This window comes from Rutidosis leptorrhynchoides, chromosome 1 (assembly GCF_046630445.1).
Source record: "Rutidosis leptorrhynchoides isolate AG116_Rl617_1_P2 chromosome 1, CSIRO_AGI_Rlap_v1, whole genome shotgun sequence".
Taxonomy (NCBI): Eukaryota; Viridiplantae; Streptophyta; class Magnoliopsida; order Asterales; family Asteraceae; genus Rutidosis; species Rutidosis leptorrhynchoides.
In genome coordinates, this window is record NC_092333.1 from 44,087,795 (window position 1) to 44,159,883 (window position 72,089).

Here is a 72,089-nt window from a genome sequence, read left to right on the forward strand (position 1 = left end):
CATCAACAGGATCATTACAAGGTTAAGTACTATATGCGTTTTCAAAACAGAGTTTGCATTCATTAATAAAAGTGACGTCAGAACATACGTCAATTGTTTTACAAATCAAAGTATGCCTCACTAAGTAGAAGCATTAAATAAGTGTACGTGACCATAATGGTCGTTACATAACATAAGTTCATAAGTAAAAAGTTTGAATGCAACATAAGTAGTCATGCGATAACAACTCTAGGCAGCGGGTTCTACAGCACGACTAGTAAGATAGCGGAAGCGACTTCAAGCACCTGAGAAAATACATGCTTAAAAAGGTCAACACAAAGGTTGGTGAGCTATAGTTTAAGTATAACAGTAATGTAAGTAGGCCACGAGATTTCAGTGCTACAACGAGCGTTTCAAAAGTATGTAAAAGTATATGCTTAACCGTGGGCACCCGGTAACTAACTTAACGTTTAATGTACCCCCTTAAAGTGCACTTGGCAAGTGCGTATAACCTCGAAGTATTAAACACTCGTTAAATGCTAGCGCTACTAGCCCGAGTGGGGATGTCAAACCCTATGGATCCATATCTAAGATTCGCGTTCACGGTTCAAAAACCAATGATTAAACGTTACCGAGCTAAAGGGAATGTTTCTGCCGTTATATAACCCACACATATATAAGTTTAAGTACTCGTGCCTAGTATGTAAAACATAAAATCCGCATGTAATCTCAGTTCCCAAAAAGTTAAAGTAAAAAGGGAATGCTATAACTCACAATGATTAGTAGTAATGGTAAGGTAGTAGTCGGAAAGTGGTGTGCAAGTAACGGTCCAAACGTCCTCAACCTAAGTCAAATAGCACTAAGTCAATAAGTCGTCTCAAAAGGTTTACAAGTACGTAATTAAGGTCATAAGGGTCATCATCAATCATCATTAAACAAAAGGTAACAAGTAAGACTCGTTTATGAAAGTCGTTTAAAACAAAGGCTGACTTTGGTCAGTCACCACGGCCTCTACCCTTACTGAATTAAGGTGAGACCAGTGGTCATGGCTCCGTCTATGAGTCCCTTAAGTGTGGTAAAATTTACAGAAGCAAACTCGTCTTGGTTTGACCGTGGCGACGGTCTAAGTGCGAGTAGGTCAGAAATTTCTGCACAACGTTAAAGGACATGGTAACGATCGGAGGGCCATAAATCCTAAACCGTAACTCGGATTAAGACGAGTCCTATATGAAAAGTTATCTACTCGAAAAGTTCTATCTAAAAATCAAGGTTAGAACAGCCCAGGTCTACTGTTCTGTTCCAGAAGCATCAGGTCAGTGGGTTTTGGACAGAACAGTGGGTTTTGGAGAGTTCCGGTTGTCTCGGTGCTTGATGTTCATCACGGTTCTCATTCTTGATGCGTATAGCTTCAAGTGTACAACTCGTTGATGTGTTAACATCATTTTGACCAACGTTTGTCCATCATAACTCAAGTGCAAGTGTTGTAAGTGTTTGATGAACCAAGGTTACATGTAAGTTTATGAACAAGTTCATGAACACTAAGAAAGATCACAACCAAGTGTTGGATCCATGATACTTGCACCAAAGTGTAAGCTCTTGTTGGTTTCATGTCCTTGTTCAAATGTGTAGTAAGCAACTAACAATAAGAAATAAAGAAAATGAAAGATAAGCCTAAACCAACCATGAAGGTGGTATTCTAGTAACATACAACAAACAAGAACACAAGTAACAATTATAAAGATTATAAACTTTAAATCTTTGAAACAAATAGAGTAGAAAGCTAACTAAACAAGAAGATGATTCATAGTTGCTCTTACTTTTAAAGATTCAACTCAAGTTGATCTTTAAGTGAAGTAACTTCAAAGTTACTTCAAGAACTACAAGTAATGAGTTTATACAACTATGAACTTTAATTCTTTGAAACAAAATATGTAGAACATAACTAGGGAGATTATGTTCTTGAATGTTCTTGTTATAACAAGATAAAGGTGAAGAAATCAAACTAGTAAGTTTGTTCTTGAAAGTTAGAAAGTAAGTAACATATAACTAGTAACTTCATGTATTCAAACATTAAGTAAGAACAAGTAAACAAACAACAATTGATGATGATGATTAATGTTTATGAAATCAGTTTTTACCAACAAAGAAAAGAAGAAAAGAAGTTGTTTCAAACACTTACAAGTATGAGAGAAAAAGAGAAGAAAGTTTGAGGGAATATGCAAGTAATGTGTGTGTGTTTTGAGAGAAGACTTCAAGTGAGTATGTAGTGTAAAAAGAAAATCAAATCACCACTATATGGTCTATATGGATTCGGCATTCAGCTGAAAGGGAGGGGGGGAAGGTTAAGTTTAATGGTTATTTGAATGAAAAGCTTGCAAAAGTTGGGTAAAAGGGTGGTGTACATGGGGATAACAAGTAATTTGATTCCAAATGCACAAACTAACTAGTTACTTATGAAAGTAATACTTACAAGTATGCAAGAGTGGGCTTAATGTCCATTAAAAGAAGTAGGGTGGGCTTGTGAGTCTTATTCAAGAGTCCATTACACTAATTAAAGCCCAAGTTGCAAATAATCCAAATAAGTCCAACTTAAGCCCAAGTAATTAACTAAAAGCCTTAGTTAATTAAAATGATTAATAAAATTAATCATGAATGTAAATAATATCTTAAAATATTATTCGTGCAAGTTCCGGGTGTCACAAAGACGTTTCGGGCATTTAAAGTTCAAGTACGGGCAATTAAAGCAACATGTAAATGTAATAACATACATTCGTTTAATCAAGCGTATTAATAATAATAATTATTAATAAATAACGTTGCAAATTCCAGGGTCGTTACACTACTAGCTAGAGTAGGGTGGGCTTAAGTCCAACAAGGTAGAAAGTCCAACAAGACTAACTAGTAAGCATAATTAAATTACTACGCATAATTAAGCATCCAAAAACCCAAGTAATTATTATTATAAAATAATAATTTATATTTCGTAGTCATAATATTCTGATTACGACAAAAGTTAAACGTGTGCGCAGTTCGCGGTTTATTCGAAACGTTAAGTGACACTAACGGTCATAAAGCATCCGGTGATCCAGTTAAGTATCCTACGTACTCTAAGGCACGTTTTAATATATAAATGAAAGTAAGCCATGTAATTAAAGATTCCAGAGTATAAAGTAGCACAGTACGCACAAATACGCTGTTTCGCTAAAACACAAGGCATAAAAGCAAGTCGAAAAAGTCGGGTCGTTACAGATTAACTTTGTTTGCGAACAAGTTTAGAATTAACTAAACTATGTTCTAGTGATTACAAGTTCAAATCTTCGAATAAGATAGTTATATATATGAATCGAATGATTTTATGAACATCATTACTACCTCAAATATAGTATTTAAACCTACAGGAAGTTTCAAGAAATGATCTAGCTTCAAAGGATTCTTGGATGGCTTGAAAGTTCTTGAAGTAGAATCATGACATGAAAACAAGTTCAAGTAAGATTATCACTCGAATTAAGATTGTTATAGTTATAGAAATTGAATCAAAGTTTGAATATGAGTATTACCTTGAATTAGAAAGATATCTTACTATAAATAAGAAAGATTTCTTGAGGTTGGATGATCACTTGAAATGGATTTGCAAGATTGGAAGTAATGTAGTAAGCTTGAAAGGATTTTCGAAGTGTTCTTGAAGTATTCTTCCTATGATGATTATAGCTTGATTCTTGAAGTAATTTTTGATGAAGATGATGATTAGATTACTGGAAAATTTGTTCTTAATGTGTGTGTGTGTGTGTGTGTGTTGAGAGAGAATTAGAAAGGAAAATGGAAATGAAATGAAGTGAGTGGTGAGTGGTGAGTTGGGTTAAAAGGATTTCTAGTTAGTTGACTAGTTCATGGAAGAAGTTAAACTTGATTAGTCATGCATGACATAATCAAGAGTGGAATCCCATGCTAGTTCCTATTGGTATATACTCGAAGTAAGTACGTCTAGAATCTGTGTAGAATACGGGTATGAATACGACTAAAATTCTTGATGAAAAAAAAGGGAATGTAACTGTAACCATTTTCGTTAATTATGAGTGTTTTGATATATGTCTTGAAGTCTTCCAAAAGTGTATTAATACATCTTAATACACTATATGTATATACATTTTAACTGAGTCGTTAAGTCATCGTTAGTCGTTACATGTAAGTGTTGTTTCGAAACCTATAAGTTAACGATCTTATTAAATGTAATTAATCCATTGTTATTATACTTAAATGAGATTTTAAATTGTTATATTAACATGATAACATTGTGTATGAATATATCTTAGTATCATATATATATGTTAAAATACAATTACAACGATAATCGTTACATATATATATATATTGTTTCGAAATTCTTAAGTTAGTAGTCTCATCCTTACTCGTGTAGTTCATTATTAATACACTTAATGATATAATTAATTATCATTTTATCATGTTAACATAGTGTTTTAATATCTTAATACAATACATATGTATTTATTTTAATTAAAATGTTGTTATAACGATAATCGTTATATATATCGTTTCGAGTTTTTTTAATTCAGTAGTTTCATTTTATGCATATAACTCTTTGTCAATATACTTTGTGAGATACTTACTTATCATAATATCATGTTAAATATATATATATATATATATATATATATATATATATATATATATATATATATATATATATATATATATATATATATATATATATATATATATATATATATATATATATATATATATATATCCATATATATATCATCATGTCATTTTTTTATAAGTTTTAACGTTCGTGAATCGCCGGTCAATTTGGGTGGTCAATTGTCTACATAAAACTCATTTCAATTAATCAAGTCTTAACAAGTTTGATTGCTTAACATGTTGGAAACATTTAATCATGCAAATATATTTTCATTTAATATATAATCATGGAAAAGTTCGGGTCACTACAATCTCCGGCTTTATACCAAGGTTTTTCGAACTCTTTTCACACAAATGCCCTCGTGAATTTTTAAATTTTTCTGATTTTAAGTAATGAGGGCCTTACTTAATCTTAAGTGTGGGGGGAAGGTAATTCTCTCGGGTATGCAACTTGGCTTAATTTCGCAATTTATTAAGAAATTTTAAATTTTTGAACTAAAAGTCTTAGCGAAAAAGGCAAGTGTGGGGGAATTTTACTAATTTTTTGAATTAATATCACAAATTTTTGCAAAGTACAAAGATTTAAGTACTTTTTAGCTTGAAAATAAAAGGAATAAAAGTCACTAAACGGAAAGGATGCATCTAGTCCATCTTTGAAGGAAGTAAAGTCTTCCGAATGTTGCCTTACTTGATATAGCATACTTCCTAAACTATGTCATTTTATACCAATATCATTTCACGATATAAAGGTAAAGTGGGAAGGGAAAGTCTTGAACTTTCAAACCCGAAAATAAACTTGGTAGGGTAAATCCAAGGAGCTGTCCAGTGTAAACCAATTACGGTATATAAGCTGTGACACCGCTAGTTTTTTTTTTTTTAAACGTGGCGGAAGCATTAATATTAATTAACCATTACAATAACATGAACATATTTAATTACATATCCAAATCATTTGACGGCTAACATTTAACAATAAATCTAGTGTCACGTGATATTACAACCAAAAACAGTTTTAAGGGAAAAGACACATCAGAGTTTCTTCATAGTCAAACATAACATCACCGTGCCCGTCTTCTCCCCAAAATGCATATTCTACAAAAGCTAACAACCTGCAGAGAGGAGATGGAGGGGAATTAGCACGAAGCTAAGTGAGTACGACTAACTACAGGCCATAGCATACATAAGTGTTATACTAATCATGTCACATAGTCTAACACACAAATATCACCCAAGTGTCGTCTACAGAGACTCTGGCGGCTAGGCAAAACCATTAACCACCAGCTGATCGGACTGGGCTTACCAGAAGTTCCTCCACCACCGTATGTATATACATAATCCACACGCGACGTACGCATCATTCACATATATATACACCACAGTTTTCTAGGCTACCACAGAGGAACCCAACCCGCAGGTTGATCTCTCCTACCGAGGCTACCACACAATAGGGACGCACTGGGCTCCAGCAGACAAGCATCAACTAACATGCAGTCATCACAAAGTACTAACTAACCACAACAATAAGTATATCTAACAAGCATGGCAATCATAATATAACATGCTTCTATATACTATATTCTCCAGTTAGTCCCACTCACCAATTACCAGCAACCAGCTCAGATAATCCACTACTGAGCGGCTTCCTTATCTTTTTCACCTGAATATAAGGCAAATCAAGTTAGTTACTGTCCATTAACACCAAATAACACAATATATATATATTTTTGTATCAAAAACTGTTCGCTAAAATTTTTTGCTTAACACTAATGCACTTTCAAAATTTACATCCTGAATATCAAAATTCAAACAGGCAGCATAACGGCTAAAAATCAACACTTGGTAAAATATTTCACTGCCAAAGACACTCGGTCGACTGTCAGAGACAGTCGGCCGACTGTCTCCACTCACTCGGCCGAGTGTCTAGTCACTCGGTCGATGGTCTCTCACAGACACACTCGGCCGTGGGTCTTACACACTCGGTCGATGGTCGAGTCGGTCAGTCGAGTGTCTCGAGACACTCGGCCGACTGTGTTTATCTGCAGAAGCTGAAGAACAAAGTGACGGGCTTCACCCAAAATCGACCAATTCTTGCTCTAGAGCTCGATTATGACCTCAAAACTGACGAAATCAAAGACACTAAACATGTAGAAACATAAACCCACAAGATTTAGACTCAAACAACATCAAATCTAACTATTTTGACTCAAATTACTCACTTTATAAAACTTTACACAAAAACTCAATTTTCTCAAAGATTAAAGCATGAAAACTTGTGATTCTTACCTTGATAGAATCAGTAAATCACAAGGAACACGAAAATGTAATTGATTTGAGCTCAAGAACAAGGATTAAAGATTAGGGTTTTGATGTAGGTGAGGATGAGAGTACGGAGTGTGTTTGGGAATTTTCTAGAAATGGTAAGAAGGACACAGCTCTAGCCAATTAATTGGGTTAAATTCCCACACTGTGCAACACATGGGTATTTATCAGTTATCTGATATCTTTCGTACATCATTTAGCGACCCAAACGAAGTCCAAATTAAATATACAAACCTGTTCTGTGACCCTTGTCACAAACTGGTCCTAACCACATCATTATTTAATAATAAATATTAAATAAAAATAAAAGCATATAATAACACAATACAAACTTAAGGGCAATCTAGTAATCTTACAGCTAGGCCCGGTTGAGGATGTTACATAAGCTAGAGCAGGATCTGTCCCACGCGATAGCTTAGTCTTCGCAGTTTTAACCCTTGATCTAATTTGTACAAATTATCATGCAAGACCGATATTTATATCGCGTCAGGGGGCGCCCGGTTAAGAGTTCCATGATTCTACAATCATGGGGGTGGATAGCTTGCTAATCGCCGACTGAGACTTCGGTTTTCAGTTACCCTCAACTGGAATTTGAGGTTAAAATCGGAAAACGTGTCTAGTTTAAAAACTAGCAATGACATTTTCAAAAATCTTAAAACGTTTTCTAAAAGATCCAATTTTCCCTAAGGATCCAAATTTTTAAAGAACTTTCACCGAAGTTCGTCTCTCCCAAAAAATCCAAATCTGTGCGTGTGTTCCATAAATTGTGTGTGTACCTCAATGAGTGTGTATTTCATTTATGTAATTTGTGTTTCATATAGCGTAAGTTGGTGTGTGTTTTGCGTGCTTCGTGTGATTCGTGTAATATGTACTTCAAATAATGCGTGTGATTCATTTATGTTTATATTTTGTGTGCGAATGATTAGAACAAGACTTGCTTGAGGACAAGCAAGAGTTAAGTATGAGGGATTTGATATTACTCCAATTAGTCATATCTTTAATCGTAATATCAAGTTCATTTGATGTTCATTTCGTATGTAAACTTAGATTGTACGTTCATATTTTATTATTATTGTAATTCAGTCCAAAATCATGGTAAACTTGAAGAAACATGCTAGAATATAAATGAAACAACTCACAGATCAAAAACAAGACCAAAAGCAGGAAAAGTTACTGTGCGCGCCGCGCACAGTAACCGCGCTCTCAACCGCGCACAAGAAATGAGGTCAGGGATTGTGAATAAAATGTAAACCAGAGTGCGCCTCGCGCAAAATAACAAGAGCGCGTCGCGCACAGTTAGGCGCGCCGCGCACTCCTCCGCGCACTTTGACCTGGAAAGTAGAACTGAGCGTGCGATCGTTGGCTGTAAAGTAAAAGTGGGTTAGGTGAAGAGTGCGCACCGCGCACCCCTTATGTGCGCTCCGCGCACAGTGCTTTTCAACTACTTTCCAGCCTATTTAATGTCCTTTTCAGTCTCATTCTAGAGTACCAGTTTCCTTTCTGTTCAAAGACTAAAACATACGAATCAAAGTAATTATTGGGCTTATCAAAGTGCATCTATGCACTCAAATCATTGAAGAATCAAGGATCATTCAAGAGCTTCATCCAAGATTACTCCTAAAAGGTCAATCTTGTATTACAATGAATTCTATCTTTATTACTGTTTTGTTTAAGTTTTCAAACATGATTGTTGGCTAGTCCATTTTATGTTCATCTAGATAAATAACCGAAATGTTGAATGTTAACTATTGATTGATTGTTATTATGCACGATAGTTTGATGTTTGAATACAAGAACCATTCTTGTTAAGTTTAATCCTTTCGATTCAACTAGTTGATATGTTCATTTGATTAAGGAACATCATCTTGTTAAGTTAATGTATTGATTTACACCTAGTGACATGTGTTTATCCGTCTTTTACCAAAAGGGATAAGTTGAGTTCAAATGGTTAATTTACATAAGAATGTAAGAACGACTCTTGTAGATACTTTGGAATAGCTTAATTAGTATGTGTAATTATCTAGGAGAATGACCAATTCCTTAGAATATGTTATACACACTTTCAACTACCTAGTTCCATTAATCAACATGTGTTAGTGATTTGCCTTATCTAGTGACGTTTATAAGGATCTTATTATATCACTTAGTTAATTACTTGGGTTAGGTAAATTGAGCATTTAACCGGACCAAGGGAATGAACTAAGTTAAACCATTAGTTGATATAGGAGTGGAACATGTACAACACACCATTGACTTGATCATTCTTCAAGTCTTCAAACTAGTTGAATTAGTTGATTACATATAGGAGGTCTTAGATGACAAGAACATCACTTGCATCGTGTAATCCCGTTTGAGTGTTTGCGTAAGATACTCTTGGTAAACCAATTAATTAGATCTCGTGCATAACCAATCAGTCCTATCTTAATACTAAATAACATTCAACATTGAGGGTAAAAAGTCTAGATGAGCATATTTCCTCAATTTGATATCAAAACTATCTTTCTGTTTTCATAAATTTAAAATACCAAAAATATTGTCTTTAAATACTATTCGCCACTTGATTCGCCCATCGTTAAAGGGCAAACCAAAATATCTTGTACTTTGTAATTCTTTGGTTAATCACAATTTAGTCTATAATCCTAGTTTGATTTAGATATTGTCCTTGGAACGATACACGGATTTTACCATTTACTATACTACTACACGATCGGGTACACTGCCCGTTAGTGTGTAGCAATCTTTAATCGGTATTATTCCATACTATTTCATACAACAATTCATATACCACGTTTCGCACATCATCTGTAGTTGTAAAGCATAAACAAACTTTCGATAATACAACAAACTAAACAATAATCAAAATAAAGTAAATAACGTACAATTACATTAAACACAATAATCAAACTGACAAAGTCAAAAAACTGAAAGCAAAAATCCAATCGCAACTTACCATAGTTCTACCGGAGAAGCCAATCCGCACGCGAAAATAAGCCAATTAATATTTGTTATCTATTTTAATACCAATCGGCTAACAATTGAAAAAATTAAAACCTAATTTAAATAGAAAAACACAATTAAAATCTAATCAATAAGAAACTATAAACCTGACTGTAGTGATAACAATAATGTTGGTTTGTTCATGGGTGATATAGACCGCACCAATGTCAATTTTTCCTCCATTGAGATCAAAGATAACGAATTGTAATACCACAATTAAATAATAGGATCTCCTTCCACAACCATATGAATCAATCTCCTAGCAATCGATTGCTCAACCATATGAATAAATCTCCTTGCAATCGATTGTTTAATCTGCTTGAATTTTGGAAGGAACGTCTTTGTTAGTCAGCGTACCAAGCTTAGGGTTTATCTAATTTTTGAAGAATATCATTAGTGAAGCATCCTTAATTTGTGATGCGACGATTGTTAGAAGGAAGAATGATTCGTGCCCTAACTTATGATGCGACGATTTTCGAGAATAATTTAGGGTTCATTGTATTCGAATAAATGGAGTAACTAAAAGAAATTTTTGAAGAATATCATTAGTGAAACGTCCTTACTTTGTGATGCGACGATTGTTGGAAGGAAGAATGATTCGTGCCCCTAACTTATGATACGACGATTTTCGGGAATAATTTAGGGTTCATTGGATTGGAATGAATGGAGTAACTGAAAGCGTTTACAGTTAAACCTAATTTGTGATTTTCAGCCCGTATCTGTAAAGGTACTTTGGGTATTGTAATGGATCAATATGATTTATTGCTCAATAATTGAAATGGATGGTGATATGATGGGGGTAGTGGGTGTCTTTCTAAGATCCAATGGTCATAATTCAAAAAAAACTATTTATATCTCAATTAAGCTTTTCTTATAATGTATAGTGTAGATGTAGATGTAGATGTAGATGTAGATGTAGATAGATGTAGATGTAGATATATATATATTTAGGTGTTGTTTGTTTTTTTTGTCTGCAGACCTTATTATGTCTTATGTCTGCGCTTCCGCAGATATTTTTACTGCAGACAGTTTGTTTTTGTTAAGACATAAGATAAAATAATGTGTAATTATGTCTGCAGCCTCGCAGACTTAGAAATGTGCTTCTAAATGCTGCAGAAAAATTTAAGTTATTTTGCAGACATAAAAACAAACAGTCTTATTATTCAGCATACACACCTTCAGACCACATCTTCTTTACAGACATGGTCCGTAGATATTTAGACAAAAACATCTTAAAAAATAAACAGCACCTTATATTTACTTAGTACCGTAATTCTTACGTTTTATTCTTTTATTATCAAATAATTTATTAACATTATTACTATTAAACATTTTAATAAAAATTTATGAAAAGATAGTAAGATTTTATTTACATATTAACACTAAAATACAAAATATATGTTACATCACACAGAAGCTACACCCTTAACTATTAAATATGTTACTAACTTAATAATATAAAAAATAAATGTATTAACGCTAAACCATTTAACCAGTTACGTAAATATAAACGTAAAACTGAAACGTAAAAGTGAAACGTATACATGAATGAAACGTAAACATAAAATATAAAAAATAAAGGTAAAACATAATATAAACGTAAAACGTAAGCGTAAAATCCAGAACGCGTAACAAAGGATTTACATATCCTTATACGATTTCAGAATTTCTATAAATTTGAAATTTTCTATCCAAACATAGGACTTTATGGTTACTCCATTTTATATTAATCGCATATGTGTAAAAAAGTGAATAAAAAGAGTTGAAAATAACAAGTTAAAAAAGTAGTACTACGCAATACACAGTGCTAGACAAATAAAAATACAAGTAAAGAAAAATGATTTTACTCCGTATTATTTATGGTAAATAAACAAAATCTGAAAATAAGGACATCGTTTTGATGTCTTTGGAAATCGAAAAGGCTGCCAAATAAGAATTTGTAGGACATGGTCCACATGAATTTTCATGCATTTTCTTTCTCATCGGTATATTTAGCAATACCCATTGAAAATAAGCGTGACGTTTACAATAATATTTTCAAATTGAAGTTTTAGAAGTCCTACTTAAGGTCTAGCATGTCATAAAAAAGATTCAATTGATTAGCGCGGTATATTATAGAGTATAGCTATAAAGAGTTTATTATCAATTTTGTTTGCACAAATGATAGGAGTGTAGTTTATTTAAATAAAGATAGTGTTGTGATTATGAGAGGATCATCTGGGCATTGGTAGACACAAATTTGAGAGAAAATAACTCGATTACTCACAAGAATAGATTACACGAGTATTACAGAACTAAAAAAAACTCTCAAACTCACACACACTAACTAGGTTGTGATTATACTTTTCTAAATGCTATTACAATGAAGGTTTCCACCTCTATTTATAAGAAGATTTTGAGGTGGAATGGTGTGAACGGGATGGTGTGAACACAAAAAAATGGTGGTCAGCGGTAATTGTTTTCAACTTTGCTACTTTTATATGAGTTGTCAAAGTTGACTAGCCGTCATTGTTTTCAAGTTTGCTTCTTCCACATGAGATGACGACATCTAGAAGAAACTAGAATGAGGCATCTAGATGATACGACATCTAGAAGATACTAGATTACAGCTGGAAGCGTTATCAATTCTCCCTCTCCAGCTGTATAGGGAAAACACATCCCGGTTATGTCTCTGCATAAATTTAGCTTCTCTCGAGTCACCACCTTTGTTAACATATCCGCAGGATTCTCCTTTGTATGGATCTTCACTAGTCTCAACAGTTGACAATTGTGATGACCCGGAAATTTCTGACCAAATTTAAACTTAATCTTTGTATGATTAACATTTCCGACACGATAAGCAAAGTCTGTAAAACTGAATCTCAAAATTTTTGAACTACTTTTATATATTTAAATACCCTTCGGTTGTTTTCGACGATTCGCGAACAATTATATATAAATAGATACATATATACTATAATTTGAAAAGGTAACAATGTATTAATTGTTTGAGACCGTACATTAAACTTATTGGTTTAAATATCTATTTGAATATATATGATAAGTTGGAATATTTATTATTAAAATTTATTTATAAATAACTTCCAATGTGTATTTAAAAACTGATTTATGTATATTAAAAAGATATATACATATATATAATTTCAAGTTATTTAGTAAACGATAGTAACATTCGTTTATTGATTCGATTGATATTTAGATAAGTTAACTAAAGCATTTAAGATGAACCAGCAAAACACTAATTTGCTACAGTATTTTCAAATCGCTACAGTACTCAAAATGCTACAGTGAAATTGACTTTGCTACAGTGAATTGCTACAGTAAAAAATGGCTTTGCTACAGTAACTTTCCTACAGTAAACACTATTTTAAAATGTATTTTAACAAATAGCGAGACGATGATTTATAGATGTAAATGACCAAAACACTCAAATGTATAAGTTATATTTTGAGTGATATAATTTAGGGATAATTTAAGGCTATATTTTGACTAAGGTACATGTCCCAAAATGTAATGTACAAGTTTTCTCAGCGTACGAAGGGACATTCGAAAAACCGGAACCGGGACATAAGTCGAGTGACGACGTACGACTTATCGAAACAAAAATTACAAATCAACTATGCACGAGAATAAAATATAATATATAATTAATTAATTTAAATTATATATTATATATATTATAAAAATATGTCGACGAGCTAGTTGCCAAAACATTATGAGCTGGAAAAGTTTCCCATGCGATCGCATGGGAATTACACTGCCCAGCCATGCGATCGCATGGCAGTGGAAATCAGGCCAGGTCTATAAAGCTCGCAAGTTTTGTTCGAATATATTTATTTTTTTTTCTCAAAATCTCTCTGTCTCTCAATATATATATATATATATATATATATATATATATATATATATATATATATATATATATTATTATTATTATTAAGATTAATATTATTATTATTAATCTTATTATTTTTATTAGTAATATTATTAGTATTATACATAAAATACTACGACGAGGTTATGTCCAAACGATTTCAAAACAAGTTTACGAGCAAGCTAGAGTTAAGGAAATTATGGGTTATTGCCAAGGAGGTTATGGGTAACGTTCGGGGGTATATTTGTGAATCAAACCTAGTGTTTATCATCTCCGTTACGTCTACGTACTTTTCTACAATATTAAATCTCAATATTGATACGTTGAGATCTATGGTTATTCGATACTCTGAGTTTCGATCACATTACGATGAACGACTTTATATGCTGATAAGGTGAGTTTCATAAGATCCCTTTTACTCTCTACATTTTTGGGCTGAGAATACATGCAAATGCTTTATTAACCGATATACAATATTTATATGCGTGAGTTTCATTTGCTCCCTTTTTAATTGATTTTGCAATATACATTTTTGGGCTGAGAATACATGCACTTTATTTTAAACGCAATGGATACAAGTACATACTAAATTCTACACCGAGTTTGAACCGAAAATCCCTTAGCTTTGGTAACTAGTAACTGCCGGTTATAAGAACTAGTGGGCGCGAGTAGTTATATATGGATCCATAGGGCTTGATATCCCCGTCCGAGCTAGAGCACTAGCCTTTTAACGGACGTATGCTATTTGAGAAGCGTACACGTTGGTTTGCGTGTATTTATTAAGATGATTATACAAAGGGTACAAATTATATATACGTTAAGTTTAGTTACCAGGGTGCTCAATTTCGTAGAATATTTTGATAAACGTTTCTGGATGAAACAACTGAAATCTTGTGATCCACCTTTATATACAGATTATACGAAACATTAAAACTATGAACTCACCAACCTTTGTGTTGACACTTGTTAGCATGTTTATTCTCAGGTTTCCTAGAAGTCTTCCGCTGTTTGCTTATGTGTTAGACAAGCTATGTGCATGGAGTCTTACATGGCATATTTATCAAGGAAACGTTGCATTCACCAAATCATCACCATGTATCTTATTTTGACTGCATTGTCAATGGAAGTACTATTGTAAACTTATTTACGGTGATTGTCTATATGTAAAAATCATCAGATGTCGAAAACCTTTGATTTAAATATTCATTTATGGTGTGCCTTTTCAAAAGAATGCAATGTTTACAAAACGTATCATATAGAGGTCAAATACCTCGCAATGAAATCGATGAATGACGTGTTCGTCCATATGGATTTGGAGCGATCGTCACAACAATCAATTACCTCGGGTATCCAATGATAGCGAATATCAATATGTTTTGTACGGGAATGGTACATGGAGTTCTTGCTCAAATCTAGAGCACTCTGACTGTCACAATATACATTGTACTCGTTTTGCTTGATTCCAAATTCTTGGAGATAACACTTTAACCACAACATGTTGCAGCAACAATATACTCAGCTTCAGTTGTAGATAATGCAACACACTTCTGTAGATGCAACACACTTCTTGACTGCCATAAAACAGCTCCCCCTGCAAAAGTGTAAATGAATCCTGAAGTAGATTTCCTACTATCAGGATCTCCAGCCATATTCGCATCTGTATAACCTTCCAAGATTGGATCAGCTCCCCCGTAACAAAGACATATCTTCGTTGTACCTTTAAGATATCTGAGAATCTGTTTTACCGTATTCCAATGCTCTTTCCCAGGGTTGGAGAGAAAACGACTCACCATTCCCACTGCGTAAGCAATATCGGGCCTTGTACACACCATCGCATACATCAAACTTTCAACTGTTGAAGAATATGGTACTGATGACATCTCCCCGATCTCTTCCTTGGATGAGGTACATGAACTCTTACTTAACTTAAAATGGTTGGCTAATGGAATGCTAACGGTTTTGGCGTTGTTCATATTGAACCGTACAAGTACTCGTTCAATATACTTCTCCTGAGATAGCCATAACCTTCTATTCTTCCTGTCTCGGGTAATCTGCATTCCCAAAATTTGTTTAGCCTGTCCTAACTCTTTCATGTCAAAAGACTTAGAGAGTTCCTTCTTCAGCTGGTTGATCTTCGTTGCATCTTTCCCTACGTTCAAAATATCATCTACATATAGTAGAAGAGCAACGAAATCTCCTTCAGAAAACTTCTGAATGTAGACATACTCATCTGCTGCAGTTTTCTTGTACCCTTAACTCACTATGCATGAGTCAAACTTCTTGTACCACTGTCTAGGTACCTGCTTTAAACCGTACAAACTTTTCTTCATCTTGCACACGAGGTTATCTCCTGAAACCTCAAAACCTTCTGGCTCCTCCGTATAAATTTCTTCTTGTAAATCTCCATGAAGAAAAGTTGTCTTTACATCCATCTGTTCAAGCTCTAAGTTCATACTTGCGACCAATACAAGTATGATTCTAATTGAAGTCATCTTGACTCCTGGTGAAAATATCTCGTCAAAATTAATCCCTTTTTTCTATTAGAATCCTTTGACTACAAGCCGTGCTTTGTATTTCACCATTTTTCCACTGCCATCCTTTTTCAACTTGAACACCCATTTGTTTTTTTAGTGCCTTCTTTCCTCGTGGAAGTTCTAGAATCTCACAAGTTTGATTTTTCTGCAGAGAATCCATCTCATCCAGCATTATGAGCAACCATTTTTCTTTATCCTTATGAGTTACTGTTTCATGAAAACTCTCTGGTTCTCCATCTTCAGTAAGTATAAGGTATTCGAATTCTGGATATCTACTCGATGGAATCCGGCTTCGTTCAGATCTAAAACTTCTGGAATATTCTGAGGAGATCTACCATCATCTTGGCCTTGTGATGGTTCTGAAATGTCTAGCAGACGGGGTTGTGGCTCCCCCTACTCAGTACTGTCATTTTTCTCATTATCTTCTACTTCTGGTATTTATTCTTGTATTGAAAATTCTTTTCTCATGAATGATTCCGGTGTTGCCTCTGGCACCTAAGCAGCAACATTTTTCTTCTGAGATATTGTATGATTTTCAATATCTTCTATTGTCTGCTTTCATGGAACACCACGTTCCTACTTCTGATCACCTTTTTCTCCTTTGGATCCCATAATTTGTATCCAAATTCTTCATCTCCATAGCATGTGAATATGCATGGTTACATCCAGCTTCTGGCTGATCTCCTTGGATACATGTGGGTACGCCAAACATCCAAATACTCTTAAGTGAGAGTATGATGGATCCTTTCCAGACCAAAGTTTCTCCGAAATTTCAAAATTCAGTGGAACTGATCAAGTAACATGCAGCTCTGACTGTCTCCCCGGAATGGCTTTGGCAGCTTAGCCATACTGAGCATGCTCCGAACATGTTCCATGATTGTTCGGTTCATTCTTTCTGCTATACCATTGTGTTGAGGGGTATGTGGAACTGTCTTCTCATGTCGGATGCCATATGATCTGCAATAGGCATCGAACTGCCTGGAAGAGTATTCACCACCGTTGTCGGATCGAAGACACTTTAAATTCTTTCATGTCTCACGTTCTACCATGACATGGAACTGTTTGAAGTAATCAAAAACCTAGTCCTTCATTCGCAAGAAATATACCCACACCTTTCGAGAAGCATCATCGATGAACGTCAGAAAGTATCGATTGCCGCCAATTGATTTAACTTTCAAGGGACCCCAAACATCAGAGTGCACCATACTGAGTAACTATGTTCTTCTCATCGAAGAGGAATTAAACGAGACTCTATGCTGCTTACTAAACAGACAATGATTGCAAGGATCTAGTGCAACATCCTTGTCTACATTGATAAGCTCCTTCTTTATTAAGGTAGATAACCCTTTCTCACTCATGTGACCGAGTCTCTGGTACCATAAATTTTGTGAAGCCTCCTTTTCTGCAACATCAAGGTTGTCTGTGCAGATCTTCATATGAGTTTTGTATAGTGTGTCACAAATGTGTCCTCGAGCGACTATCATAGCGCCTCTTGACAATTTTCATTTGTCTTTACTGAAATGACTATCATAGCCTTGTTTGTCTATAGCTACTCCAGAAAGTAGATTCAGCCGGAGATCTGGCACATGTCGGACATCCTTCAGAGTGATTGTGCTCCTGAAACTCGTCTTTATTTTGACATCACCAATTCCAACAATCTCAGCAAAACTGGAATTTCCCATCTTCACAGCTCTAAAGTCTCCAGCTTTGTATGATGTAAAGTATTCCTTGTATGGAGTCACGTGGTAAGATGCTGCAGTATCTATCACCCATTATGTGTCTTCTCGTAAGACGCAAAGGCATGTCTCATCATGGGTTGAACAATAAGCTACATCTTCAGATATAGTCACTAATATTTCTCCACCCTTGTTCTTCGGCTGTGAACTGCTCTGATCTTGTTCCTCTTTCAATCTGTAGCAGTTCTTTTTCATATGTCCCTCTAATCCACAATGATAACATTTATATATTGGTTTTTTTCTATCAGCAGACTTGCCCCTGCTCTTGCTTCTGCCTCTCCATTTGTTTTTGATACTCATTCGTTGTTTCTCCCGATTTTCTGTGACAAAGGCATGAGTCTGATCTGTGTGCATGTCCTTTCTCCTTGCCTCTTCACTGAATAGGGCATTCTTGACCATTGACATGGTAAGTTTGCCATTCGGGGCTGAGTGTTACGACCAGCGTCTCTCAACTATCAGGAAGAGAACTAAGTAGCAGTAGCGCTTGAACTTCATCGCCAAGAGGCATCTCTACAGACGATAACTGGTTGACCAAGCTCTGGAACTCACTGGTATGCTCGGCAACATATGTTCCACTTTTAAGCTTCATGTTAATTAAACACCTCATCAACAGGGCTTTATTCCGAGCAATCTTGCCCTGGTACATGTCCTTCAACTTTTTTCAGAGGACATATTCGTCTGTCTCTTGTAAAACATGGTGGAAGACACTATGATCAATCCATTGAAAGATCTGACCAATAGTTTTTCTGTTTAACTTCTTCCACTCTTTCTCTTTGGCGAAATCAGGATTTGTACCCTTTAATTCAATAGGGTCAAACAAATCCTTACAGCTGAGGAGATCTTCCATCCGAGATTTTCACGGCGTGTAGTTGGTGACAGTGAGCATAATCATGGCTCCAGAAGATGATTATGACTCTTCTGTGGACATTATCATCTTACAAATAACTTTTCAAACACAAACGGGGTTGAAAACTTCAGAAAACTCAAAAACTCGACCAACGCCTCTAACCTAGCTCTGATACCACTTGTTGTGATTATGAGAGGATCGCCTGGACGTTGGTAGACATGAATTTGAGAGAAATAACTCTATTACTCACAAGAATAGATTACACGAGTATTACTGAACTAAAAAAAAAAAAAAACTCTCATGCTCACACACACTAACTAGGTTGTAATTACACTTTTCTGAATGCTATTACAATGAAGGTTTCCACCTCTATTTATAAGATGATTTTGAGGAGGTGGAATGGTGTGAACGGGATAGTGTGAGCGCAAAAAAATGGTGGCTAGCCGTAATTGTTTTCAACTTTGCTACTTCCATATGAGTTGTCAAAGTTGACTAGCCTTCATTGTTTTCAAGTTTGCTTCTTCCACATGAGATGACGACATCTAGAAGAATCTAGAATGAGGCATCTAGAAGATACTAGATTACGGCAGGAAGCGTTATCAGATAGTTATAATGTATTTTTATATTTTAATATGACGTTGAAAGAAAAAACAGCTAGAAAGAGTATATATAATATGTGGTATTAACTAATTTGATATATCGATTGTTATGATTATTATATTATTAATTATTAATATATTATTTTTTAGCGGTTGAGATCATTTTGTATGGTTCCTGATGTTTCGTGGCCGCTGGTGTTGCTCTGTGTCTTTGATTTTTAGCGGCTCAACGGACCTCGGAGTTCTCACGATGGTTCGTTGTTTTGTCAAGAATGGTTTAGGTATTTTCGGATTTAGAGTTTTAGAATTTAGCCATGTTTGTTGTAGTTAGCTAGCTTTATTAATTGTTTACCATTTGGGTCTCAAAATTTTTTTCAAGCTAATTATATTTGAAGAGCACTTTAGTGGTTGTTTACTTCAAAAAAATCATAAATTTTAAAAATATATGGAGTCCTATAATTAAATTTAGTGATGTCCTATACAATTTGAAAAATACACAATATTAATTTTTTTTACACTGGTGGGTCATAGGACCCCACCTCTAATACACTAGATTCGCTTTTGCTCCTTATAGGTGGTTGTTATTTGTTTAGCTTAGATTGTTTGTTTTTGCTTTTTGTTTTGGGCCAGATTTCTGATTTTTGATGATTTGATTTTGTGCCTTGTTGAGATCCGTTATTTTTATTATTATTATTTTTGGGCAAAAAAATAAAATAAATAAAAATAAAAAATAAATAAATTAAATGTTTTTTTGTATAATTATCCTCACGGATGGGCTTTTTTTTTTTTTTTTTTTTTTTTGAAAGGCAAGGTTAGTTGTTAGTTGTTAGACTCGAACCTGGGTCACTCTCGAATCCATGAAACTTGTATATGGCGTACAAAATGAAAAGCCGCCCTTGAGGTTGCAGTCCAAAGGAGATGTACCTTATGTCATTGGGTTACTTTGTGAGGATTTAGTTTTCGTTAACAATCATATGATAATTCTCTTTGTTTATTTTTTTTTTTTCATAAAAGTGAATATTTTTTTAATTTTAATTTAATTTGTAAAATGATGATGACGATGGATACGGAGTACTATTTCATAACGCTAGCTTACTTCTTTACTTGGAGGGATCTTAAGAGTGGGCCTACGTTCATGCTTTTGGGCCTTTGCCTACCTTCATCTATCTATAAAAAACTTTTGGGCCTTTCAAAATGTAAATCTATCCCATTTTTTCACGGCATCTTAATTTTGCAATAATAGCTGCACATCTTGCTTGTTATAATTTGCAATACCATGGTCCATAATGCATAAAAAGTTTGAAATATATACAGAAAAAGTTTGCTCTATTATATAAGGAAATATCATATGTTTTCAATTTAATTAGCAAAATCAGTTAACATGATACAATAAATCAATGTAGTTAGATACACATTGTAAATTAGTCATGTATTATTTATTTATTAATTAATTAAATTAAGAATATAAATGGAAAATATGAATCAAATATAAATGGAAAATATGAATCATCTTTTGATCTAACCAATAGGAAATTTTAATATCCCAATGCCAACCACGAGCAATTCATATTCATATTTGTTTAATAGTTGAGTGTGGAAGCAGACATGACATTACTCTATTGATTTTGAATTTAATTTAATTGACAACAATAATCTATCCAACATTAAGTATATAATGAGTTGGCGTCTAGATTTAAACTACACTTAGTGGTCCATTTTGATATCCAAAAATGTCAACGTACCTGAAGATACACATCTGTAACATATCCATTTATGTACTATTTCATTCTTTAAAACGCATTCATTTTTTTAACGTTGCTGTCGAAGCAAACAATGGCGGCAACAACAGTATCCGTGGGAGTTGCAGTTAGGACGTTGTTGATCGTGTTGATGTGTTTAATGATAGCAGCCTTGGTTTATGTAATCAAGATTGGTGGTCTGGCTTCTTTCTTCGACTTTCGCGCTAGGTAATCAGATCAGTTGTGATTAAGCTTATGTTATTTCTCTAAATTGAAATGAAACATTTTACGTATAATGATTTTTGTGTCCGTTTATTTGCAGGTGGGCAATAGGTTTGTTGGCAGACTTTTCCATAAATGTTGTTGTTATTGGGGTATGAAATTCATAATTATGAAGCTAACTTATTTGTTGCTTGTCTTCCATTTAGATCAACAATGCTTAACTGTGGTTTTTAAGTTACACGAAATAAATACAGTTATACAGCACAATGTTTTGTAATAGGCTCTGCTAACTGTTAAACCACTCTGTATTTACCTTTTGAGTTTCGATGCACAATGATCTAATATTATCTTGGTGCACATTTTCTCCACTAACAATTTATTTACATTCATATAGGTCTAAAATCAACAATAAAATGTTCTGTTTGTAAATTTTAGGCATGGTGTTTCTACAAAGACTTAAGCTGGATCAAGACACTTGTTTTAGTTGTTCTGATATTTGCGGTTGGGAGGTAATCTTCTATGTGTTTATTAGATGCAATCTCCATATTATATTATATTTTAAATGCCAATTTAGCTGCTATACCCATTTTTTTACTTGTACAGTGTTGCTACTTGTGGATACATCCTTGTGCAGTTCTACAAGTTATCACCTGAAGAATTTTCCAACGAGCCCTTATATTTCGTGTTGGTGAGAAATCAGAAAAGGTAAAAAAAATTTGGGATCAAATGTATCACATGAAATAATATGTTATATTGCATATTTACTTTAAGTTCTTGTTAAATTATTTGGCTTAGGGATGTCGACGAACACACAAAGGGAATTTCTGTTGTAACTGCAAAAGTAATATTTTCTGCGCTCGGTTGCTTGATGCTTGCAGCTTTAATTTACACTGTTATTGTTGATTTATCTCACTCATATGCAGAAGGGTTCGCACCGTATGTGAATATCCTTCTTTTTAATTTTTAGATAATCACTAAATTTATGGTGGTGTTTGCGCGTTTGTTTTGGAATTGATTTTTCAACTACTTCGACTAAAACTTGGAATAACCAGTTTTTAAGTTTTATATAAATGGATTTTACTTGTGATTGATTTAGTTTCATACTAGTTGTACACGAAAGATTTTAATCAAAAAGTACAAAATAGAACTAACAATTTATCAAATGGTTAAACATTTCCATATACTCAAATGGTTTTCATGTATTTGTTTGATACAACTTCAAAGATATCACTATAAGCACCATCTCCTACCAACTACCATACATCTTGTTATATCTGATGATTATCGGAATTTGAGCATTTCTGCAACATTTTTAATAAATTCATGTTATTCTCTTTCTTATATTCATTTTTAAACTGATATTTACAAATAACAAATTTCAAACAGGTGCTTGTCGACTTTTCTTACTGATATCTACATCCATGCTGTGATATTTTCGGTACAATTCTATTCAAAACGAACTTTAGCTTTGATCAGATTTTGCACCTCTTTTAAGGGATATGTGAATGTGTCTCAGTTTTGATGTATTTAAACAAAGATCCCAAAAAACCAACATTGGGTACATTTTAAGGATTAGGTACTTATTTTGGGTTTATCATCATAACAAAAGTAATTGATATATGTTTTTAGGTGTGGATAGCTTATAAGGAATCAAGTTGGATAAATGCTTTGTTATGGATACTTTCACTTTTATGCCTAGGGAAGTAAGTATTTAGCATTTAGCATGTGTATAATTCGATAGAATGCTTATTGATCAATATTTAATAATAACTCTCTTACAGCATCATTATATGCATATACATAGTGCAACAATTGTCCTATATCGCCCCGGAGCAACCTGTATCCCTCATAATCTTCAAACATAATAGTAACAGGTAAGGCCTACAACAAAATTTGGTTATTTTAATAATCTGCAGATGGGACATGGTTGATTGCCACTTTATTTATGTGTAAAAAATGATTTAACTTGATGTATTGGTTGGTGTCTATGATATAAGTAGGGTATTGTTGCATTGGAATCTAATTAGTACTCCGTACTACATTTGTGCCAAATTAATGATTGTATTATACAAATCTTGACTATGTGTTACTGCCATCGGATGGATATCATTTCCGTATCAAAGTAATTAAAAAAGCTTGTATGCGTAATCTGTATATATGCATATTGTACGTAAGGTTAGTGGCAATGGAGACCCAAATCTATATAATTGGGTCAGCAGTCCTTTAGAGCATTTAGGTTTATTTAGGATGTGCAGTAATTTTTTACTGGTTCCAAATGAGCTAGGGACTGAACCCACCCTAGTGGTCCAGTGGTTCACCCCTTTGCACTTGTGCATTGGGATGAGGGTGGGGAGGTTTCAAGTTCGCCTCCCTCCCCTGAAAAATATCCGTGGGATTTATTTCCTGAAAGCCGGATTGCCCCGGGAAAGGTTTTACTGACCCGTATTCAGGACCCAGGTCCAACCGCCTGCCCCTCGGGATGGTTTAAGGTTCGGATCCCTGTAATGAGGTTCGGGTTTCTTGCCCGAAAGCGCGTGCGTGCGTGGCAAATGAGAGTATTCGATGCCAACAACTTTCCTTTCAAAAAAAAAAAAAAAAAAATGAGCTAGGGACTTCAACAATCTGATAGTAAATTTTTGAGTTAGTCAAAATTTGTTCTGTATTATTTTCTTTATTCAATTCTGTATTTATATTTATCCATACATTCTATATGTAATATGTATCTGTTGTTGCTTGTGACTTGTGAGTGTACCTGTACTTGAACGACGTTACACATGTATGTAACTACATAATTTATTGCTCATGTTATTTTCTATATTTCTTTCAATGATTTTCATCCTTGCAGAGATTTGCAGTCAAGTGATCCTCTATTGACAGGTGCATAATGCATAAATACAGTTTGCTGCAATTGTTTGTATTCTTTTCAGCTTATCATTTGTATAATGTATGCAACAATAAAAGACCATTGGAATCTTAATGTAATGTAAATCTGTGAATTACTTGGAATTTATGTGCACTTGCGGAGTGTTATAAATTGGCTACATGTGACAAATGGGCAGTGAATAACTTTTATTCTAAAGCCAAAATTTCACACATACATTTGATAACTATCGGTAACAGTTAGTACTTACCTTACCGGTAACCGATTATAACGAACGCCTTGATCATGACAAAATCTATGAATATCTGAATTCAGGATGAATATGCAGCATGTTTTTAATTCGAATTCCAAGTCTATTTCTTATGCTGTTATGCAAGTTAAAGTTTATAACTCAATGTAAGCTGGTTGTATTATTTTATGGCCAAGTTGCTCCAAAAGGTAAGATAAAAGCCTAATTTATTTATTTATTTATTTATTTTTATTATTATTCTTCCTCTACACTAAAAGCTACTCAATTTACGGTCGCTTGACAACCTCAAAACAACATCTACACTCCCATCCTTTTTCTTTACCAACCTTAATCACCGCCTCCCTTTCTTACTAAACCACTCACAGCGGGATCGCGGATGGACCTTCGTTGGCTCCGCCGTTGGTTCACGCCGATGCTAGCAAGCGCGGTTGGGGCGCGGTTGCTACCACCGTGGTCCAATATGCTCTGCAACGACGGATTGCAAGACGGTGGTTTAGGGATTTTTAATTACTTTCTTTCTTTGTTTTAATTAAAAATATATAAAATTAAACTGCTGCTAGTTTAGGGATTTTGGGGATTTTAGGGATTTTGAAGGATGAAGATGGGGATTTGCAGAAAAAACAGAGATATGGGGGAGATGGTTTGGGAAGGTGGGTAGGTGGGGGATAATATATTACGTAGTATTAGATTTAGATTAGATAAATATAAATATATATAAATAAATGCGGAGTACTACTAAATACTACTCCCCCGTCCCACCACAAGTGTCCACATTTCTATTTTGGGATGTCCCATTACAAGTGTCCACATTGTACTTTTAACCAATAAGAAGAGGTTATTCTGGAGAGAGAAGATTTCTGATTGGTGGAGAATAAAGTTAGTGAGATTTCCTAAAACTGTGTGCAAAAAGTAAGTGGACACTTGTAATGGGACGGAGGGAGTACGTAGATATAAACTAGTTGTAGAGCCCTCGCTTTGCGCTTGGGGCTCCGTTTTGAATGCGAGTTAAAAAAAAGTTTTGATCTATTTTGTAAAAAAGAATTTTTTTCGACATCTAACATTGAATGGTTGTTCCTTCTGTGAAAGTTGCTTTTTTTAGCGTTTGTTTTTTTTTTAAGTAAGTTGATCTATTTTGTAAAAAAGATTGTTTTTCGACATCTTTTTGATAGCATTGAAGGGTTGTTTCTTTTATGAAAGTTACTTCCTTTTTCGTTAAAGAAGGAGAAAAAAAGTTAGTTGATTTTTTTGTAAAAAAGAATTTTATTCGACATCTTTTTCTAAACATTGAAGGATTGGTTCTTTTACGAAAGTTGCTTCTTTTATCGTTTGGATAAAAAAAAACTGTAGCGCAAAAGTACTATTCAATCAGTGGTGGAAAAAATACTGTAGCGCAAATAGTACTATTCATAACAGAAAAGACAAATTTTGTCTATTAGTTAATATGTAAATAATAGATATAAATAAATTGAATAGATAAATAGATATAAATAAATTGAATAATATTATTTTTATTTATACTCACATATAAATACGGTTTATAAATAATAATAATAATAATAATAATAATAATAATAATAATAATAATAATAAAATATAAATGTGGTGTCAATGTGGTGGGTGTGATGGATGTTAGTGAATGTGGTTGGAAATGTGGTTGAAAGAAGGTGCTGAGGTGGCGCTGAGGTGGAACCAGGTGTCATGGATAAGAGTGTCTTAGGTCACTCCCTATCGTAACTAAACTATTCATCCTCTTAACCTTCCACATCAACGCCACATCAACACCAATATCCTATAACTAACTCATAACTAAACACTCACTATCATGGCTAAAACAATACTCCTCTCAATATACAACGTACAAGCAATAAAACATCAAGTCCAACAATAAAAAGCACTGGGACACGCAATTCCTATAACTCTTCCGTTAAATCTACGGTGAAAGCGGGTAACTAACGCGGGTAACTAAGTAGTGCCTATGGTTAGTTACGGGTAATGAGCGGGTAATGGGCGGATAACTAACCATAGGGGGTGGTCTTAGGAAAAAAAAAAAAAAACAGACCTTCTGTGGCGATGATGGCGATGGGCGACATGTCGGTCGACTCACTTTCACCCAACAAAAATTAGGGTTTCTCAATTACTTAATCTACTCTTGCATCCTCTTTGGTAGGTGGAAGTGAACTAAAACTCATTATTTTTCTTGATCTGTTTTTTTTTTTTTTGAACGACGATTTTTTTGGTATCAGTAGATCATTTATTTCAACGACCCTCATCATTTGCACGTAACACACACGTTCGGGCGGAAACGCGAACCCGATCGACGGTAACTGGGGAACACATCTATTCGGGCAGGGTCTGGTCCGTAAACGAATCCGTTAAAACCTCCCTATAGGTTCAATATATATCACCTAATTGGTTTAAAGAAAATAGCTGAGTATCGAACCTATAACTCTCCCATGACACAAATACATGGGAGGGACCGGCTATCCCCGCAAGTTTTTTTCTTGATCTGTTGAAATCGGGTGAAATTAGGGTTTGTTGTGTAGCAGCTATTGTGATAAGCTGTGGACTCTCTCTTTCTCGCTACACCTGATGAGGGAGAGAATAAACATACAGTACTATTCTCCTTTAAAGCCTATCAAAAATATTTTTCACTGATTCCCAATTTCATCACCTACGTCATTTCACATTTATCTATGTTTTCAATTTTAGCATTTATCTTCAGTGACATGGATCCTCAACTGACTTTCCTTTTTCTTCTATGCATGATAATATTTGTTGATTGTTACTTTGAAAAATTCTTTTGTGATTTTAACTTATATATAATGATATAAAGTAAGTATGCATTTGCTGCAAAGCCTGACTTTAATTTGATGATGATAGTGTTAAAATGATTTATTAGTGCATCGGTTTTCAACCCATATAATCAAGATAACAAAGTTTGTTGCTCTACTTTTTAAGCTATTAGAATCTTCGATTAACTTTCTATTTGATTTCGAGATGGTGTAGTTTGAGTATTGATTTCAGTACCATGGTGTTAAAATGATTAATGACATTTTTAAATCAACGTCATAAAATTTTTTAAAATTGGTAATCCTTTTTTAGTTTCAATTTGATTCTTATTTGCTGATGCATTTGTTGCAGAGCTAGCTTCTGAATGGTCTCTACATTGGTAGAGTTTACGCTTATCCAGTCATGGACGGGTTGCTAACAATCAATGCAATGGTTCATTGCATCTAGGCGTTTATAACTCGACTACGTTCTTTGAGATTCATTTTAGTTCCACCTCATTGTGATTGCAACTGTTCAGGTTAGGAAAAATATATTCAACTAATATATAAGAAAAGACTGAGACATTGGTTACTCATTATTTGCCTAAGTGGCAATATGGGCAGTTTGTGCAGGTTTGGTAACATGTCAATATGGGTACATGTTTGACACATTTGAGTTGGTTTGACTTATATCAAACATTTTTATCCAGTTTTGAATGCATAATAATAATAATAATAAATATTACTCGGAAATATAAATATAAAAGACTAAAAGAGTTAGAAAGTTAATGTGTTACCGTCAAAATGAGCCTTCAATATTTACTAACGACCAAAATAATAAATTATTGTTATTATTTGTATCTAAATTTGTGTACGAAATTCCTATTTAAGTTACTATGTGTAAACGTTCAAGGTTGTATGGTGTTAGAGTGTTTAGATATTAATCAAAATGTTTAAGCTGGTCGCTTATAAATGGAAACACCATATTGGTACTAGCTATGTCTGAAGGTATGATTCAATTTATTGATCAATCTATAGGTTTGTCCTTTATTGGTCGCCATTTGTTTAGTAACTGCTACTGTCTATTATAGTTGTTTTACTTGGTAGTAATATCATTTGGAAGTCACTTATGATTGTTGTTAACTCAACAATTAATGGAAGATTTAGCAATTGTTGATACTGGTAATGTTTATGTATTGCTTTTTGGTAATGAAAAACGTAGATGCTTCATCCAACTTGGTTTTCTGATCCGCTGATTGTCAAGGTATACTTTTTTATCTTTCTTTAACTGATAGTGAACTAAAATTGGTAGTTGCAAATATATTAATATACTATTCTGTTGTTTCAAAGTAGCATCTAACATGGCTGTAATCAACGCACATTACTACTGCAATCAGAGTATAGCAGGACTGCAATTAACGCTCAACATGGCTGTAGTTAGCACGTGTACGAACTGCAGTCAGGCACATATATGAGTTATAATCGAGCAGCATCAAGGTTGTGACGTTAGCCAAAAACTTAGAAATTTACCGGGTCAGGACAGGGTGTATTTCAGTTCTAAAATGAGAGTCCGTTTGAAACCCACATAAAATTAAACCAATCGTTGTGGTGAAAACCATACTCCCCCGGGCAGAATTTCTATGCAGAAACCCAGAAAATTACATGGTCAGTACACTAACAACATAAATACATTTGTTTACCCATGACACTAACAACAAATTTCTTTGCAGCACGCCAAATTCAATTACGCGGGAACCATTGGCCAAGTAGACAACAACATCGAGTTGTACTACCAGACACTGAACACAACCTTAGGTTTGTCTTTTTTTAACCACCCATTAGTTGTAAATTAACCTAGCCTACAAATCTTCTATACAAATTTTCCTTAGTTTTATTAGAAGATGTTATAAAAAGCATATGTGAATACTAGACAACATTCTACATGAACTATATATATTACATGATCTGAGCTTTATGTGATTTTCATGTTAACATTATAGATTAATTGGTTAGTACTAAGATTTTACATTCGAATAGCTTACTTATTTGGGTGTGAAAAAATTTAAATGTACTAATTTTGATGTAAACTATGTGTTGGTCAAAATGACAGAGTAAATTTGATTTCCTTCATTAGACTAAGAACCTTGGATTTGGTGGTACTTTTTTCCTTTGAAATTAAATGTTTAATTTGTCTGATGACAAATTTTGTAGAAATTTGTTTCATCTATCATAGAGTGGTATTATTTGCATTTTTCTTTCAGTTAATATTTAACTTTTGTGAGCTTATGTGTATGAAATTTATGTGTATATTCTTATGCAAAATAGTCCAACTTAACAATTATTATAACTCCAGGTTGATGGTATATTTAAACATTAGGGCATGGGATCTTCAAAAGAGTTAAACCCATTTTATATATAGCATCAACACTTCCACACCCTCAAACAAGGAACAAGAACAGGCAACTAATCTGCCCACCAAAAGAGTGCTTTTCCAGGAACCGAAGAACAAGAAGCCAAAAAAGAGTGACAAAGTTTGTAACAAAGCAACCTATTAGCGTAATCATTTTTGTCTATGTATAAACTTAACGCTATATACCTTTAGCAGACACCATGTTACTACACATAGCCATTTTGTGATTTTGTGTATCACCGTATTGAAGGATAAAAAAACCTCTCTTACTAAAACATTAGGAAAAATAAATCAAAACGTAGCCGCCGCAGCGCGGCCTGTACCGGTTCTAGTTTTTAAGTAAATGGAATATCTTCTTTTTCTTAGTCTACTAAAGACTTTAATTTTAACTTGGTGTTTAAAAGGCTGTGTCTTATAAAAAATAGTTACAACCCAAGTAATATCTAACATGCGTCATTTTTAAATCATTTTCTTAGTGAGTTGTAAATTCCATGTGTAACCTTCATTGTGTCATTTTTCCGGTCATTTTTTCCGATCAACAATTATGATGTGAACCATGAACCGAACCGAATCAATATAGAAAAAAAAAATCCATTGATCTTATGTAAAGAAAGTTTAAAGTCAAAACCAAAAACAGGCTTATATCTATTTCGTTCCGTCCATACTATTATATTTTGTGAGTTTTTTTAGTGAAAAAACAAAATACGATAAAAAAGAAAAGAATATAATGTAAGATATTGTATATGTAATGATAAGTATCTTACCACAAACTTGACTTCAGTGGTATGAGCTGAGATCCAACTCGGGGTACTGTCAACGCTGGTTCGATTCTCACTCCAAGTATCGAGTTTCCAACATTTGATGATAGTACCAACATCAATGCGACTTACGAAGGTCTCTGGGGGTTTTCTCAACCTTCAATAGTACTGTCAACATCATCGTGAATTGGGTTTCCTTCTAACATGTGTGGGTGACAATTCAAGTAACGTGAAGTTACATCAAGTAACGTTAAGTAACGTTAACTAACGTCAAGTAACGCTAATTAACGTTAAGTAACGTCAAGTAACGTTAAGTAACATCAAGTAACGTTAAGTTATGTCAAGTAACGTTAAGTAACGTCAAGTAATGTCAAGTAACATTAGGTCACATCAAGTAACATTAAGTAACGTCAAGTAACGTTAAGTAACGTCAAGTAACGTGAACTAACGTCAAGTAACGTTCACTAACGTCAACTAACGTCAAGTAAGGTCAAGTAATGTTAATTAACGTCAAGTAACGTCAAGTAACGTTAAGTAACGTCAAGTAACGTTAAGTAACGTGAAGTTACGTCAAGTAACGTTAAGTAACGTCATGCAACGTTAACTAACGTCAAGTAACGTTAACTAACGTTTAAGTAACGTCAAGTAACGTTAAGTAACGTCAAGTAACGTTAAGTAACGTTAGGTAACGTGAAGTAACGTTATGTAACGTTAAGTTACGTCAAGTAACGTGAAGTAACGTCAAGTAACGTTAAGTAACGTCAAGTAACATCAAGTAACGTCAAGTAACATTACGTCACGTCAAGTAACGTTAAGTAACGTCAAGTAACGTCAAGTAACGTTAAGTAACGCCAAGTAACGTTAACTAACGTCAAGTAACGTTCACTAACGTCAACTAACGTTAACTAACGTCAAGTAACGTTAACTAACGTCAAGTAACGTCAAGTAACGTCAAGTAAAGTCAAGTAACGTTAAGTAACGTGAAGTTACATCAAGTAACGTTAAGTAACGTCATGTAACGTTAACTAACTTCAAGTAACGTTAACTAACGCCAACTAACGTCAAGTAACGTTAAGTAACGTCAAATAACAATAAGTAACGTCAAGTAACGTGAAGTAACGTTAAGTAGCGTCAAGTAACATTAAGTTACGTGAAGGTACGTCAAGTAACGTCAAGTAACGTCAAGTAACATTAAGTAACATCAAGTAACATGAAGTTACATCAAGTAACGTTAACTAACGTCAAGTAACGTTCACTAACGTCAATTAACATCAACTAACGCTAAGTAACGTTAAGTAACGTCAAGTAACGTTAAGTTACGTTAAGTAACATCAAATAACGTTAAGTTGTGTCAAGTAACGTTAAGTAACGTTAAGACGTCAAGTAACGTTAAGTAACGTCAAGTAACGTTAACTAACGTCAACTAACGTCAAGTAACGTTAACTAACGTCAAGTAACGTCAAGTAACGTTAACTAACGTGAAGTTACATCAAGTAACGTTAAGTAACGTCAAATAACGTTAACTAACGTCAAGTAACGTTAACTAACATCAACTAACGTCAAGTAACAGTCAAGTAACGTTAACTAACGTCAAGTAACGTCACCTAACGTCAAGTAACGTTAAGTTACATCAAGTAACGTTAAGTAACGTTAAGTAACGTGAAGTAACGTTAAGTAACGTTAAGAAACGTTAAGTTACGTCAAGTAACGTGAAGTAACGTCAAGTAACGTCAGGTAACGTTAAGTAACATAAAGTAAAGTTAAGTTATGTCAAGTAAGGTTAAATAACGTCAAGTAACGTCAAGTAACATTACGTCACGTAAAGTAACGTTAAGTAACGTTAAGTAACATCAAGTAACGTTAACTAACGTCAAGTAACGTTAACTAACGTCAAGTAACGTTAAGTTACGTCAAGTAACGTTAAGTAACGTGAAGTTACATCAAGTAACGTTAAATAACGTCAAGTAACGTTAACTAACGTCAACTAACGTCAAGTAACGTTAAGTTACGACAACTAACGTTAAGTAACGTCAAGTAACGTGAAGTAACGTTAAGTAACGTGAAGTAACGTTAAATTACGTGAAGTAACGTTAAGTAACATTAACTAACGTCAAGTAACGTTAAGTAACGTCAAGTAACGTTAAGTTACGTCAAGTAACGTTAAGTAACGTTAAGTTACGTCAAGTAACGTCAAGTAACGTTAAGTAACATCAAGTAACATCAAGTAACATCAAGTAACGTCAAGTAATGTTAAGTAACATCAAGTAACGTGAAGTTACATCAAGTAACGTTAAGTAACGTTAACTAACGTCAAGTAACGTTAACTAACGTCAACTAACGTCAAGTAACGCTAAGTAACTTCAAGTGACGTCAAGTAACGTTAAGTTACGTTAAGTAACGTCAAGTGACGTCAAGTAACGTTAAGTTACGTTAAGTAACATCTAGTAACGTTAAGTTATGTCAAGTAACGTTAAGTAACATCAAGTAACGTCAAGTAACATTAGGTCACATCAAGTAACGTTAAGTAACGTCATGTAACGTTAAATAACGTCAAGTAACGTCAAGTAACATGAACTAACGTCAAGTAACGTGAACTAACGTCAAGTAACATTAACTAACGTCAACTAACGTCAAGTAACGTCAAGTAACGTCAACTAACGTCAAGTAACGTCAAGTAACATCAAGTAACGTTAAGTAACGTCAAGTAACGTTAAGAAACGTGAAGTTACATCAAGTAACGTTAAGTAACGCCATGTAACGTTAACTAACGTCAAGTAACGTTAACTAACGTCAACTAACGTCAAGTAACGTTAAGTTACGTCAAGTAACGTTAAGTAACGTCAAGTAACTTGAAGTAACGTGAAGTAACGTTAAGTAATGTCAAGTAGCTTTAAGTTACGTTAAGTAACATCAAGTAACGTTAAGTTACGTCAAGTAATGTCAAGTAACGTTAAGTAACGTGAAGTAACGTTAAGTTACGTCAAGTAACGTGAAGTAATGTCAAGTAACGTCAAGTAACGTTAAGTTACGTTAAGTAATATCAAGTAACGTTAAGTTATGTCAAGTAACGTTAAGTAACGTCAATTAACATCAAGTAACATTAGGTCACATCAAGTAACGTGAACTAACGTCAAGTACATTAACTAACGTCAACTAACGTCAAGTAAGGTCAAGTAACGTTAACTAACGTCAAGTAACGTCAAGTAACGTCGAGTAACGTTAAGTAACGTTAACTAACGTCAAGTAACGTTAACTAACGTTTAAGTAACGACATGTAACGTTAAGTTACGTGAAGTAACGTGAAGTAACGTTAAGTAACGTCAAGTAACGTTAAGTTACGTCAAGTAACGTTAAGTAACGTTAAGTTACGTCAAGTAACGTGAAGTAACGTCAAGTAACGTCAAGTAACGTTAAGTAACATCAAGTAACGTTAAGTTATGTCAAGTAACGTTAAGTAACGTCAACTAACGTCAAGTAACGTCAAGTAACGTCAAGTAACATTACGTCACGTCAAGTAACGTTAAGTAACGTCAAGTAACGATAAGTAACGTTAAGTAACGTCAAGTAACGTTAACTAACGTCAAGTAACGTTCACTAACGTCAACTAACGTCAAGTAACGTTAACTAACGTCAAGTAACGTCAAGTAACATCAAGTAACGTTAAGTAACGTCAAGTAACGTTAAGTAACGTGAAGTTACATCTAGTAACGTTAAGTAACGTCATGTAACGTTAACTAACGTCAAGTAACGTTAACTAACGTCAACTAACGTCAAGTAACGTTAAGTAACGTCAAGTAACAATAAGTAACGTCAAGTAACGTGAAGTAACGTAAAGTAGCGTCAAGTAACGTTAAGTTACGTGAAGGTACGTCAAGTAATTTCAAGTTACATTAAGTAACATCAAGTAACATGAAGTTACATCAAGTAAAGTTAACTAACGTCAAGTAACGTTCACTAATGTCAACTAATGCTAAGTAACGTTAAGTAACGTCAAGTAACGTTAAGTTACGTTAAGTAACATCAAATAACGTTAAGTTATGTCAAGTAACGTTAAGTAACGTTAAGACGTCAAGTAACGTTAAGTAACGTCAAGTAACGTTAACTAACGTCAAATAACGTCAAGTAACGTTAACTAACGTTAAGTAACGTCAAGTAACGTTAAGTAACGTCAAGTAACGTTAAGTAACGTGAAGTTACATCAATTAACGTTAAGTAACGTCAAATAACGTTAACTAACGTCAAGTAGCGTTAACTAACGTTAACTAACGTCAATTAAAGTCAACTAACGTCAAGTAACCGTCAAGTAACGTTAACTAACGTCAAGTAATGTCAAGTAACGTTAAGTAACGTTAAGTTACATGAAGTAACATTAAATAACGTTAAGTAACGTTAAGTTACCTCAAGTAACGTTAAGTAACGTGAAGTTACGTCATGTAACGTTAACTAACGTCAAGTAACGTTAACTAACGTTTAAGTAACGTCAAGTAACGTTAAGTAACGTGAAGTAACGTTAAGTTACATCAAGTAACGTTAAGTAACGTTAAGTAACGTTATGTAACGTGAAGTAACGTTAAGTAACGTTATGTAACGTGAAGTAACGTTAAGTAACGTTTAGTTGTAACATCCCGCCTTTTTCCATTTACTTTTCCGTTTAACTATTTAAGTTCCGTTATATGTTTATAACACATCTCGTTAATACGCGTTTGAATTATCTCGTTTAGGTAATTCCCGTACCCGTTTCCTAAGTTGAGGGACTAAAGTTGCCAAATGGAGAAAGAGATGACTAGGTCAACTAGTCAACTCTTTCCTCTCCATTCATTTTATCACCTCCCAAATAATACTTCACCCTTTTTCTCTCAAAACCCTCAAACCTTCAATCATCATCCAAATTCGTTCAAGAAGGATTCGATCAAAACAAATTGCATATTTGAACTCCTCGTGATCTCCTCTTCGTTTCCATACCGATTTCATCAATTTTGGGTAACTTTCTAAAATCACTAATTCTTGTGTTCTTGAGATTTTTAAGTTATAAGGTTGTTAATTAGTGTCTATGGCTCGAGTCTAGTTTGTTTATGTGATTTATATGCTCGATCTCGTTGTTTTAGTGTAACTAGCATGAACTTGAATTTTGGTGTGTTGATCTTGAAATTTGAGTGTTCATATGTTGTTTGATGCTAAGAGATCATGTTTTAATTGTGTTTCTAGTGTTACTAGCTTCATTATGATGTATAGTTTGATTAATGAAACCTCCTAAACTTGATTATGAAATTTGGTGAATTTAGATTAAGGTTTCATGAACTTAAAATGGACTTTTAATGATTTGAATGACATGGAATGTTAGTTGTAAGTGTTAGGTTGTGTTGTATGCTTAATTACCTTCAAAACGGCATATCATATGTATAAATTGGATTCCCGAAACTTAAATTAAAATTGATAAACTTGAAACTTGAAAATAAACCTCTATTGATCGCTTGACGGGATTTCGGTTATAGTATATGATGTTTTTGCTTGATGAAAAGTGCTTAGTTGCGTTCCTTGTCGAAAGAGCTTTCCGATGATATAAACTACATGTTCTAATTGTTCGCGGTTTGTAAAATGTGTTGGTTTGTGTTTTGGTTCGTGCAATTGAGAAATTCAGCAAACAGGGCCTGTAAGGCATTTGGGACGCCGTCCAGATACTTGGGACGCCGTCCCACCATTTGAACCTAGACGCCGTCTAGGATGGCAGGACGCCGTCCCACCCTTCATTGTGGGACGCCGTCTAGCTCTTTGGGACGCCGTCCCATTGTGCTAAAACTGACTGTTCGCCTTGGTCATTTGACATGAAAATGTTTGCTATGCTACGGACCTCCGATTAACATGAAACTTGGCCAACATGCTCATATATGATTATATAACTTAGAAAAATTGTCGGATATCCAACCCGACCCCGTTGACTTTTCTGTTGACTTTGACCCGACCAAGTTGACTTTTAATCAAACTTAACCAAATACTTGTGCAATCGTTCTAACATGTTTTTATACTTGTACCTTGCATGAAACATGACAACTTGACTCACATGCTACATTATTGAGTCGTAACGAGCCATAGGACTAATTGAACATCTTTGACCTATCGTGTTTACCGTTATTGATACGACCTATTGTTTAGGTCAAGACTAGCATTGTTCTTTGCACACATTTACTTGTCGAAGTACTTTACTACTCGTACACTCAAGGTGAGATCATAGTCCCACTTTTACTCTTTTTGAACTTACATTTGGGATGAGAAAACATAAACATTTCTTTTACTAAGTGAACACAAGTACAGGAAAACAAACATTCTACATACGAGTTTAGAACAAAATCCTCAATTCGATTATCATTAGTTACACTTGCCGGGTGTAAGCGAGAACTTATGTTGTATGGATCCATATGGGTTTGACAAACCCTCATTCAAACGGTTCGCTACCGTTTACGAATGAAATATATTTTCGAGAAACAGTGTATGTTCTAGCACTAAGTGATGGGGTTCAATGGAAGGAAATGTTAAGCATTGATAATTGGGTGCTCGTGAAACAAACTTTTGGAATGTATTACTATTATTTCATTGATGCAAATCTTGTGGTTCACTTGTACTTACTTACTTAAACCTATGATTTCACCAACGTTTTCGTTGACAGATTTCTATGTTTTTCTCAGGTCCTTGAACGATACATGATACATGCTTCCGCTCATTATTTGATACTTGCATTGGATGTCGAGTATATGTGCATTTCATGGAGCGTCTTTTGACTTTACTTTAAACCATGTCGCCTAGATTTCATTCGTATTATAACGTTGTAACTTAACTATTGGTTGAACAATTCTTGTAAACTTTGGGAACAATCTTTATTATGAAATGAAGGCGACATATTTTGGTCAAACTTTGTCTTAAAGACTTATGACCACGTAACGGGACCTAAGTAGACGGCGCCGTCAAACATGGTTTGGTCGGGTCGCTACAGATGGTATCAGAGCGTTGGTTGTAGGGATTTAGAGTTCATTGGTGTCAACCCCGAGTCATAGGGTACATTAGTGAGTCTAGACTACAACCGGCATATAGACTTGAAGTAGGAATTACTTGACTACTTGTGCATTTATACTCGAACGCTTCTACTCATACCTACTCTTAGTTCATCTTAATCTCACGTTGTTTAATTTGATCGACGCGCCACCTTGACTATATGAAATGATGTCGAATGCACATATGAATCAGGGTAATATAATTTCCGGGATTATATTACGGTGACTCATATGAACGTTCCGACATTATGACATAAAGAATTTAAGGCGAGTCGAGGAAAAACTTCTCTTTATCTTTATTCTATATCACGGTTAGTATTATTGAGAATACTAATCAATGATATTCTTGTGTCTTGAAGGAACAATGGCTCCTCGTCGTGTACGCCGCAATGAAACTCCTGAACAAGCTCTCGAACGAATGATAGCAACCGCCGTAGATGCGGCCATGGCCGGTCACTCATCCAACAACAATAATAATAACAACCACAATAACAACAACAACAACAACAACAATGGAGCCGGAAACTCAAACGAGGGATGCTCCTATAAAGCTTTCATGGGATGCAAACCTCACACTTTTGATGGAACCGGGGGACCGGTCGTGCTCACCCGATGGTTTGAGCAAACGGAAGCCGTCTTTAGCATAAGCGGTTGTCGGGACCAAGACAAGGTCAAATACTCCACTCACACTTTCTCCGGAATTGCTCTAACATGGTGGAACACCTATGTTCAATCGGTGGGTACCGATGAAGCTCATGCCCTCTCTTGGGCCGATCTAAAGGAAAAGATGATTGTTGAATATTTTCCGCGCGAAGAAACCCGAAAACTTGAGGAAGAACTAAGAGCTTTGAAAGCGGTCGGAAACGATCTTAAAGCTTATAATCAACGCTTCGCCGAACTATCCTTGATGTGTCCTAATCTTGTTAACCCCGAATCTCAAAGGATTGAGCTCTACATGCTCGGTCTTCCAAAAAGCATCAAACAAGGGGTGATGTCATCCAAACCCACTACTCATCAAGCCGCTATGAACATGGCTCGCCAACTAATTGAAACGGTTGACGAAATCGTAGTTCCGGCACCTAAGGCCGAGGATAAATCGGGCGGCAACAAAAGAAAGTGGGAACCCTCCCAATCAAGCAACAACAACTTTGCCAAGAAATCCTTCACTTTCGACGGCAAGAAGGGTTATGCCGGGAACCTACCTCTTTGCAACAAATGCAACAAACATCACTTTGGTGAATGTGGCAAGTTAATTTGCCACCGGTGCCAAGGAGTTGGTCATAAGGCCAACGATTGTAAAAGTGCCACTCCCGTTGCTCGAAAGTGGCCCAATGCACCAAAGACGGGCACTTGTTACGAATGTGGTCAAACGGGTCATTATAGAAATGCATGCCCGAAAAGGAAAGATAACACCAATACGCGCGGCCGAGCTTTCAACATCAACACCGAGGAAGCCCGGGATGACACTGAACTAGTCACGGGTACGTTTCTTCTCAACAATTCTTATGTCTCTTGCTTATTCGATTCGGGTGCCGATAAATGCTTTGTATCCGAGACTTTGACTCATTCTTTTAGCACTCCACCTCTTCCATTAGATACCGCTTATACCATTGAAGTGGCTAACGGGAAACTATTAAGTGCCAACACATATTACCGAGGGTGTACGATAAACATTTTGGGTAAGGAATTTGAAATTGACTTGATACCCATGGAACTAGGAAGCTTTGATGTAATAATCGGTATGAATTGGTTAGCCAAAACGAAATCTCACATCCTTTGTGATCTTAACGCAATCCGAATTCCTATCGAGAATGGTGAACCTTTGATTGTTTATGGCGATAAGAGTTGCACCAGACTCAACCTCGTTTCGTGCCTTAAAGTTAGAAAACTGCTCCGTAAGGGTTGTTTTGCGATCCTTGCCCACGTTAAGAAAGTCGAGTCCGATGATAAGCATATCGATGATGTGCCAATTGTTAGTGACTATTCCGATGTATTTCCCGACGAATTGCCGGGTCTTCCGCCTCATCGACCGGTTGAATTCCAAATCGATCTTATTCCGGGGGCCGCACCCGTAGCACGTGCACCATATAGACTCGCCCCATCCGAAATGCAAGAATTGCAAAGTCAAATCCAAGAACTACTTGATCGTGGTTTTATCCAACCTAGCCATTCACCTTGGGGCGCTCCTATTTTGTTTGTTAAAAAGAAAGACGGATCCCTACGAATGTGCATTGATTATCGTGAACTAAATAAATTGACGGTTAAGAACCGATATCCTCTTCCTCGCATCGATGACCTCTTTGATCAACTACAAGGGTCTTGTGTATATTCGAAAATCGATCTCCGCTCGGGTTATCATCAATTGAGGGTTAAGGGGGAAGATGTCTCCAAAACCGCTTTCCGAACTCGTTATGGTAGTTATGAATTCCTTGTCATGCCATTTGGTCTCACTAACGCACCGGCGGTGTTCATGGATCTTATGAACCGCGTGTGCAAACCGTATCTTGACAAATTCGTTATCGTGTTCATCGATGATATTTTAGTCTATTCAAAAAGCGAAGAAGAACACGAGGAACACCTCCGACTTGTGCTTGAACTTTTAAGACAAGAACAACTCTATGCCAAATTCTCCAAGTGTGAATTTTGGTTAAAGGAAGTTCAATTTCTTGGTCATGTTGTAAGTGATCAAGGTATTAAAGTCGATCCCACGAAAATCGAAGCCATTAGTAAATGGGAGACTCCTACTACTCCTACTCACATTCGTCAATTTTTGGGTCTCGCCGGGTACTATCGTAGATTCATCGAAAATTTCTCTTTGGTTGCACGTCCTCTAACCGCATTGACTCACAAGGGAAAGAAATTCATTTGGGCGACCGAACATGAATCCGCATTCCAAATCTTGAAAACGAAGCTAACCACCGCTCCTATCTTGTCACTTCCCGAAGGCAATGATGACTTTGTTGTATATTGCGATGCCTCAAAACATGGTTTTGGGTGTGTATTGATGCAACGAACGAAAGTCATTGCTTATGCTTCTCGACAACTCAAAATTCATGAACGAAACTACACGACGCATGATCTCGAACTCGGAGCCGTTGTCTTTGCACTTAAAATGTGGAGACACTATCTTTATGGAACCAAGAGTACTATCTTTACCGACCACAAAAGTCTCCAACACATTTTCGATCAAAAGCAACTAAACATGAGACAACGAAGGTGGATTGAAACCTTAAACGATTACGATTGCGAGCTTCGTTACCATCCCGGGAAGGCAAATGTAGTAGCCGATGCCTTAAGTCGAAAAGAAAGAGCGGTGCCTCTCCGTGTCCGAGCTTTAAACATCACCATTCACACCAACCTTAATAGCCAAATTCGGGTAGCCCAAGATGAGGCTCTCAAGGATGAAAACATCTCTCTCGAACACTTGAACGTCCTCACCTCTCGATTCGAAGTTAAAGAAACCGGACTCCGATATTTCGCCGGAAAAATTTGGGTGCCTAGTTATGGGGATCTACGAAGCCTTATTTTAGATGAAGCCCATAAGTCACGATACTCGATTCACCCCGGTGCCAATAAGATGTACCACGACCTTAAACAACTATATTGGTGGCCGAACATCAAAAGGGACGTAGCTACTTATGTTTCCAAGTGTTTGACATGTTCCAAAGTCAAGGCCGAACACCAAAGACCGTCCGGATTACTTCAACAACCCGAGATCCCGCAATGGAAGTGGGAAGGGATAACGATGGATTTTATCACCAAGCTACCAAAAACGACGGGCGGTTATGATACCATTTGGGTTATTGTTGACCGTCTCACCAAATCCGCACACTTCCTTGCCATGAAAGAAACGGACAAAATGGAGAAACTTGCACAACTTTACATTAAGGAGATCGTAGCCCGACACGGTGTACCTTTATCGATTATCTCCGACCGAGATGGTCGTTTCGTTTCTAGATTTTGGCGTACATTGCAAGAAGCGTTGGGAACACGTTTAGACATGAGCACCGCATATCATCCTCAAACCGATGGACAAAGCGAACGTACAATTCAAACCTTAGAGGACATGTTACGAGCTTGCGTGGTTGATTTCGGAAAAGCTTGGGACAAGCACTTACCTCTCGCCGAGTTCTCTTACAACAATAGTTATCACGCGAGTATTAAAGCCGCACCTTTTGAAGCGCTATATGGCCGCAAATGTCGTTCACCTCTTTGTTGGGCCGAGGTAGGCGACGTGCAAATCACCGGACCCGAACTCATTCACGAAACCACCGAGAAAATCGTTCAAATCCGAGATAGGCTTAGGACGGCCCGAAGTCGTCAAAAGAGCTATACCGACAAACGACGCAACGATCTTGAATTTCAAGTCGGTGACCGAGTAATGTTAAAAGTCGCACCTTGGAAGGGTGTAATCCGTTTTGGGAAACGCGGGAAGCTAAATCCGCGGTATATTGGTCCTTTCGAAATCTTGGAGCGTATTGGAACCGTTGCTTATCGTTTAGATCTTCCGCCTCAATTGAACTCCGTTCATCCTACCTTCCATGTATCTAACTTGAAAAAGTGTCTTGCCGAACCCGATATCGTCATCCCTCTCGAAGAACTTACTATTGATGACAAACTTCATTTTGTGGAGGAACCGGTTGAAATTGTGGACACCTCCGTCAAGACATTGAAACAAAGCCGAATCCCGATTGTCAAGGTTCGTTGGAATGCCAAAAGAGGACCCGAGTTTACTTGGGAAAGACAAGATCAAATGCAAAGGAAGTATCCTCATCTATTCGTGAATTCGGAAACGCAAGATCTCGAGGAAGAAACAACGACTACTACGCCTACTTAAATTTCGGGACGAAATTTCTTTTAAGGTGTAGGTAATGTAACATCCCGCCTTTTTCCATTTACTTTTCCGTTTAACTATTTAAGTTCCGTTATATGTTTATAACACATCTCGTTAATACGCGTTTGAATTATCTCGTTTAGGTAATTCCCGTACCCGTTTCCTAAGTTGAGGGACTAAAGTTGCCAAATGGAGAAAGAGATGACTAGGTCAACTAGTCAACTCTTTCCTCTCCATTCATTTTATCACCTCCCAAATAATACTTCACCCTTTTTCTCTCAAAACCCTCAAACCTTCAATCATCATCCAAATTCGTTCAAGAAGGATTCGATCAAAACAAATTGCATATTTGAACTCCTCGTGATCTCCTCTTCGTTTCCATACCGATTTCATCAATTTTGGGTAACTTTCTAAAATCACTAATTCTTGTGTTCTTGAGATTTTTAAGTTATAAGGTTGTTAATTAGTGTCTATGGCTCGAGTCTAGTTTGTTTATGTGATTTATATGCTCGATCTCGTTGTTTTAGTGTAACTAGCATGAACTTGAATTTTGGTGTGTTGATCTTGAAATTTGAGTGTTCATATGTTGTTTGATGCTAAGAGATCATGTTTTAATTGTGTTTCTAGTGTTACTAGCTTCATTATGATGTATAGTTTGATTAATGAAACCTCCTAAACTTGATTATGAAATTTGGTGAATTTAGATTAAGGTTTCATGAACTTAAAATGGACTTTTAATGATTTGAATGACATGGAATGTTAGTTGTAAGTGTTAGGTTGTGTTGTATGCTTAATTACCTTCAAAACGGCATATCATATGTATAAATTGGATTCCCGAAACTTAAATTAAAATTGATAAACTTGAAACTTGAAAATAAACCTCTATTGATCGCTTGACGGGATTTCGGTTATAGTATATGATGTTTTTGCTTGATGAAAAGTGCTTAGTTGCGTTCCTTGTCGAAAGAGCTTTCCGATGATATAAACTACATGTTCTAATTGTTCGCGGTTTGTAAAATGTGTTGGTTTGTGTTTTGGTTCGTGCAATTGAGAAATTCAGCAAACAGGGCCTGTAAGGCATTTGGGACGCCGTCCAGATACTTGGGACGCCGTCCCACCATTTGAACCTAGACGCCGTCTAGGATGGCAGGACGCCGTCCCACCCTTCATTGTGGGACGCCGTCTAGCTCTTTGGGACGCCGTCCCATTGTGCTAAAACTGACTGTTCGCCTTGGTCATTTGACATGAAAATGTTTGCTATGCTACGGACCTCCGATTAACATGAAACTTGGCCAACATGCTCATATATGATTATATAACTTAGAAAAATTGTCGGATATCCAACCCGACCCCGTTGACTTTTCTGTTGACTTTGACCCGACCAAGTTGACTTTTAATCAAACTTAACCAAATACTTGTGCAATCGTTCTAACATGTTTTTATACTTGTACCTTGCATGAAACATGACAACTTGACTCACATGCTACATTATTGAGTCGTAACGAGCCATAGGACTAATTGAACATCTTTGACCTATCGTGTTTACCGTTATTGATACGACCTATTGTTTAGGTCAAGACTAGCATTGTTCTTTGCACACATTTACTTGTCGAAGTACTTTACTACTCGTACACTCAAGGTGAGATCATAGTCCCACTTTTACTCTTTTTGAACTTACATTTGGGATGAGAAAACATAAACATTTCTTTTACTAAGTGAACACAAGTACAGGAAAACAAACATTCTACATACGAGTTTAGAACAAAATCCTCAATTCGATTATCATTAGTTACACTTGCCGGGTGTAAGCGAGAACTTATGTTGTATGGATCCATATGGGTTTGACAAACCCTCATTCAAACGGTTCGCTACCGTTTACGAATGAAATATATTTTCGAGAAACAGTGTATGTTCTAGCACTAAGTGATGGGGTTCAATGGAAGGAAATGTTAAGCATTGATAATTGGGTGCTCGTGAAACAAACTTTTGGAATGTATTACTATTATTTCATTGATGCAAATCTTGTGGTTCACTTGTACTTACTTACTTAAACCTATGATTTCACCAACGTTTTCGTTGACAGATTTCTATGTTTTTCTCAGGTCCTTGAACGATACATGATACATGCTTCCGCTCATTATTTGATACTTGCATTGGATGTCGAGTATATGTGCATTTCATGGAGCGTCTTTTGACTTTACTTTAAACCATGTCGCCTAGATTTCATTCGTATTATAACGTTGTAACTTAACTATTGGTTGAACAATTCTTGTAAACTTTGGGAACAATCTTTATTATGAAATGAAGGCGACATATTTTGGTCAAACTTTGTCTTAAAGACTTATGACCACGTAACGGGACCTAAGTAGACGGCGCCGTCAAACATGGTTTGGTCGGGTCGCTACATTAGTTATGTCAAGTAACGTCAAGTAATGTCAAGTGACGTGAAGTAACATCAAGTAACGTTAAGTTATGTCAAGTAACGTTAAGTAACGTCAAGTAACGTCAAGTAACATTACGTCACGTCAAGTAACGTTAAGTAACGATAAGTAACGTTAAGTAACGTCAAGTAACGTTAAGTAACGTCAAGTAACGTTAACTAACGTCAAGTGACATTAACTAACATCAAGTAACGTTAACTAACGTCAACTAACGTCAAGTAACGTCAAGTAACGTGAAGTTACATCAAGTAACGTTAAGTAACGTCAAATAACGTCAAGTAACGTTAATTAACATCAACTAACGTCAAGTAACCGTCAAGTAACGTTAACTAACGTCAAGTAACGTCAACTAACGTCAAGTAACGTTAAGTTACGTGAAGTAACGTTAAGTAACGTTAAGTAACGTTAAGTAACATTACGTCACGTAAAGTAACGTTAAGTAATGTTAAGTAACGTCAAGTAAGGTTAGGTAACGTCAAGTAACGTCAAGTAACATTACGTCACGTAAAGTAACGTTAAGTAATGTTAAGTAACGTCAAGTAACGTTAACTAACGTCAAGTAACGTTCACTAACGTTAACTAACGTCAAGTAAAGTTAAGTTACGTCAAGTAACGTTAAGTAACGTGAAGTTACATCAAGTAACGTTAACTAACGTCGAGTAACGTTAACTAACGTCAACTAAAGTCAAGTAACGTTAAGTTACGTCTTGTAACGTTAAGTAACGTTAAGTAACTTGAAGTAACGTTAAGTAACGTCAAGTAACGTTAAATTACGTGAAGTAACGTTAAGTAACATTAACTAACGTCAAGTAACGTTAATTAACGTCAAGTAACGTTAAGTTACGTCAAGTAACGTTAAGTTACGTCAAGTAACGTTAAGTAACGTTAAGTTACATCAAGTAACGTCAAGTAACGTTAAGTAACATCAAGTAACATCAAGTAACTTCAAGTAACGTTTAGTAACATAAAGTAACGTGAAGTTACATCAAGTAACGTTAACTAACGTCAAGTAACGTTCACTAATGTCAACTAACGTCAAGTAACGCTAAGTAACGTTAAGTAACGTTAAGTTATGTCAAGTAACGTTAAATAACGTCAAGTAACATTAGGTCACATCAAGTAACGTTAAGTAACGTCAAGTAACGTGAACTAACGTCAGGTAACGTTAACTAACGTTAACTAACGTCAAGTAATGTAAAGTAACGTGAAGTTACATCAAGTAACGTTAAGTAACGCCATGTAACGTTAACTAACGTCAAGTAACGTTAACTAACGTCAACTAACGTCAAGTAACGTTAAGTTACGTCAAGTAACGTTAAGTAACGTCAAGTAACGTGAAGTAACGTGAAATAACGTTAAGTAATGTCAAGTAACGTTAAGTTACGTTAAGTAACGTCAAGTAACGTTAAGTTACTTCAAGTAACGTTAAGTAACGTGAAGTAACGTTAAGTAACATTAAGTTACGTCAGGTAACGTGAAGTAACGTCAAGTAACGTCAAGTAACGTTAAGTTACGTTAAGTAACATCAAGTAACGTTAAGTTATGTCATGTAACGTTAAGTAACGTCAAGTAACGTCAAGTAACGTCAAGTAACATTAGGTCACATCAAGTAACGTTAAGTAACGTCAAGTAACGTTAAGTAACGTCAAGTAACGTAAAGTAACGTTAAGTAACGTCAAGTAACGTGAATTAACGTCAAGTACGTTAACTAACATCAACTAACGTCAAGTAACGTTAACAAACGTCAAGTAACGTCAAGTAACGTTAAGTAACGTCAAGTAACGTTAACTAACGTGAAGTAACGTTAAGTAACGTGAAGTAACGTTAAGTTACGTCAAGTAACGTAAAGTAACGACAAGTAACGTTAAGTTACGTGAAGTAACGTTAAGTAACGTCAAGTAACGTTAAGTTACGTGAAGTAACGTTAAGTAACGTTAAGTAGCATTATGTAACGTGAAGTAACGTTAAATAACGTTAAGTAACGTCAAGTAACGTCAAGTAACGTCAAGTAACGTTAAGTAAATCAAGTAACGTTAAGTTATGTCAAGTAACGTTAAGTAACGTTAAGTAACGTTAAGTAACGTGAAGTAACGTTAAGTAACGTTAAGTTACGTCAAGTAACGTCAAGTAACATCAAGTAACGTCAAGTAACATCAAGTAACGTTAAGTTATGTCAAGTAACGTTAAGTAACGTCAAGTAACGTCAAGTAACGTCAAGTAACATTACGTCACGTCACGTAACGTTAAGTAACGTCAAGTTACGATAAGTAACGTTAAGTAACGTCAAGTAACGTCAAGTAACGTCCACTAACGTCAATTAACGTTAACTAACGTCAAGTAACGTCAAGTAACGTCAAGCAACGTCAGGTAACGTAAAGTAACGTTAAGTAACGTCAAGTAACGTTAAGTAACGCGAAGTTACATCAAGTAACGTTATGTAACGGCATGTAACGTTAACTAACGGCAAGTAACGTTAACTAACGTCAACTAACGTCAAGTAACGTTAAGTAACGTCAAGTAACAATAAGTAACGTGAAGTAGCGTCAAGTAACGTTAAGTTACTTGAAGGTACGTTAAGTAACGTCAAGTAACATTAAGTAACATCAAGTAACATGAAGTTACATCAAGTAACGTTTACTAACGTCAAGTAACGTTCACTAACGTTCACTAACGTCAACTAACATCAACTAACGCTAAGTAACGTTAAGTAACGTCAAGTAACGTTAAGTTATGTTAAGTAACATCAAATAACGTTAAGTTATGTCAAGTAACGTTAAGTAACGTTAAGACGTCAAGTAACGTTAAGTAACGTCAAGTAACGTCAAGTAACGTTAACTAACGTCAACTAACGTCAAGTAACGTCAAGTAACATTAAGTAACATCAAGTAACATGAAGTTACATCAAGTAACGTTAACTAACATAAAGTAACGTTCACTAACGTCAACTAACATCAACTAACGCTAAGTAACGCAAGTAACGTCAAGTAACGTTAAGTTACGTTAAGTAACATCAAATAACGTTAAGTTATGTCAAGTAACGTTAAGTAACGTTAAGACGTCAAGTAACGTTAAGTAACGTCAAGTAACGTTAACTAACGTCAACTAACGTCCACTAACGTCAACTAACGTCAAGTAACGTCAAGTAACGTTAACTAACGTCAAGTAACGTCAAGTAACGTTAACTAACGTGAAGTTACATCAAGTAACGTTAAGTAACGTCAAATAACGTTAACTAACGTCAAGTAACGTTAACTAACATCAACTAACGTCAAGTAACCGTCAAGTAACGTTAACTAACGTCAAGTAACGTCACCTAACGTCAAGTAACGTTAAGTTACGTGAAGTAACGTTAAGTAACGTTAAGTTACGTCAAGTAACGTTAAGTAACGTTAAGTAACGTGAAGTAACGTTAAGTAACGTTAAGAAACGTTAAGTTACGTCAAGTAACGTGAAGTAACGTCCAGTAACGTCAAGTAACGTTAAGTAACATAAAGTAAAGTTAAGTTATGTCAAGTAAGGTTAAATAACGTCAAGTAACGTCAAGTAGCATTACGTCACGTAAAGTAACGTTAAGTAACGTTAAGTAACATCAAGTAACGTTAACTAACGTCAAGTAACGTTCACTAACGTCAACTAACGTTAACTAACGTCAAGTAACGTTAAGTTACGTCAAGTAACGTTAAGTAACGTGAAGTTACATCAAGTAACGTTAAGTAACATCAAGTAACGTTAAATAACGTCAAGTAACGTTAACTAACGTCAACTAACGTCAAGTAACGTTAAGTTACGACAACTAACGTTAAGTAACGTCAAGTAACATGAAGTAACGTTAAGTAACGTGAAGTAACGTTAAATTACGTGAAGTAACGTTAAGTAACATTAACTAACGTCAAGTAACGTTAAGTAACGTCAAGTAACGTTAAGTTACGTCAAGTAACGTTAAGTAACGTTAAGTTACGTCAAGTAAAGTTAAGTAACGTTAAGTAACATCAAGTAACATCAAGTAACATCAAGTAACGTCAAGTAATGTTAAGTAACATCAAGTAACGTGAAGTTACATCAAGTAACGTTAAGTAACGTTAACTAACGTCAAGTAACGTTAACTAACGTTAACTAACGTCAAGTAACGCTAAGTAACGTCAAGTGACGTCAAGTAACGTTAAGTTACGTTAAGTAACATCTAGTAACGTTAAGTTATGTCAAGTAACGTTAAGTAACATCAAGTAACGTCAAGTAACATTAGGTCACATCAAGTAACGTTAAGTAACGTCAAGTAACGTTAAATAACGCCAAGTAACGTCAAGTAACGTGAACTAACGTCAAGTAACATTAACTAACGTCAACTAACGTCAAGTAACGTCAAGTAACGTCATCTAACGTCAAGTAACGTCAAGTAACCTCAAGTAACGTTAAGTAACATCAAGTAACGTTAAGTAACGTGAAGTTACATCAAGTAACGTTAAGTAACGCCATGTAACGTTAACTAACGTCAAGTAACGTTAACTAACGTCAACTAACGTCAAGTAACGTTAAGTTACGTCAAGTAACGTTAAGTAACGTCAAGTAACGTGAAGTAACGTGAAGTAACGTTAAGTAATGTCAAGTAGCGTTAAGTTACGTTAAGTAACATCAAGTAACGTTAAGTTACGTCAAGTAATGTCAAGTAACGTTAAGTAACGTGAAGTAACGTGAAGTAACGTTAAGTTACGTCAAGTAACGTGAAGTAACGTCAAGTAACGTCAAGTAACGTTAAGTTACGTTAAGTAACATCAAGTAACGTTAAGTTATGTCAAGTAACGTTAAGTAACGTCAAGTAACATCAAGTAACATTAGGTCACATCAAGTAACGTGAACTAACGTCAAGTACATTAACTAACGTCAACTAACGTCAAGTAAGGTCAAGTAACGTTAACTAACGTCAAGTAACGTCAAGTAACGTTAAGTAACGTTAACTAACGTCAAGTAACGTTAACTAACGTTTAAGTAACGACATGTAACGTTAAGTTACGTGAAGTAACGTTAAGTAATGTCAAGTAACGTTAAGTTACGTCAAGTAACGTTAAGTAACGTGAAGTAACGTTAAGTTACGTCAAGTAACGTGAAGTAACGTCAAGTAACGTCAAGTAACGTTAAGTAACATCAAGTAACGTTAAGTTATGTCAAGTAACGTCAACTAACGTCAAGTAACATTACGTCACGTCAAGTAACGTTAAGTAACGTCAAGTAACGATAAGTAACGTTAAGTAACGTCAAGTAACGTTAACTAACGTCAAGTAACGTTCACTAACGTCAACTAACGTTAACTAACGTCAAGTAACGTTAACTAACGTCAAGTAACGTCAAGTAACATCAAGTAACGTTAAGTAACATCAAGTAACGTTAAGTAACGTCATGTAACGTTAACTAACGTCAAGTAACGTTAACTAACGTTAACTAACGTCAACTAACGTCAACTAACGTCAAGTAACGTTAAGTAACGTTAAGTAGCAATAAGTAACGTCAAGTAACGTGAAGTAACGTTAAGTAGCGTCAAGTAACGTTAAGTTACGTGAAGGTACGTCAAGTAACGTCAAGTAACATTAAGTAACATCAAGTAACATGAAGTTACATCAAGTAACGTTAACTAACGTCAAGTAACGTTAACTAACGTCAACTAACGTAAACTAACGCTAAGTAACGTTAAGTAACGTTAAGTAACGTCAAGTAACGTTATGTTACGTTAAGTAACATCAAGTAAAGTTAAGTTATGTCAAGTAACGTTAAGTAATTTTAAGACGTCAAGTAACGTTAAGTAACGTCAACTAACGTCAAGTAACGTCAACTAACGTCAAGTAACGTCACCTAACGTTAACTAACATTAAGTAACGTCAAGTAACGTTAAGTAACGTGAAGTTACATCAAGTAACGTTAAGTTCCGTCAAATAATGTTAACTAACGTCAAGTAACGTTAACTAACATCAACTAACGTCAAGTAACCATCAAGTAACGTTAACTAACGTCAATTAACGTCAAGTAACATTAAGTTACGTGAAGTAACGTTAAGTAACGTTAAGTAACGTTAAGTAACGTTAAGTAACGTGAAGTAACGTTAAGTAACGCTAAGAAATGTTAAGTTACGTTAAGTAACGGGAAGTAACGTCAAGTAACGTAAAGTAACATCAAGTAACGTTAAGTTATGTCAAGTAAGGTTAAGTAACGTCAAGTAACGTCAAGTAACATTACGTCACGTAAAGTAACGTTAAGTAACGTCAAGTAACGTTAACTAACGTCAAGTAACGTTCACTAACATCAACTAACGTTAACTAACGTCAAGTAACGTTAAGTTACGTCAAGTAACGTTAAGTAACGTGAAGTTACATCAAGTAACGTAAAGTAACATCATGTAACGTTAACTAACGTCAAGTAGCGTTAACTAACGTCAAGTATCGTTAAGTTACGTCAAGTAACGTCAAGTAACGTCAAGTAACGCGAATTAACGTTAAGTAACGTCAAGTAACGTTAAATTACGTTAAGTAACGTTAAGTAACATTAACTTACGTCAAGTAACGTTAACTAACGTCACGTAACGTTAAGTAACGTTAAGTAACGTCAAGTAACGTGAAGTAATGTGAAGTAACGTTAACTAACGTCAAGTAACGTTAACTAATGTCAACTAACGTCAAGTAACGTGAAGTAACGTGAAGTAACGTGAAGTAACATCAAGTAACGTTAAGTAACGTCAAGTAACATTAGGTCACGTCAAGTAACGTTAAGTAACGTCAAGTAACGTTAATTAACGTTAAGTAACGTCAAGTAACGTTAACTAACGTCAAATAACGTTAAGTAACGTCAACTAACGTCAAGTAACGTTAATTAACGTCAAGTAACGTTAAGTTACGTCAAGTAACGTTAAGTAACGTTAAGTAACGTGAAGTTACGTTAAGTAACGTTAAGTTACGTCAAGTAACGTGAAGTAACGTCAAGTAACGTCAAGTAACGTTAAGTTACGTTAAGTAACATCAAGTAACGTTAAGTTATGTCAAGTAACGTCAAGTAACATCAAGTAACATTAGGTCACATCAAGTAACGTGAACTAACGTCAAGTACATTAACTAAAGTCAACTAACGTCAAGTAAGGTCAAGTAACGTTAACTAACGTCAAATAATGTCAAGTAACGTCAAGTAACGTTAAGTAACGTTAACTAACGTCAAGTAACGTTAACTAACGTTTAAGTAACGACAAGTAACGTTAAGTTACGTGAAGTAACGTTAAGTAACGTTAAGTAACGTCAAGTAACGTTAAGTTACGTCAAGTAACATTAAGTAACGTCAAGTAACGTGAAGTAACGTTAAGTTACGTCAAGTAACGTGAAGTAACGTCAAGTAACGTCAAGTAACGTTAAGTAACATCAAGTAATGTTAAGTTATGTCAAGTAACGTTAAGTAACGTCAAATGACGTCAAGTAACGTCAAGTAACATTACGTCACGTCAAGTAACGTTAAGTAACGTCAAGTAACTTTAAGTAACGTCAAGTAATGTTCACTAACGTCAACTAACGTTAACTTACGTCAAGTAACGTTAACTAACGTCAAGTAACGTCAAGTAAGATCAAGTAACGTTAAGTAACGTCAAGTAACGTTAAGTAACGTGAAGTTACATCAAGTAACGTTAAGTAACGTCATGTAACGTTAACTAACGTCAAGTAACGTTAACTAACGTCAACTAACGTCAAGTAACGTTAAGTAACGTCAAGTAACAATAAGTAACGTCAAGTAACGTGAAGTAACGTTAAGTAGCGTCAAGTAACGTTAAGTTACTTGAAGGTACGTCAAGTAACATCAAGTAACATTAAGTAACATCAAGTAACATGAAGTTACATCAAGTAAAGTTAACTAACGTCAAGTAACGTTCACTAATGTCAACTAATGCTAAGTAACGTTAAGTAACGTCAAGTAACGTTAAGTTACGTTAAGTAACATCAAGTAACGTCAAGTAACATCAAGTAACGTTAAGTTATGTCAAGTAACGTTAAGTAACGTCAAGTAACGTCAAGTAACGTCAAGTAACATTACGTCACGTCACGTAACGTTAAGTAACGTCAAGTTACGATAAGTAACGTTAAGTAACGTCAAGTAACGTCAAGTAACGTCCACTAACGTCAATTAACGTTAACTAACGTCAAGTAACGTTAACTAACGTCAAGTAACGTCAAGTAACGTCAAGCAACGTCAGGTAACGTAAAGTAACGTCAAGTAACGTCAAGTAACGTTAAGTAACGCGAAGTTACATCAAGTAACGTTATGTAACGGCATGTAACGTTAACTAACGGCAAGTAACGTTAACTAACGTCAACTAACGTCAAGTAACGTTAAGTAACGTCAAGTAACAATAAGTAACGTGAAGTAGCGTCAAGTAACGTTAAGTTACTTGAAGGTACGTTAAGTAACGTCAAGTAACATTAAGTAACATCAAGTAACATGAAGTTACATCAAGTAACGTTTACTAACGTCAAGTAACGTTCACTAACGTTCACTAACGTCAACTAACATCAACTAACGCTAAGTAACGTTAAGTAACGTCAAGTAACGTTAAGTTATGTTAAGTAACATCAAATAACGTTAAGTTATGTCAAGTAACGTTAAGTAACGTTAAGACGTCAAGTAACGTTAAGTAACGTCAAGTAACGTCAAGTAACGTTAACTAACGTCAACTAACGTCAAGTAACGTCAAGTAACATTAAGTAACATCAAGTAACATGAAGTTACATCAAGTAACGTTAACTAACATCAAGTAACGTTCACTAACGTCAACTAACATCAACTAACGCTAAGTAACGCAAGTAACGTCAAGTAACGTTAAGTTACGTTAAGTAACATCAAATAACGTTAAGTTATGTCAAGTAACGTTAAGTAACGTTAAGACGTCAAGTAACGTTAAGTAACGTCAAGTAACGTTAACTAACGTCAACTAACGTCAACTAACGTCAAGTAACGTCAAGTAACGTTAACTAACGTCAAGTAACGTCAAGTAACGTTAACTAACGTGAAGTTACATCAAGTAACGTTAAGTAACGTCAAATAACGTTAACTAACGTCAAGTAACGTTAACTAACATCAACTAACGTCAAGTAACCGTCAAGTAACGTTAACTAACGTCAAGTAACGTCACCTAACGTCAAGTAACGTTAAGTTACGTGAAGTAACGTTAAGTAACGTTAAGTTACGTCAAGTAACGTTAAGTAACGTTAAGTAACGTGAAGTAACGTTAAGTAACGTTAAGAAACGTTAAGTTACGTCAAGTAACGTGAAGTAACGTCCAGTAACGTCAAGTAACGTTAAGTAACATAAAGTAAAGTTAAGTTATGTCAAGTAAGGTTAAATAACGTCAAGTAACGTCAAGTAGCATTACGTCACGTAAAGTAACGTTAAGTAACGTTAAGTAACATCAAGTAACGTTAACTAACGTCAAGTAACGTTCACTAACGTCAACTAACGTTAACTAACGTCAAGTAACGTTAAGTTACGTCAAGTAACGTTAAGTAACGTGAAGTTACATCAAGTAACGTTAAGTAACATCAAGTAACGTTAAATAACGTCAAGTAACGTTAACTAACGTCAACTAACGTCAAGTAACGTTAAGTTACGACAACTAACGTTAAGTAACGTCAAGTAACATGAAGTAACGTTAAGTAACGTGAAGTAACGTTAAATTACGTGAAGTAACGTTAAGTAACATTAACTAACGTCAAGTAACGTTAAGTAACGTCAAGTAACGTTAAGTTACGTCAAGTAACGTTAAGTAACGTTAAGTTACGTCAAGTAAAGTTAAGTAACGTTAAGTAACATCAAGTAACATCAAGTAACATCAAGTAACGTCAAGTAATGTTAAGTAACATCAAGTAACGTGAAGTTACATCAAGTAACGTTAAGTAACGTTAACTAACGTCAAGTAACGTTAACTAACGTTAACTAACGTCAAGTAACGCTAAGTAACGTCAAGTGACGTCAAGTAACGTTAAGTTACGTTAAGTAACATCTAGTAACGTTAAGTTATGTCAAGTAACGTTAAGTAACATCAAGTAACGTCAAGTAACATTAGGTCACATCAAGTAACGTTAAGTAACGTCAAGTAACGTTAAATAACGCCAAGTAACGTCAAGTAACGTGAACTAACGTCAAGTAACATTAACTAACGTCAACTAACGTCAAGTAACGTCAAGTAACGTCATCTAACGTCAAGTAACGTCAAGTAACCTCAAGTAACGTTAAGTAACATCAAGTAACGTTAAGTAACGTGAAGTTACATCAAGTAACGTTAAGTAACGCCATGTAACGTTAACTAACGTCAAGTAACGTTAACTAACGTCAACTAACGTCAAGTAACGTTAAGTTACGTCAAGTAACGTTAAGTAACGTCAAGTAACGTGAAGTAACGTTAAGTAATGTCAAGTAGCGTTAAGTTACGTTAAGTAACATCAAGTAACGTTAAGTTACGTCAAGTAATGTCAAGTAACGTTAAGTAACGTGAAGTAACGTGAAGTAACGTTAAGTTACGTCAAGTAACGTGAAGTAACGTCAAGTAACGTCAAGTAACGTTAAGTTACGTTAAGTAACATCAAGTAACGTTAAGTTATGTCAAGTAACGTTAAGTAACGTCAAGTAACATCAAGTAACATTAGGTCACATCAAGTAACGTGAACTAACGTCAAGTACATTAACTAACGTCAACTAACGTCAAGTAAGGTCAAGTAACGTTAACTAACGTCAAGTAACGTCAAGTAACGTTAAGTAACGTTAACTAACGTCAAGTAACGTTAACTAACGTTTAAGTAACGACATGTAACGTTAAGTTACGTGAAGTAACGTTAAGTAATGTCAAGTAACGTTAAGTTACGTCAAGTAACGTTAAGTAACGTGAAGTAACGTTAAGTTACGTCAAGTAACGTGAAGTAACGTCAAGTAACGTCAAGTAACGTTAAGTAACATCAAGTAACGTTAAGTTATGTCAAGTAACGTCAACTAACGTCAAGTAACATTACGTCACGTCAAGTAACGTTAAGTAACGTCAAGTAACGATAAGTAACGTTAAGTAACGTCAAGTAACGTTAACTAACGTCAAGTAACGTTCACTAACGTCAACTAACGTTAACTAACGTCAAGTAACGTTAACTAACGTCAAGTAACGTCAAGTAACATCAAGTAACGTTAAGTAACATCAAGTAACGTTAAGTAACGTCATGTAACGTTAACTAACGTCAAGTAACGTTAACTAACGTTAACTAACGTCAACTAACGTCAACTAACGTCAAGTAACGTTAAGTAACGTTAAGTAGCAATAAGTAACGTCAAGTAACGTGAAGTAACGTTAAGTAGCGTCAAGTAACGTTAAGTTACGTGAAGGTACGTCAAGTAACGTCAAGTAACATTAAGTAACATCAAGTAACATGAAGTTACATCAAGTAACGTTAACTAACGTCAAGTAACGTTAACTAACGTCAACTAACGTAAACTAACGCTAAGTAACGTTAAGTAGCGTCAAGTAACGTTATGTTACGTTAAGTAACATCAAGTAAAGTTAAGTTATGTCAAGTAACGTTAAGTAATTTTAAGACGTCAAGTAACGTTAAGTAACGTCAACTAACGTCAAGTAACGTCAACTAACGTCAAGTAACGTCACCTAACGTTAACTAACATTAAGTAACGTCAAGTAACGTTAAGTAACGTGAAGTTACATCAAGTAACGTTAAGTTCCGTCAAATAATGTTAACTAACGTCAAGTAACGTTAACTAACATCAACTAACGTCAAGTAACCATCAAGTAACGTTAACTAACGTCAATTAACGTCAAGTAACATTAAGTTACGTGAAGTAACGTTAAGTAACGTTAAGTAACGTTAAGTAACGTTAAGTAACGTGAAGTAACGTTAAGTAACGCTAAGAAATGTTAAGTTACGTTAAGTAACGGGAAGTAACGTCAAGTAACGTAAAGTAACATCAAGTAACGTTAAGTTATGTCAAGTAAGGTTAAGTAACGTCAAGTAACGTCAAGTAACATTACGTCACGTAAAGTAATGTTAAGTAACGTCAAGTAACGTTAACTAACGTCAAGTAACGTTCACTAACATCAACTAACGTTAACTAACGTCAAGTAACGTTAAGTTACGTCAAGTAACGTTAAGTAACGTGAAGTTACATCAAGTAACGTAAAGTAACATCATGTAACGTTAACTAACGTCAAGTAGCGTTAACTAACGTCAAGTATCGTTAAGTTACGTCAAGTAACGTCAAGTAACGTCAAGTAACGCGAATTAACGTTAAGTAACGTCAAGTAACGTTAAATTACGTTAAGTAACGTTAAGTAACATTAACTTACGTCAAGTAACGTTAACTAACGTCACGTAACGTTAAGTAACGTTAAGTAACGTCAAGTAACGTGAAGTAATGTGAAGTAACGTTAACTAACGTCAAGTAACGTTAACTAATGTCAACTAACGTCAAGTAACGTGAAGTAACGTGAAGTAACGTGAAGTAACATCAAGTAACGTTAAGTAACGTCAAGTAACATTAGGTCACGTCAAGTAACGTTAAGTAACGTCAAGTAACGTTAATTAACGTTAAGTAACGTCAAGTAACGTTAACTAACGTCAAATAACGTTAAGTAACGTCAACTAACGTCAAGTAACGTTAAGTAACTTCAAGTAACGTTAAGTTACGTCAAGTAACGTTAAGTAACGTTAAGTAACGTGAAGTTACGTTAAGTAACGTTAAGTTACGTCAAGTAACGTGAAGTAACGTCAAGTAACGTCAAGTAACGTTAAGTTACGTTAAGTAACATCAAGTAACGTTAAGTTATATCAAGTAACGTCAAGTAACATCAAGTAACATTAGGTCACATCAAGTAACGTGAACTAACGTCAAGTACATTAACTAAAGTCAACTAACGTCAAGTAAGGTCAAGTAACGTTAACTAACGTCAAATAATGTCAAGTAACGTCAAGTAACGTTAAGTAACGTTAACTAACGTCAAGTAACGTTAACTAACGTTTAAGTAACGACAAGTAACGTTAAGTTACGTGAAGTAACGTTAAGTAACGTTAAGTAACGTCAAGTAACGTTAAGTTACGTCAAGTAACATTAAGTAACGTCAAGTAACGTGAAGTAACGTTAAGTTACGTCAAGTAACGTGAAGTAACGTCAAGTAACGTCAAGTAACGTTAAGTAACATCAAGTAATGTTAAGTTATGTCAAGTAACGTTAAGTAACGTCAAATGACGTCAAGTAACGTCAAGTAACATTACGTCACGTCAAGTAACGTTAAGTAACGTCAAGTAACTTTAAGTAACGTCAAGTAATGTTCACTAACGTCAACTAACGTTAACTTACGTCAAGTAACGTTAACTAACGTCAAGTAACGTCAAGTAAGATCAAGTAACGTTAAGTAACGTCAAGTAACGTTAAGTAACGTGAAGTTACATCAAGTAACGTTAAGTAACGTCATGTAACGTTAACTAACGTCAAGTAACGTTAACTAACGTCAACTAACGTCAAGTAACGTTAAGTAACGTCAAGTAACAATAAGTAACGTCAAGTAACGTGAAGTAACGTTAAGTAGCGTCAAGTAACGTTAAGTTACGTGAAGGTACGTCAAGTAACATCAAGTAACATTAAGTAACATCAAGTAACATGAAGTTACATCAAGTAAAGTTAACTAACGTCAAGTAACGTTCACTAATGTCAACTAATGCTAAGTAACGTTAAGTAACGTCAAGTAACGTTAAGTTACGTTAAGTAACATCAAATAACGTTAAGTTATGTCAAGTAACATTAAGTTATGTCAAGTAACGTTAACTAACGTTATTAAGTAACGTTAAGTAACGTCAAGTAACGTTAAGTAACGTGAAGTTACATCAAGTAACGTTAAGTAACGTCAAATAACGTTAACTAACGTCAAGTAGCGTCAACTAACGTCAAGTAACCGTCAAGTAACTTTAACTAACGTTAAGTAATGTCAAGTAACGTTAAGTAACGTTAAGTTACGTGAAGTAACATTAAATAACGTTAAGTAACGTTAAGTAACGTTAAGTTACGTCAAGTAACGTTAAGTAACATGAAGTTACGTTAAGTAACGTTAAGTAACGTCATGTAACGTTAACTAACGTCAAGTAACGTTAACTAACGTTTAAGTAACGTCAAGTAACGTTAAGTTACGTGAAGTAACATTAAGTAACGTTAAGTAACGTTAAGTAACATTAAGTAACGTCAAGTAACGTTAAGTAACGTTAAGTAACGTTATGTAACGTGAAGTAACGTTAAGTAACGTTAAGTTACGTCAAGTAACGTGAAGTAACGTCAAGTAACGTTAAGTAACATCAAGTAACGTTAAGTTATGTCAAGTAACGTCAAGTAATGTCAAGTAACTTCAAGTAACATTACGTCACGTCAAGTAACGTTAAGTAACGTCAAGTAACGATAAGTAACGTTAAGTAACGTCAAGTAACGTCAAGTAACGTTAACTAACGTCAAGTAACGTTCACTAACGTCAATTAACGTTAACTAACGTCAAGTAACGTGAAGTAACGTCAAGTAATGTTAAGTAAAGTCAAGTAAAGTCAAGTAACGTTAAGTAACGTCATGTAACGTTAACTAACGTCAAGTAACGTTAACTAACGTCAATTAACGTCAACTAACGTCAACTAACATCAACTAATGTCAACTAACGTCAAGTAACGTTAAGTAACGTCAAGTAACAATAAGTAACGTGAAGTAACGTTAAGTAGCGTCAAGTAACGTTAAGTTACGTGAAGGTACGTCAAGTAACGTCAAGTAACGTCAAGTAACATTAAGTAACATCAAGTAACATGAAGTTACATCAAGTAACGTTAACTAACGTCAAGTAACATTAACTAACGTCAACTAACGTAAACTATCGTCAACTAACGCTAAGTAATGTTAAGTAACGTCAAGTAACGTTAAGTTACATTAAGTAACATCAAGTAAAGTTAAGTTATGTCAAGTAACGTTAAGTAATTTTAAGACGTCAGGTAACGTTAAGTAACGTCATGTAACGTTAACTAACGTCAACTAACGTTAACTAACGTCAACTAACGTCAACTAACGTCAAGTAACAATAAGTAACGTCAAGTAACGTGAAGTAACGTTAAGTAGCGTGAAGTAACGTTAAGTAGCGTCAAGTAACGTGAAGTTACATCAAGTAGCGTTAAGTAACGTCATGTAACGTTACCTAACGTCAAGTAATATAACGACCCTCATTTTTCCATTCTACACTTTTCCTTATTAAATGCCCAACAATATAATTAAACTTAATAATTAAAATTTAATCGATAATTATTAAGCGTTAAGAATTATAAAATATAATAATTAACTTTGTAAACGACAAGTTAATAAAGATAAAAATAATGAGTTAATAAACTTTCGTGAACAAATAAATAACTCTAAAACTTGTACACTTAAAATAATTAAACTTGGATAATTAAGGAACCATTTAAGCTAAATTAAAGTACATGGACTAAAGTGAAAAATCCCAAACCCTAACCCTAAAAAGCCCTAGCCGAAATTTTAAAAAAATAAATAAAGGAAATTGTAAAGACCCGTCCTTATCCACCTGGACGAAGTCATCAACATTTGGTCCCATTGCGATGATCGACTCCAAGTAATATCCTTAAAATGAGCTAATGCACAGCGGAAGACTTAATTCGTACCTGAGAATAAACATGCTTAAAAGTGTCAACCAAAAGGTTGGTGAGTTCATAGGTTTATCATAACAATCATTTCAATATATTAATAGACCACAAGATTTCCGTTTATAAATATATGTACACTCGCAAGTGTATAAAAGTATTCTATAAGTTGTAGGCACCCGGTAACAAGCTTTAACGTTCATGTTTTACCCTCTGAAGTACACCAGATCAGGTGTGTTTAAAATAATCTCGAAGTACTAAAGCATCCCATAGTCAGGATGGGGTTTGTCAGGCCCAATAGATCTATCTTTAGGATTCGCGCCTATCGTACATTGAAATGTCCCGTTCTTATTGATTAAAAACGTTCCATATTAATTGATTTCGTTGCGAGGTTTTGACCTCTATATGAGACGTTTTTTAAAGACTGCATTCATTTTAAAACAAACCATAACCTTTATTTCATCAATAAAGGTTTAAAAAGCTTTACGTAGATTATCAAATAATGATAATCTAAAATATCCTGTTTACACACGACCATTACATAATGGTTTACAATACAAATATGTTACAACAAAATAAGTTTCTTGAATGCAGTTTTTATACAATATCATACAAGCATGGACATAAAATCTCGTCCTTATTTAAGTATGCGACAGCGGAAGCTCTTAATAATCACCTGAGAATAAACATGCTTAAAACGTCAACAAAAATGTTGGTGAGTTATAGGTTTAACCTATATATATCAAATCATAATAATAGACCACAAGATTTCATATTTCAATACACATCCCATACATAGAGATAAAAATCATTCATATGGTGAACACCTGGTAACCGACATTAACAAGATGCATATATAAGAATATCCCCATCATTCCGGGACACCCTTCGGATATGATATAAATTTCGAAGTACTAAAGCATCCGGTACTTTGGATGGGGCTTGTTAGGCCCGATAGATCTATCTTTAGGATTCGCATCAATTAGGGTGTCTGTTCCCTAATTCTTAGATTACCAGACTTAATAAAAAGGGGCATATTCGATTTCAATAATTCAACCATAGAATGTAGTTTCACGTACTTGTGTCTATTTTGTAAATCATTTATAAAACCTGCATGTATTCTCATCCCAAAAATATTAGATTTTAAAAGTGGGACTATAACTCACTTTCACAGATTTTTACTTCGTCGGGAAGTAAGACTTGGCCACTGGTTGATTCACGAACCTATAACAATATTGAAGGTATTTCATATGCCCGAGAGACATATTAAATTAACGTGGCTGATATGTTTTGATCCAAGTCGGGTCATACCCAATAACAAGCTTGCCAACACCTTATTCGTATTTGATCTTAACGATTGGATCATTGATTAAATACGCGACACTTGAATTTTAAAGAAAATGGCTTTCTAAAATTATTACTTGATGTATATATATATAAATTATGGAATAATTTATATGATATGGATTTAATTATTTATAGGTAAATAATAAATCAATTATGTTACATTTTATAAAATAGGTTTTATAAATGATGTAAACATAATAAATAAAATGTAAGTTTATAAAAATGTATTTTATAAAATTCAATTTTATAAAATCAAATTTTATAAAAACCATTTTATTTAAATGTATGTAGTGGCATGGGGACTCTAGTACACATGCTTAGATTCTTTTCTTGGTCAATTACAATTCCCATTCTCCATAAGCATGGTCTAGAGACTTGTAGTAAAAACACACATGCATAAACACATCAAGTGAAGAGGTAAAAAGTGCTGAAAATTCAGCTACTGCAGCTGTCCAAAAACCGTGGGTTTTGGGACTCAAAACCAAGTCCTAAATTTGTTCTTGCAAGCTTAATTCAAGTGTCATTCAATTCCTAACAAAAGGCTAGGGTGTTGGTGATAAGTTTGGGGTATTATCTCTTGAGGTTTCATGCTTTTGAAACTACATTCATCATCATTTCTTTGGGTTGCTGCTGTCCAGAAATCAGTGAGCAAAGAAACTGGTTTTCTAGCTTAGTTAACAAAGGTTTAAAGGTTCCAAAGTATTGCCAAGATTAAGGGTGGTGTTGGAGTACAAGAGCTTAGGGTTCTATACACTTGAAGGTTCAAGTTAGGAGCTCATTTCATCATCATCTCCTTCAAACTTTCTGCTCATTTTGAAGAACCCTCAAACTTGTTTTGAGGAGGTATAAACACTATCCTTTCTTGTTAATTAGTAAGTATTATTTCACAACTTGATCCATGGGATTTACATTTAAATGGTTGAATGATTAACAAGTTCTAAACGGCTAAACATACTCATATTAACACGCTTCCGCAAGCTTACTAATAAATGGTTTTAAGTATTATGAAACTTGTTAAATCCCAACAATGGTATCTAGAGCCGAAGTTGTTGAAATATGCTTCGAATTGTTGTTTTAAAACCCATCAACTTTGCATTCTAAGTACATGCATGAAAGAAGAATGCAAAAATTGTTGGATTTGGGTGGGTTTATGTTTAATGCCGAATTGGTTAGGGTCCAAAAGTGGGTTTGGGCTCTTCCATTTGGTTCATATTTGGTTGCATGTTGAAGTTCACAATCTATGCCTTGACCTTGTGTTGATTGCATGCTATATTTGGTTGATTTGTTATATTCATTTGGTTTGTAATAATAATTATTCAATGGCATGTAATAATTGTTCAATTGGTTTGTAATAATTATTTCATTTGGTTATGTAATTCATTTTATATTTGGTATGTAAAATAGAATAGGTTGTAATTTCATTTTCTAGATAAAATGTATTAGGATACATATTTTGTAAAAATGAAGATACAAGATGATGAAGACTTGAAGAACACAAGGTGCATATGGATGCAAGATTAAGTGGGAGATTTGAAATCTCCTACTTTGTATGATTAACCCTTACCCGGTGACATTTGTTTTCGGCTAAACAAATGTCCACCAAAATGGCTAGATTGTGAACACACTTATTTTGCATGTGTGGTTGTTTGTATGATTATTGTTTTGTATGTTTGGTTGATACAATTAATCACAAGATAACAACAAACAAAACGACAATTTAATTGGTTAAATTAGACGTACTAAGTACATGCAAAATGGTTATTTAAATGGTTGAATTAAAATTGCAACCAAAAACCTTAATAAATGGTTATTAAGAACAAGAAAAGGATAACGTATATAAAATGGTTTATATCAAGTAATTGGCTCAATTACAAGACATGAAATTGGTTTTTCATAAGTACCATACACTAAATGCATGTTGGTGTATGGCATAAAAGTTTTTCTCAAACTAGAATTAATGAAAACTTAAAATCCCTTTTACAAACAAGGTAAACAAGTTTAACGCCATCCTATTGTGTGACACTTAAAAGTATTAGGGAACTCATGATGGGATAAAGGTCACCTAACCGTTATGAGCAAACTAATATGATTAAGGTAAATTTCGCATGCTTGTGGGATAAAGGTCACCTAACCACTTGTATGTTAAATTTACAAGTCTATACAAATAGGACGACTTGATTTGGGAATCATGAACTTAGGGTCACCGAAGCATGATGAACAAATAGGCGTTGATGGGATAATATGCCATGCAAAAGGATTGCATGATCCCATAACTTAGAAGTTGCAAAAGGATTGCAATTGTCATATAATGACTACCTAGCTAAATCAAATAACGGGATAAAGGTCACCTAACCGAAATTTGGTTTACCGTTGGATTCTAAAATTTAATAAATATCAATCAAATTAAAAGGGTATTGTTTATTAAATCTAAAATCGATACTTAAAATGAACTTTGTTGAATTTTGTAGATGGCCGCTAATAACAACAACAACATGCAAAACGCACCACTTAACATGAACAACCTATCATTACGGTCTCTCCTCGAGAAAGACAAACTTAACCATACCAACTTTATGGATTGGTTCCGCAATCTTCGGATTGTCCTCAAACAAGAGGATAAAGCGTATGTACTTGAGGACCCCATTCCCGATCAACCGGATGAGAATGATGTGGAAGCAATGGCCTCTTATGATAAGTATTGCCACGACTCCCTTCAAGTCTCATGCTTAATGCTTGGGACTATGATACCCGAACTCCAAAAGGATTTCGAGCATCATAGTGCATACGACATGATAACGCAATTGAAGGAGATGTTCCTCCAACAAGCGCGTGTCGAGCGTTTCGAAACGGTTCGGGCGCTACATGCTTGTCGTATGGACGATACCCAATCGGTTTCATCTTATGTACTTAAGATGAAAAGCCTTATCGATCGTGCTAACCGTCTTAACCTAAACATATCAAATGAGTTAGCCACCGATCTTATCCTTAACTCCCTATCAAAAAGGTTTGATCAATTTGTAATTAATTACAATATGAATGGGATGGATAAGAGCATAGGTGAGCTTCACGGTATGCTTAGAACGGCAGAAACTAGCATGGGTAAAAGGGCTTTACCCGTGTTAGCAATCGATCAAGGTGGGTCAAAAGGTAACACCTCTAAGCCAAAGGTGGCCAAGAGAAAAGGACCCGCCCATCAAGGCAAAGGGAAAGGGAAGATGGTTACCCCAACCATCAACAAGGCTAAGAAGCAAAAGGTAGCCGAGAAGGCAAACCCCAAAGAAGACCCATGTTTCGGTTACGGTGAGATGGGTCATTGGAAACGAAACTGTCCGGTCTATCTTAAGGAGTTGAAGGACAAGAGGGATGCAGGGCAAACCTCAGGTAATATGTATATGGTATATATAGAGCTTAGTATTACTTCTTCTAATACATGGGTATTAGACACGGGATGTGGAACTCATATTTGCAATTCTTTGCAGGGGTTCAAAAGAAGTGATCATAAGGCGGGAACATCAAGTCTCTATATGGGCAATGGTGCAAAGGTGCATGTTAAAGCTCAAGGAGATTTTATTTTGAAGCTTCCAAGCGGATTGGAACTTATTTTAGAAAATGTTTTGTATGCTCCGGATTTGTGTAGAAACATTATTTCTATTTCTCGCTTAAAACAATGTGGTTACGTTGTTAATTTTATTGATGATGATATTCATGTTTCTAAAGATAATGTATTCTATTTCAAGGCTTCGCCTTCAAATGGAATTTATGAATTGGTTCATGATGACACATCATCGAGCTCTATATACCATACTAGCACCAAGAAACTCAAAAGGGATTTGAGTGATTCCAACTTATGGCATTGTCGCCTTGGTCACATAAACAAGAACCGAATGCATACACTTCAAAAGAATGGACTCTTGAAATCAAATGAGATGGACTCGTTTGATGTGTGTGAATCTTGTTTACAAGGCAAAATGACTAAAGCACCTTTCAAAGGGACCTATGAAAGGGCTAAGGACTTATTGGGATTAATACATTCGGATGTATGTGGACCCTTTAAGCCCATAGCTAGGAATGGTGAAAGATACTTCGTTACTTTCATTGATGACTTCAGTCGTTTTGGATATGTCTACTTGTTAAGACATAAGGACGAAACTTTTGAAGCATTCAAAGAATATCAAAGCGAAGTACAAAATCAACTCAATAAGACAATCAAGGTACTTCGTACCGATAGAGGAGGTGAATACCTAAGCGATGCTTTCCAAGATCATCTTAGGAGTTGTGGGATTATCTCACAACTTACTCCACCTGGAACACCCCAACTTAATGGAGTTTCCGAAAGGAGGAACCGAACCCTAATGGATATGGTTCGATCTATGATGGCTAGAAGCACGTTACCTCTATCATTTTGGGGTTATTGTCTATGCTCCGCGGCTCGTATTTTAAATATGGCCCCAACCAAGAAAGTGGAACGAACTCCTCATGAGATGTGGTTTGGAAAACCTCCATCTCTATCATACTTAAAGGTATGGGGATGTGAAGCTTATCCTAAGCATTACGTCCCTAATAAGTTGAATGCTCGATCCACGAAGTGTATCTTCATAGGATATCCCAAGGATGATATGGGATATTATTTCTATGATCCATCCGAGCAAAATGTATTTGTTGCTCGAAAGGCTGAATTCCTTGAAACTAAGTTCCTAATGGAAGGAAATAGTGAAAGGAAGATAGATCTTGAAGAGGTTCAAGATCAAGTAGATGATACACAATTGGTTGACACTAGCACTCAACATGAAAATGTTGAGAGTGATCAAACGGATGATCAAAATACACAAGACGTTCGCAGATCTGGTAGGATTAGTAATCCTCCTGAGAGATATGGGTTTCTCATGGATGGTTGCTATGTGGTTGATTTGGATGAACCAATAAACTACCAAGATGCTTTATCAAGGATTGATAAGGATAAATGGCAGGAAGCCATGAACGCTGAGATGCAATCCATGTATGACAACCAAGTTTGGGAACTTGTTGAACAACCTACTGGCTCAAGGCTAGTTGATTGTAAATGGCTTTTCAAGATGAAAACCGACATACATGGAAACTTGGATGCATATAAAGCTAGACTTGTAGCAAAAGGTTTCACTCAAACTCAAGGGGTTGACTATGATGAAACTTTTTCGCCTGTGGCAATGCTAAAGTCTATTAGGATATTACTTGCCATTGCTGCTCATTATGATTATGAAATATGGCAAATGGATGTCAAGACTGCTTTCCTAAACGGACATCTTGAGGAAGATGTCTACATGGTTCAGCCTGAAGGTTTTGCTGATCCGAAATATCCTAAGAAGGTATGCAAGTTAAAGAAGTCAATCTACGGATTGAAACAAGCATCTAGAATGTGGAATCATCGTTTTAATGAGGAGGCCAAGAAATTTGGCTTCATTAAAAATGGTGATGAAGCTTGTGTATACAAGAAAGCTAGTGGGAGCACTATCATGTTCCTTGTATTATATGTGGATGATATATTACTATTTGGAAATGATGTTCCGGCAATGCAAGGAGTTAAAACTTGGTTAAGTAAATACTTCTCCATTAAGGATCTTGGAAAAGCACAATACGTTTTGGGGATTGGGATCTACAGGGATAGATCCAAGAAGCTGATAGGTTTGAATCAAAGTGCATACATTGAAAAGATCTTGAAAAGGTTCAAGATGGAGAACTCTAAGAAAGGTTTGGTACCTATTCAAAAGGGAACACTTCTCAGTTCATCTCAGTGCCCCACCACGAAAGATGATCAGGAGAGAATGAAGAAAGTCCCATATGCGTCTGCTATTGGGTCAATCATGTATGCAATGATATGCACTAGACCGGATGTGTCATGCGCTCTTAGCCTGACAAGTAGATACCAGAATAACCCAGGAAACAGTCATTGGATTGCTGTCAAAAGTATATTGAAATACCTTAGGAGGACTAAGGATATGTTTCTTATATACGGGTCTGGTGAGGAGGAACTCGCTGTAAAAGGTTACGTAGATGCAAGTTTCCAAACTGATCGAGATGATTCTCGATCACAATCCGGTTATGTCTTCACGTTAAATGGAGGTGCGGTCTCTTGGAAGAGTTCAAAACAGGATGTTGTTGCTTTATCCACTACAGAGTCGGAGTACATCGCCGCATCATTGGCAGCTCAGGAAGCTGCATGGATGAAGAAATTCATCGACGACTTAGGAGTAGTCCCTTCCATTCAGGACCCTCTTGAGATCTTTTGTGATAACGAGGGTGCGATTGCTCAAATCAAAGAACCTCGTGCTCACCAAAAGACCCGTCACATTGAGCGGAGATTCAACTACATAAGGGATGAAGTTGAAAAGGAAAAGATATGTATTCGCAAAGTTCACACAGATCTTAATATAGCGGATCCTCTCACGAAGCTCTTACATGGATCAAAACATGCAGGACATGTTTGTGCATTAGGGCTTCGATATTCTAGTGATTGGTCATGATCTGTTTTAAGTATTGTAACGAAACGAAATTGTTCAAGCTCATTAATATAATTATGGTATTAATTTATTTTGAGTTATGTTCCTATTTTGCATATTTTATCCATGAATAAGTAATTATTCTGAATTCCGTAGTCGATCACATTTGTGGGAGCAAATGTGAGGTTTAGACTATTATGAACTTGGATTGGTATACATTCACGGGATGAATGTGGGGTAAGGTTGCAACCAAGGTTCATAGATATTTGTAGGATACAAATATTGGAAGACCCGCTCTCAAGATTTACTAAATGGAGCCTTTGTGGTTGATCACATGTAATCTTGAGTAAAGGCGAATATCATTGTATCCTCTGACCTGAGATACGTATTGGGTTCGGATATTTACCAGGTATTATGCCTTGATTCTTTCCTTCGCTATTCTGAAATATGGTAGTTCATAAGGAAGAGCTCAGGTATAATGCAAGGTATGTATTTAGGACATATGTAGTCAAGATGGAATTTGTCCCTCTTATTCGTTGAGAGTCAGATGTTTAAGGCCTGATAAAGTTGAATCTAAAAGAGAGTGATCACTCTGTATCTCTTGGATTTAACATGACATCTAGGACGAAAGGATATAATGAAAGATTCACCTATTCATATTCGAGATGGGAACTCGAAAGGGATGATGTTGTTGAATGGCACAAAGTCATAACATATTGGGGGTGATGGACGGTCGTTAGGTGGTATCCATCACTTGCATTAATTTCTTATGTTTCTCGTGCAAGTGGGAGATTGAAGGTATTTCATATGCCAGAGAGACATATTAAATTAACGTGGCTGATATGTTTTGATCCAAGTCGGGTCATACCCAATAACAAGCTTGCCAACACCTTATTCGTATTTGATCTTAACGATTGGATCATTGATTAAATACGCGACACTTGAATTTTAAAGAAAATGGCTTTCTAAAATTATTACTTGATGTATATATATATAAATTATGGAATAATTTATATGATATGGATTTAATTATTTATAGGTAAATAATAAATCAATTATGTTACATTTTATAAAATAGGTTTTATAAATGATGTAAACATAATAAATAAAATGTAAGTTTATAAAAATGTATTTTATAAAATTCAATTTTATAAAATCAAATTTTATAAAAACCATTTTATTTAAATGTATGTAGTGGCATGGGGACTCTAGTACACATGCTTAGATTCTTTTCTTGGTCAATTACAATTCCCATTCTCCATAAGCATGGTCTAGAGACTTGTAGTAAAAACACACATGCATAAACACATCAAGTGAAGAGGTAAAAAGTGCTAAAAATTCAGCTAGTGGGTTTTGGGACTCAAAACCAAGTCCTAAATTTGTTCTTGCAAGCTTAATTCAAGTGTCATTCAATTCCTAACAAAAGGCTAGGGTGTTGGTGATAAGTTTGGGGTATTATCTCTTGAGGTTTCATGCTTTTGAAACTACATTCATCATCATTTCTTTGGGTTGCTGCTGTCCAGAAATCAGTGAGCAAAGAAACTGGTTTTCTAGCTTAGTTAACAAAGGTTTAAAGGTTCCAAAGTATTGCCAAGATTAAGGGTGGTGTTGGAGTACAAGAGCTTAGGGTTCTATACACTTGAAGGTTCAAGTTAGGAGCTCATTTCATCATCATCTCCTTCAAACTTTCTGCTCATTTTGAAGAACCCTCAAACTTGTTTTGAGGAGGTATAAACACTATCCTTTCTTGTTAATTAGTAAGTATTATTTCACAACTTGATCCATGGGATTTACATTTAAATGGTTGAATGATTAACAAGTTCTAAACGGCTAAACATACTCATATTAACACGCTTCCGCAAGCTTACTAATAAATGGTTTTAAGTATTATGAAATGTCCCGTTCTTATTGATTAAAATCGTTCCATATTAATTGATTTCGTTGCGAGGTTTTGACCTCTATATGAGACGTTTTTTTTAAAGACTGCATTCATTTTAAAACAAATCATAACCTTTATTTCATCAATAAAGGTTTAAAAAGCTTTACGTAGATTATCAAATAATGATAATCTAAAATATCCTGTTTACACACGACCATTACATAATGGTTTACAATACAAATATGTTACAACAAAATAAGTTTCTTGAATGCAGTTTTTATACAATATCATACAAGCATGGACACCAAATCTCGTCCTTATTTAAGTATGCGACAGCGGAAGCTCTTAATAATCACCTGAGAATAAACATGCTTAAAACGTCAACAAAAATGTTGGTGAGTTATAGGTTTAACCTATATATATCAAATCATAATAATAGACCACAAGATTTCATATTTCAATACACATCCCATACATAGAGATAAAAATCATTCATATGGTGAACACCTGGTAACCGACATTAACAAGATGCATATATAAGAATATCCCCATCATTCCGGGACACCCTTCGGATATGATATAAATTTTGAAGTACTAAAGCATCCGGTACTTTGGATGGGGCTTGTTAGGCCCGATAGATCTATCTTTAGGATTCGCGTCAATTAGGGTGTCTGTTCCCTAATTCTTAGATTACCAGACTTAATAAAAAGGGGCATATTCGATTTCAATAATTCAACCATAGAATGTAGTTTCACGTACTTGTGTCTATTTTGTAAATCATTTATAAAACCTGCATGTATTCTCATCCCAAAAATATTAGATTTTAAAAGTGGGACTATAACTCACTTTCACAGATTTTTACTTCGTCGGGAAGTAAGACTTGGCCACTGGTTGATTCACGAACCTATAACAATATATACATATATATCAAAGTATGTTCAAAATATATTTACAACACTTTTAATATATTAATATATTTTGATGTTTTAAGTTTATTAAGTCAGCTGTCCTCGTTAGTAACCTACAACTAGTTGTCCACAGTTAGATGTACAGAAATAAATCGATAAATATTATCTTGAATCAATCCACGACCCAGTGTATACGTATCTCAGTATTGATCACAACTCAAACTATATATATTTTGGAATCAACCTCAACCCTGTATAGCTAACTCCAACATTCACATATAGAGTGTCTATGGTTGTTCCGAAATATATATAGATGTGTCGACATGATAGGTCGAAACATTGTATACGTGTCTATGGTATCTCAAGATTACATAATATACAATACAAGTTGATTAAGTTATGGTAGGAATAGATTTGTTACCAATTTTCACGTAGCTAAAATGAGAAAAATTATCCAATCTTGTTTTACCCATAACTTCTTCATTTTAAATCCGTTTTGAGTGAATCAAATTGCTATGGTTTCATATTGAACTCTATTTTATGAATATAAATAGAAAAAGTATAGGTTTATAGTCGAAAAAATAAGTTACAAGTCGTTTTTGTAAAGGTAGTCATTTCAGTTGAAAGAACGACGTCTAGATGACCATTTTAGAAAACATACTTCCACTTTGAGTTTAACCATAATTTTTGGATATAGTTTCATGTTCATAATAAAAATCATTTTCTCAGAATAACAACTTTTAAATCAAAGTTTATCATAGTTTTTAATTAACTAACCCAAAACAGCCCGCGGTGTTACTACGACGGCGTAAATCCGGTTTTACGGTGTTTTTCGTGTTTCCAGGTTTTAAATCATTAAGTTAGCATATCATATAGATATAGAACATGTGTTTAGTAGATTTTAAAAGTCAAGTT

At 35.1% G+C, this 72,089-nt stretch overlaps 1 protein-coding gene and 3 long non-coding RNA genes across 7 annotated transcripts; all 4 read left to right on the top strand.

Moving 5' to 3' along the window:
- The first annotated feature begins 21,377 nt into the window (after positions 1–21,377).
- Positions 21,378–24,468, top strand: LOC139863979 (uncharacterized). Its single transcript, XM_071852596.1, has 9 exons — positions 21,378–21,511; positions 21,606–21,657; positions 21,941–22,014; positions 22,109–22,210; positions 22,301–22,441; positions 22,892–22,943; positions 23,135–23,208; positions 23,287–23,379; positions 24,351–24,468. The coding sequence occupies exons 1-9, from the start codon at positions 21,378–21,380 to the stop codon at positions 24,388–24,390; spliced, it is 762 nt and encodes a 253-aa protein (XP_071708697.1). The 3' UTR covers positions 24,391–24,468.
- A 3,313-nt stretch (positions 24,469–27,781) lies between these two features.
- Positions 27,782–30,157, top strand: LOC139859337 (uncharacterized). 4 transcript variants are annotated; one of them, XR_011763135.1, is made up of 5 exons: positions 27,782–27,943; positions 28,627–28,668; positions 28,758–29,069; positions 29,135–29,219; positions 29,758–30,157. It is a non-coding gene; the product is annotated as an uncharacterized lncRNA (long non-coding RNA). The 4 variants fall into 4 exon arrangements; XR_011763133.1 differs by having other exon boundaries at positions 27,782–28,668; XR_011763134.1 differs by having other exon boundaries at positions 28,627–29,069.
- A 5,216-nt stretch (positions 30,158–35,373) lies between these two features.
- LOC139859346 (uncharacterized) lies at positions 35,374–37,452 on the top strand. The gene is made up of 3 exons (XR_011763136.1): positions 35,374–35,552; positions 36,723–36,789; positions 37,253–37,452. It is a non-coding gene; the product is annotated as an uncharacterized lncRNA (long non-coding RNA).
- A 5,220-nt stretch (positions 37,453–42,672) lies between these two features.
- LOC139859352 (uncharacterized) lies at positions 42,673–44,751 on the top strand. Its single transcript, XR_011763137.1, has 3 exons — positions 42,673–42,851; positions 44,022–44,088; positions 44,552–44,751. It is a non-coding gene; the product is annotated as an uncharacterized lncRNA (long non-coding RNA).
- Positions 44,752–72,089: the final 27,338 nt, after the last annotated feature.

Bases quoted from the DNA above. Each gene is read 5' to 3' on its own strand.
- LOC139863979 (XM_071852596.1), top strand. From the start codon at position 21,378: ATGGCGGCAACAACAGTATCCGTGGGAGTTGCAGTTAGGACGTTGTTG. The intron at 22,211-22,300 runs GTAAAAAAAATT...TATTTGGCTTAG, and splicing joins TTGGTGAGAAATCAGAAAAG to GGATGTCGACGAACACACAA. The intron at 22,944-23,134 runs GTACAATTCTAT...ATATGTTTTTAG, and splicing joins TCCATGCTGTGATATTTTCG to GTGTGGATAGCTTATAAGGA.